Consider the following 72,089-nt stretch of genomic DNA (forward strand, 5'->3'; position numbering starts at 1 on the left):
TCTCTAGCAATTTCCTAATATCACGTTATTACCAAAGTGTCTGTCACCACCAGCATAGTAGAGACGCTGTTTATGGCAGCCTGTATTCCCTCTATTCTCCACATTGATCTCTATCTGACCTGTCATGTCCCCTTCTAATCTCCAGTCACTTTCTTTTCAGTATTTGCCCTTCCGTCTCGCGATCGGTCATTTACTCACCTTACATTGTTGATGTCCAAGTAGCCTCACATTTTGATTAAAGCCTCCAGGCTGCTGCCGGACAGATACTCTGTGATGAAATAGGCCCGCTCCTGAGACTGATGTGCGGCATAGAGATGGCATAGGAATGGGCAGTCTCGGGCCTCCAGGAGTATCCGTCGCTCTCTCCTTAAAGCTACTGCATTGTCCCCTCTTTTGCTAATACTTTTGATAGCCACATAGGTGTTCCGGCGGGGGACTGATGCCAGGAGCACCTGAAGAAACAAATGGAAGTGGTTACAGGGCAATTCTTCTACATTTATTACATGGGGGATTTATCTCTAGAAGGCCACATTCACATGACTGTGTGACGACGGTGCCCTTGTTGCAGACTGCAAACCACAAATCCTCAAAACACAGGCACCAGCACCACATAGCGGTGCGGCCCCATGGTCTTCAATAGGGCTGCAATTCACAAAATATAGCGAAAGATAGAAAATGTCATATCTTTTGTGGCAAGGAGACATGGACCGGGAAGTCAACAAACACACATGGAATACATTCAGTAGGTTTCCGGGTCCGTGTCTCTGTGCTGCAAAAAGACAGAACATGTACGATATTTTGCCCTATATTGCGGATCACGGACCCATTGAAGACAATGTGCCCGTGTTTTGAGGATCTGCGGTTTGCAGTTCACAACACAGGCACGGCCGTCCAACGGTCTTGTGAATTTGGCCCCAGAAAGAGGGGTGAGAGAAGTGTTTGTCATCCAGACCCTACACAATATATTGTGGTGTCTGCTCTTGGGAACGTTATAGAGATTTCTCTTTTACCATAAAGCGGAAGCTGTAGACAGGACTTTGGGATTATGGGGAATGTTATTACAGACCTTCATCCACATTAGATGCAGTACAGTTATAATGCAGCCATATAGTTCTATATACTGTATATAATGGGGGTCATTTATCAAACTTATGTAAAGTGGAACTGGCTTAGTTGCCCATAGCAACCAATCGGATTCCAGCTTTCATTTTGGATAGCTCCTTTGGAAAATGAAAGAAGAAATCTGATTAGTTGCTATGGGCAACTAAGTCAGTTCTACTTTACACCAGTTTGATAAATGACTCCCAATGTCCTTATTGTAGCCTACATGGGCTAAGTAAACAACAATGCATTTCTCCCAAACTCCTCACCCCCTGAGATCATCTCTCCAGCACTGGAATCCCCCTTTCTGGCAGATTAGACCTAATGTGGAGGCTTATTACAGGGCAGCGCTATAGAAGGAGCTGCGGATACCAGTCACGCATATGGATATAATGTTACTGGAGGGTCTGAGCACTGGAGATATGACATATAAAGAAGGTAAGATGGGGGCTGAGAATTTTCTGGAACCCCTGTCACTCATCCTAATGTAGAAATGTACAGTTGGCATTGTAGGAGTCTGAAACGGCTGATAACAGAAAACAATAGATTGCATCTATCTGCCTAGGAAATAATGTAGAATTAGGATAACTGTCCGTATAGCAAGAAATAAGAAGTTATAAAACTTACTATGCCAAAGATGCCCCTACCCAAAACCTGATGGAAGGTGAAGCGATTGATGTTAAATTTGGGGTAGGGGCTGGATGTTACAGGGTCCTGGCTGCTTCCGGCCCTTGGCTCCTCATCCTCCAAAATTATTATTACATTATTATAACTTGGGAAACTATAGGTGGAATTATTACTGGGGGCACAATAGAGGGACATTATTATTCCTGAAGGTACTAATGGGGCATTAATAATACTGGGGGAATTTTCAATACTGGGGGCACTATGTGGCATTATTATATCTGGTGGGGACAATAGGGGGCATTATTGCTGGAGGTGCTATAGAGGCATTATAAATAGTTATGGGAATATAGGGGCATTATTATCACTGGGGGAATTTTAGGGGGTACTATAGGGCACATTATTATTACTTGAGGCTCTATTTTTTCTGCAGTAAAGAATACCGTAAGCACAGTAGGCACAGTATTGGAGCTCCAGTATGGGGAGTATGTGTTGATAAGGTGAGGGGGAGGATGACGGAGAAGTAGGGAATCTAAGAAACTCTGCATAGATGAGATGTAGGTAAAAGAAGTCGTCATGGAGGTCGGGTCTAAATGTTGAAGATGAGTAAAGAGAATGTCTACACTGGATGTAAGAGGCTTGTTGTGCTGTATTCTCTTGTATGACCAGACAGCATGCTGACAATAGGGCTGGCTCTCTGCTGTAGCCTACGTCTCACCTCCACATCCCACTCCTCCATATCTTAAAGGGGTTTTACAAGACATTTTATTGATGACCTGTCCTCAAGATAGTTTATCAATATCAGATCAGCGGGGGTCCGCCACTCGCAACCCCCCCTGATCAACTGGTTCAAGAGAAGGCCGCGCGTCATGCCAGTACAGCCTTCCCCTCATTATTTACCTGCTCGCCGTCGACATTTCAGCAGTGAGCAGTGTAATTACAAGTAGCCATCCCATTTACTTCTAAACCTAACACTAATATACCGACTCTCTTGGACTTACCTAAGCTTACAATTTTCAGGGCAGTGTAGGAACCAGCTACATTTATACTCTGCTCAGAAGCCCCAGGCAGATGGGCGTTGCTCAGTCTAAAAGAGGCGCTACCCAGTCTAAAAGAGGAAGCCACCTTGACGCCTGGTAGATGGGCCCGACACACGTTTGATCAAAAATGTGCGCAAAGAGCTTCTATTTTTCCATTTATTGTAGGTATAATATCACTTTAATTTAGAATGATCCCCATTTCTCAGCTCTATTGTTTGTATGTAAAATGTTGTGCAGCCATTTTTTTATAAACCATGTTTGCTTGATGGATATGCACCTGTGACTTTGAATATGAATGTGCTAGTCTAAATTTTCTTGTAGTATAATTTTTTTAAATGGTCAGCTCAGCAGCAGGCCCTCAGCCATAATGTTTTAGAGGGTCAGCTCAGCAGCAGGCCCTCGCATATAATTTTTTACAGGGTCAGCTCACCAGCAGGCCTTCACCTACAATCTTTTACAGGGTCATCTCACCAGCAGGCCCGCACCTAAAATCTTTTACAGGTTCAGCTCACCTGCAGGCCCTCATCTAATTATACCTAATAGGTAATTTGCGTGCATGATGCCTTGCGTGGATGTGGTAGCCGTAGCCATTTCTCAGGCTCCCTCTCGGAATCAAACCCTGATTCCCCGTAGTCACCATGGTTTGCGCTGACAATAACATCGAAAGTTGATAGGCCAGACATCCGAATGGATCTTTGCCATCACGGGGACGCGCGATCTACCCCAGGTTAACTAGAGTCACCAAAGCGGCAGAAGGCCCTCGCACATAATGTTTTAGATGGTCAGATCAGCAGGCTCTTGCTCCAAATTTTTTTTGCGTGTCACCAGCAGGCCATCAATCATAATTTTTCAAGGCTGCATATGATGCCTTTCTTTATGTGTAACAAAGGGTGTATTATTAGAGTGCCGATTCCTTGTAATTTTTGGCAGCCCTTTCACTTAGTGCATAGGCTTTATGAGTGTAGGAGTCCCACTACCTGAACAATTGTACCACAATGTGAATGAGGCCCTCCTTTATGCGATACATAGGCTGTATCGGAGTGCCTCTTCCTTGTAATTTTTGGTAGCACTTGCACTTTATATACAAGTAAATGTACAGGAAAGAATGTTTCCTAACAATTTTCCCTCTAAAATCGATTTTATCTTCGGTTTGGTGCGTATTATTGTCAGTCTGTGAAAGTGGCGTACTATTCAGACAACATTGTTCCCAGCAGCAACCTTGGAGTCCAAGATGCATCCAGACATCCTCCCCCTGCTGTTCCAGAACCATTTTGGTGGTGTTTCCATCAATTTCTGACCTTTTCCTGTGAACCAGACACCCTCCCCTCTTCAGAGCAGGGGGTGCCTGGTTTAATGCTCGGGTTCTCCCATTGACTTCCATTATACTCGGGGGCTCGGTAGAGGACCCGAACATCCTGATGTGTTCGGCCCGAGCACCTGAGCACTATGGTGCTCGATCAACATTAGAAACCACCTATTTTAGAAACTACGTCCCTTAAATTATTCAAATCTTATTTTACAAAATTTGTTAACCCTTTAGGTGTTCCACATGAAAGAAAGGAACATAGATGAGAAATTTTAAAATTTCACTTTTTTGCAGATTTTCCATTTTAATTTATTTTTACTGTAAAGCCTCATTCACACGTCCGTGATGTAATCCGTGATAAGATGGTCAGTGATTCATCTGTGAAGATGTCCATTAAAGGGAACCTGTCACCGGGATTTTGTGTATAGAGCTGAGGACATGTGTTGCTAGATGGCCGCTAGCACATCCGCAATATCCAGTCCCCATAGCTCTGTGTGCTTTTATTGTGTAAAAAAACCCGATTTGATACATATGCAAATTAACCTGAGATGAGTCCTGTCCCTGAGATGAGTCAGGGACAGGACTCCTCTCAGGTTAATTTGCATATGTATCAAATCGATTTGTTTACACAATAAAAGCACAGAGAGCTATGGGGACTGGGTATTGCGGATGTGCTAGCGGCCATCTAGCAACCCATGTCGTCAGCTCTATACACAAAATCACGGTGACAGGTTCCCTTTAAGGATCTGTGTTTAGTCCCTGTGTCCATTTTTCGCTCTCTGTTTGTCATCTGTGTTTCACTGACACTGTACAGTTCAAAATTAATTTTCATTGCATCACCTCATAATAGCATCCATGTTTTGGAAACTATACCCCCCAAGGAATATTTCAATGGGGTACAGTGAGAAATTTCTGCTTCCATGGTAGCTACGCCCTTGGGTATACAGCTATATGGACACACTGCAGGGCTCACCATGTAGCTTTTGGAAGGAAGATTTAACTGGAATAATTTTCCAGTGCTACGTGGCATTTGAAGACCCCCTGATGCACAACTAAAGTGGAAATCCCCAAACCCATTTTGGAAACTACACCCCTCCGGTATATTTTAAGGGGTGTAGTGAGCACTTTGACACAACAAACGTTTCAAAGGATTTAGAAACACTTGGCATGAAATTGAAAAATTTCATTTTTTACAAGAAAATGATGCTTTAGGCCCAATGTTTTAATTTTCACAAGGGGTTGCAGTTGCTATATAGAGGTATACCTGTAGCTTCCAGTACATTGTACATCTGAATACATAGGGGAAATACTACTGAGGTTTTTAGCCATAGAAAATCTTTCATTTACTAGCATTGAGCCCTATAGCCCAATGGTTAGAGTCTTTGCTGTCGATGCAAAAGGTTGTTGGTTCAAGTTAAGGAAGAGACAATTAAAAAATCAAGATTGAAGAAAGGTAAAAGTAATGTGTCATCAGAAAATGACCCGTTATTTAATTTATGTTTAACATATTTTAAAATAATTTTTGGTGATGTTATTTTTTATATTTAAACAAAAACCATAAAATAGAGCAGTTTTCACATTTGCCACTTAGGATACTTTCACACTTGCGGCAGGACGGATCCGACAGGCTGTTCACCATGTCGGATCCGTCCTTCCGCTATTTCGCCGTGCCGCCGCTCCGTCCCCATTGACTATAATGGGGACAGGGGCGGAGCTCCGGCGCAGCACGGCAGTGCACGGCGAAAGCCGCCGGACTAAAAAGTCGGACATGCAGGACTTTTTACTCCGGCGGCTTTTGCCGTGCACTGCCGTGCTGCGCCGGAGCTCCGCCCCCGTCCCCATTATAGTCAATGGGGACGGAGCGGCGGTCCGGCGAAATAGCGGAAGGACGAAACCGACATGGCGAACAGCCTGTCGGATCCGTCCTGCCGCAAGTGTGAAAGTAGCCTAAGCCTAATAATAAGCACCACTTCTTGGTCTGTACACTTTACTGAAGTTACCTGCTTATCTATACACAGAGATAATATCATTACAGGCAGGATTAGAATGACAGATAAGACAGGATCCACAATTCACAATAAGTGATTGTCAAATCTTATCTATTCTTTCCTTCTATAATAACCTCTGCAAAGGGCACATAGCATGCCCATAAAACTCTCCCATAGAAGTCAATGAGTTCTCCTCCTGACCATTGTGTCTATGGCCCAAAGGAATTTTCTTAATGCTTTCTAAATACTGTTAACAGCTCAGGCAAGATGGCCGCCCCCATAATCATGTTCAGGAAATAGAATAAATAAATATGTAATCAGAAAATAAAAAGAGATTAGAGAAAAGGGACATATGCCACTATCTGGTTTTAACTGACATTTCCTTTAAATACACAGGGGTGTCCCAAGGATTACTCCCCTTCAGGGTCATAGCACTGACTCCATACAGAGTGGGGACTCCTAAGCTATATATGGAGTCACAGCAGGGAATTAAAAAAAATACAGGCAAGTCAATAGGTTGGTAAAACAAAAATAAAAAATACAGGTACCGACAGTCTGAGCAAAATGCCAGCTGCTGGTGGAGTACTGGCCAGGTGGCAACCTTAGTCAGAAGTCACAATAATGCCTCTGCACTTTAAAATAATAATAATGCCTCTGCACTTGTATTTGTACACGAGACAGCTGATCTGAAGAAGGAGAGAGTTGAGACACTAACCTCTAGGATGCAGGTAGACGGGCATCTGAGTGGACGGAAGACATACAGGTTAGTTGTAAGCACAATGCTGCTTCAATAAAAGACTATATGCTGAAATGTATGGAATCCCTCTGGTTTTCACATCCTGGTGAGAATGATGGCAGTTTAAGTAATGTGCCAGTTCCCTCAGTACTTTCTCAATAATTGAGCAGAGAGAGCGATCATTAATATGTTAAGTTCCCTTTACACGGGACAATATTACAGCAGATTGTCAGGAGGGAAGTCTTCCCGACAATCTGCTGATCGCTAGTTGAGGAGACCAGTACATTTACATGCAGCGATCTCCTCCAGAGTATGGGGAGGAGCGATCGCTAATGCTATCGCTCTTCCCCATAAGGACTCGTTTGCTAGCAGATCGCTTTTAAACGGCAAAGCATACTGCCGGTAAACGATCATTTTTGCGTGCGCACAAACGTTTCGCTCGTTCATCGGGTAATGGGCAGCACATTTATACCATGTGATCATTGGTAATGAGTAGAGTTGAGCGGACACCTGGATGTTCGGGTTCGGCAGGTTCGGCAGGTTCGGCTGAACTTGAAAAAAAAATGCAGGTTGTGCTAAGGTTCAGAACGTTAATGCCTCGCTTCAGGCTCTGATGGCACAGCGTGAAAACCACTCGGGTCTTGTCGTCAGCACATTGTGTGAAGAAGTGCCATGCCAGGGAACTCCTTGAAGCTGCCTTTGGTGTGCTCAGTCCCTGGTGACGGTGGCCAGTAGCAGGCGAACTGTTTTGGCGACGGCTGCTCTGCTTTTGCACCCTGCTCCCGCTTTTGCTACGCTGTTGGCTCGATCTCACCACTGCCTCTTCCTCCGAACTCTGAAAGTCAGTGGCACGACCTTCATTTCATGTGGGGTCTAGGACCTCATCGTCCCCTGCATCGTCTTCCACTCAGTCTTCCTCCCTGAACTCCTTTTCGGTCTGCACACTACAGAAAGACACAGCAGTTGGCATTTGTGTTTCGTCATCATCAGAGACGTGCTGAGGTGATATTCCCATGTCCTTATCAGGAAACATAAGTGGTTGTGCATCAGTGCATTCTATGTCTTCCAGCCCTGGGGAAGGGCTAAGTGGATGCCCTTGGGAAACCCTGCCAGCAAAGTCTTCAAACAGCATAAGAGACTGCTGCATGACTTGAGGCTCAGACAGGTTCCCCGATATGCACGGGGGTAATGTGACAGACTGATGGGCATGGGTTTCAAGCGCCACCTGTGCGCTTTCTGCAGAAGACTGGGTGGGAGATAATGTGAACGTGCTGGATCCACTGTCGGCCACCCAATTGACTAGCGCCTGTACTTGCTCAGGCCTTACCATCCTTAGAACGGCATTAGGCCTGACCAAATATCGCTGTAGATTCTGGCGGCTCCTGGGACCTGAGGTAGTAAGTTCAGTAGGACGTGTAGCTGTGGCAGAACGGCCACGTCCTCTCCCTGCACCAGAGGCTCCACCAACACCACGACCATGACCGCGTCCCTTATTAGATGTTTGCCTCATAGTTAGCATTCACAAAGCAAAGTAAAAAGTGGTTAAGTCTGTTAAAAATAATTAACCACCAATAAAAACCCTGATGTAGGGTATTGCACAAATATATATTTTTTTTAACTCTATATGACAGCGGTATTTGTGGCCTAAATTTCATAGTAACTTATGCACGTCTAATCCCAGATGTGCAGTATATTAGAGGTTTTTTTCACCCCAGTAAGCACAAAGCCATATTTCTGGCCTAAATGTGACAGTCACTTATGCACGTCTAATCCCAGATGTGCAGTATATTATAGGGTTTTTTCACCCCAGTAAGCAAAAAGCTGTATTTCTGGCCTAAATGTGACACTCACTTATGCACGTCTAATCCTAGATGTGCACTATATGAAACAGATGGGTTTTTTTCACCACAGTAAGCAAAAAGCTGTATTTCTGGCCTAAATGTGACACTCACTTATGCACGTCTAATCCTAGATGTGCACTATATGAAACAGATGTTTTTTTTCACCCCAGTAAGCAAAAAGCTGTATTTCTGGCCTAAGGCCTCCTGCACACGGCCGTTTTTTGCGTTCCGTATACGGTCCGTATACGGAACCATTCATTTCAATGGTTCCGCAAAAAAAAAGGAATGTACTCCGTATGCATTCCGTTTCCGTATTTCCGTTCCGTTTTACCATAGAACATGTCCTATTATTGCACGCAAATCATGGTCCGTGGCTCCATTCATGTCAATGGGTCCGCAAAAAAAAAACGGAACACATACGGAAATGCATCCGTATGTCTTCCGTTTCCGTTCCGTTTTTTGCTAAAACATCTATTGAAAATGTTATGCCAAGCCCAATTTTATCTATGTAATTACTGTATACTGTATATCCCATACGGAAAAACGGAACAGAAACGGAAACAAAAACGGAACAACGGATCCGTGAAAAACGGACCGCAAAACACTGAAAAAGCCATACGGTCGTGTGCAATAGGCCTAAATGTGACACTCACTTATGCAAGTCTAATCCTAGATGTGCACTATATGAAACAGATGGGTTTTTTTTCACCCCAGTAAGCAAAAAGCTGTATTTCTGGCCTAAATGTGACACTCACTTATGCACATCTAATCCTAGATGTGCACTATATGAAACTGATGTTTTTTTTTCACCACAGTAAGCAAAAAGCTGTATTTCTGGCCTAAATGTGACACACACTTATGCACGTCTAATCCTAGATGTGCACTATATGAAACAGATGTTTTTTTTTCACCCCAGTATGAGAATGCCATATTTGTGGCCTAAATTTCACAGTCACTTATGCACGTCTAATCCCAGATGTGCAGTATATCAGAGGGTTTTTTCACCCTAGTAAGCATAAAAGCTGTATTTCTGGCCTAAATGTGACACTCACTTATGTACATCTATCTAATCCTAGATGTGCACTATATGAAACAGATGGGTTTTTTTTCACCCCAGTATGCACCAGTATGAGAAAGCCATATTTGTGGCCTAAATTTCACAGTCACTTATGCATGTCTAATCCCAGATGTGCAGTATATCAGAGGGTTTTTTTCACCCCAGTAAGCAAAAAGCTGTATTTCTGGCCTAAATGTGACACTCACTTATGCACGTCTAATCCTAGATGTGCACTATATGAAACAGATGGTTTTTTTTCACCACAGTAAGCAAAAAGCTGTATTTCTGGCCTAAATGTGACACTCACTTATGCACGTCTAATCCTAGATGTGCACTATATGAAATAGATGTTTTTTTTTTTACCCCAGTAAGCAAAAAGCTGTATTTCTGGCCTAAATGTGACACTCACTTATGCACGTCTAATCCTAGATGTGCACTATATGAAACAGATGTTTTTTTTTCACCACAGTAAGCAAAAAGCTGTATTTCTGGCCTAAATGTGACACTCACTTATGCACGTCTAATCCTAGATGTGCACTATATGAAATAGATGGGTTTTTTTTCACCCCAGTAAGCAAAAAGCTGTATTTCTGGCCTAAATGTGACACTCACTTATGCACGTCTAATCCTAGATGTGCACTATATGAAATAGATGTTTTTTTTTTAACCCCAGTAAGCAAAAAGCTGTATTTCTGGACTTGCAGATATCCTGTGCTGGTGCACTATCGTTGCATAAAATGGCTGCCGATTTTGTATTGATATTGACAAACTGAAGTAAAAAAAAGTTTTCGTTTTCAGCAGTAGTTGGCTCAGGGCAAAAAGCGCCAAGAAAGCGCCAAACCCGAACGTTTAGGTAAATGTTCGGGTCCCTAAAAACCTAAAGTTCGGTACGAACCCGAACTTTACAGTTCGGGTTCGCTCAACTCTAGTAATGAGCTTTACTATGAACGCTCGTTAACAATAATCTGTACGATTCTCGGCCCGTGTAAAGGGCCCTTTAGGATCTGGGATACGAAGGTTATGAAAAGTAATGAAGATATTTCTAATAACCCTACATCAGGTTATCTGGACGTAGATCTCATGAGGTGCTACAAGTCATCAGGCATGTGGAGGTCAGGGGGTTACCATTGTCTCTGTGTACAGCTTCTGGCCGCTTCCTGGTTGATGAGAGGCTATCATTTGGATTTTTTTGTGTAGCAATGACAAACATTTGTAATGTGCGTTGCTCACAGGGACTCAAAGCGCAGGGATAGCTGTGTGGCTAGGGCGACTCCCTTGGAAGTCAGTGGCTGCCATATAGGCGCTCAACCCCAACAAACGCAGATTAGAGTAAATTTTAAAGGAATCCAATTTACCTATTTTGGAGTGTGAGAGGAGACCCAAGCAAACACAGGGAGAACATACAAACTCCATGCAGATGTTGTCCCTGGTCAGATTCAAACTCAGGCCCCCAGCGCTGCAAGGTATCAGTGCTATCCACTGAGCCACCGTGGTCAAAACTCATCAACCACTTTTTTTTGCAGTGCAGCTGCTTTTTCAGGTTGCAATTATTACCAGTGGATGTACACACAGATACAGTAAATATTGATATAAAATACTACTTGTGGGTATTCTACACAGACTAGTGGAGTCACATTATTATGACCACTTCCTACTTTTGATGTCGGGCAGCACGTGGCTCATGTTGGAAGTCACATGTGGTGAGCTGGCTGGTGGTATATAAGGTGTGTGATAGGCAGTCTATACTGTAAGTTTTCTGCTTCATCGAACAGATTGACGTTGGTGTGTCAAGAGAGAAACATCAGAGAACACCTTGCAACCATTGCATGGAAGAACAGAAGCTGGTGGTGGCAGCGTTATGGTCTGGGGAATGTTTTTGTGGCACTCTCTGGGCCACTCATCCAGGTGGAAGGGACTCTTCAACTGAGTTGGTATGAATCTATCCTTGCAGATCACATACACCCATACATACTGATTGTCTTCTAGCATAGATAGGATCTTCCAGCAAGACAATGCGACATGTCACATGGCTAGAAATGTCCAACATTGGTTGGAAGAGCATGATGAAAACTTCCAAGTACTACCCTGGCCTTCTAATTCCCCAGACTTGAACCCACCTGAGCATGTCGGACCATCTTGATTGTTGTGTTCGCGCTCTATGGATCCTCCTCCACAAACCCTCCAGCAGCTGTGGGATGCACTGCAGTAAGCATGCCTCCAGCTACCTGTGACAACCTACCAGGACCTGAGTCACTTCCAGCTCATCTCGCTGCTGTCTGTGCTGCACACGGCGGTTAAGGTCCCTAGTAGATTGTCAGGAAGTAAGCTTTTCTTCCCGACAATCTGCTAATCGCTAGCAGAGGAGACCACTGCATTTACATGCAGCAATCTCCTCCAGAGTATGGAGAGGAGTGATCACTAATGCCATCGCTCTTCCCCATACTGTCTCGTTGTTTCCCAGCAGCAGATCGTGTTCACGATGATTCATTGACATTGGCTCTTTCTATTTTCTCGATAATACCTCTTTCTGCCCAGAAATACTAATGACGCACCACTTTGTGTTCCCACGCAATAAAAATAGGGACAGAAAGATAGGCATTTTTGTTGTGTGATGGGCACAAATGCGTCATTATTATTATTATGTGAGGCATAAGGCTCTATCTGCCCCATGGTGTGAGTATTATTTGGGCCATGTAGATAGGTATCATTGTTAATATTTGCCTTTGTACAGTGTTTATTATTGAGTAGTAGTATATAACATTATTCCATTACTTTGTGGTAGTAGTCATGGTGTGGTGGTATTATTTGCACCTTGTATAGTAGTAATGATGGTAATTGTGTTTTTTGCATAGTGCATTTTATTCAGTAACATTAATCCTTAGACAACCGCTGATGTACATATACAGTGGAAATTGTCTGTTTAAATATAGCACCAGCTCGCAAGTGCAGAAGACACAATTTTCTGCTGTTTAAAACACCAGAGGCCTGGGGCTAACATTTGTATTGGCAATAACGCCGATCTCAGACAATTAACCATCAGATGGTTAGATGTGACCACAGAATCTGAAGGCTGACAACCCAGAAGCGCTACGCTTCTGGGCCTGGAATGGCTCCCCCTAGCGGTGATTTCCTGCAGCAGCCCTGATCTTCCTGAATGATCCAAGGCTGCTACAGCTATGTTCCTATGGAGACTCTGCCTGTGGGAGTGCTCCATAGGAATATAGTGAAATTCTCATAGACTCCAATAAACAATTTTAAAAAATAAACATCCTAGGCATCTAAAAATGCCCATACTATAAAAATATTTATCCCATGCAGCAAACAGTGTAGAAGAGAAAAAAAAAATCTAATTACAGATTTGCAATTTTTTCATTGCTTCACCTTCCCCAAAAATTTGAATAAAATGTGATCTAAAAGTCATACATAAGAAAACATGGTATAGGTGAAAGCTACAGATCTCCCAGCAGAAAATGAGCCCTCACACAGCCCTGTAGATTTAACAATAAAAAAATGATGTGGGTCAAAATATAGCAATTTTTTCCCCCCAGTATTAAACCACAACAAAAATTGGAATTGCCATAATCACACTGACCCAGAGAATAAAGGCAATAGGTCAGTTTTACCACACAGAGAATGTCGTAAAAACAAAACGCATAAAACTGTGGCAGAATTGCGTTTTTTTTTTTACAATTCTACCTCATTTGGAATATTTTCCAGCTTCCCACTACTTTGTATGCAATGTTAAACAGCGCTATTAAAAAGGAAAACTTGTCATACAAGAAACAAGCCCTCATACAGCAATGCTAAAAGAAAAAGAAAAAATGGATGGAACCGGAAATGCGGGGAGTTAATAAAGGAAATGCGAAAACAAAAAATCCTCCTAGGGTTAAGGAGGCAAGGTGGTAATATATAGTGGTATTATTTGATAAATAATAAGTAGGGTTGAGCGAACCCGAACTGTAAAGTTCGGGTTCGTACCAAACTTTAGGATTTTTGGACCCCGGACCTGAACATTTCAGTAAAAGTTTGGATTCTGTGTTCGGCTACTTTATGGCACTTTTTGAAAGGCTGCTGAGCAGCCAATCAACAAGCGTTTAACTCTGTGCCCTTAGAAGCCATCACAGCCATGTCTACTAATGGCATGGCTGTGATTGGTCAGTGCAGCATGTGACCCAGCCTTTATATAAGCTGGAGTCACGTATCGCTGCACGTCACTCTGCTGTTACTAGTGTAGGTGGCCATTTTATGCAAGCTCAGTGCACCAGCACAGCATATGTGCTTTTGTGACATTCAAATCCAAGCTTGAAATACTGCAATAATAATCTGGGTTTACAAAAACACCCATTTTTGGCAATATCCTACATCCGATGCCTTTGCAGCATTTGTCAGTGTGCAATTTAAGCTAGAAATACTGCAATAATTTTTTGGGCAAAATACTAAATTTTACAGCCCTTGCTGCATCTGTCAGTGTGAAATTCAAGCGTTATATACTGCTGTCATATTCGGTTATTAAAAAACCCACCCTTTCTGGGCAAAGTAATTAATATTGCAGCTTTTTGCTGCATCTGTTATTGTTAAAACAAGCTTGAAATGCTTCAATAATTTTCTGAGTTTGAAAAAACCCATTTTGCAATACCTTCTATCTGGGGCCTCTGCCGCATTAGTCAGTGTCAATTTAAAGAGGACCTTTCACTAGAATAAAAAAATTAAACTAAGTATACAGACATTGAGAGCGGCGCCCAAGGATCTCCCTGCACTTACTATTCTCCCTGGGCGCCGCTCCGTTCTCCCGGTATAGGCTCCGGTATCTTCATATGTTCGGCTCCACTGGGTGGAGCCTGCCGGCGTCTCCTTCTCCCAGGCTGTAGCGCTGGCCAATCGCAGCGCTCAGCTCATAACCTGAGAGAAAAAAATCCCTCGGCGCCGCTCTCCATGTCTGTATGCTTAGTTTACATTTTTTATTCTAGTAAAAGGTCCTCTTTATGATGGAAATACAGCTATAATTTTCTGGGTTTTAACCACCTCCGGACCGCTGTACGCACAGACGCGTCCTGGAGGTGGTTGATTCATTCCTCCTGGACGCGCCGGCGCGTCCTCTCGCGAGACGCGAGATTTCCTGTGAACGCGCGCACACAGGCGCGCGCGCTCACAGGAACGGAAGGTAAGAGAGTTGATCTCCAGCCTGCCAGCGGCGATCGTTCGCTGGCAGGCTGGAGATGTGTTTTTTTTTAACCCCTAACAGGTATATTAGACGCTGTTTTGATAACAGCGTCTAATATACCTGCTACCTGGTCCTCTGGTGGTCCCATTTGTTTGGATCGACCACCAGAGGACACAGGTAGCTCAGTAAAGTCCCACCAAGCACCACTACACTACACCCCCCCCCCCCCCCCCCCCCGTCACTTATTAACCCCTTATTAGCCCCTGATCACCCCATATAGACTCCCTGATCACCCCCCTGTCAAGCTCCATTCAGATGTCCGCATGATTTTTACGGATCCACTGATAGATGGATCGGATCCGCAAAACGCATCCGGACGTCTGAATGAAGCCTTACAGGGGCATGATCAATGACTGTGGTGATCACCCCATATAGACTCCCTGATCACCCCCCTGTCATTGATTACCCCCCTGTAAAGCTCCATTCAGACGTCCGCATGATTTTTACGGATCCACTGATAGATGGATCGGATCCGCAAAACGCATCCGGACGTCTGAATGAAGCCTTACAGGGGCATGATCAATGACTGTGGTGATCACCCCATATAGACTCCCTGATCACCCCCCTGTCATTGATCACCCCCCCTGTCATTGATCACCCCCCCTGTCATTGATCACCCCCCCTGTCATTGATCAACCCCCCTGTCATTGATCAACCCCCCTGTAAGGCTCCATTCAGACATTTTTTTGGCCCAAGTTAGCGGAATTATTATTTTTTTTTCTTACAAAGTCTCATATTCCACTAACTTGTGACAAAAAATTAAATCTCACATGAACTCACCATACCCCTCACGGAATCCAAATGCGTAAAATTTTTTAGACATTTATATTCCAGACTTCTTCTCACGCTTTAGGGCCCCTAGAATGCCAGGGCAGTATAAATACCCCACATGTGACCCCATTTCGGAAAGAAGACACCCCCAGGTATTCCGTGAGGGGCATATTGAGTCCATGAAAGATTGAAATTTTTGTCCCAAGTTAGCGGAACGGGAGACTTTGTGAGAAAAAAATAAAAAATATCAATTTCCGCTAACTTGTGCCAAAAAAAAAAATTTCTATGAACTCGCCATGCCCCTCATTGAATACCTTGGGGTGTCTTCTTTCCAAAATGGGGTCACATGTGGGGTATTTATACTGCCCTGGCATTCTAGGGGCCCCAAAGCGTGAGAAGAAGTCTGGTATCCAAATGTCTAAAAATGCCCTCCTAAAAGGAATTTGGGCCCCTTTGCGCATCTAGGCTGCAAAAAAGTGTCACACATCTGGTATCGCCGTACTCAGGAGAAGTTGGGGAATGTGTTTTGGGGTGTCATTTTACATATACCCATGCTGGGTGAGATAAATATCTTGGTCAAATGCCAACTTTGTATAAAAAAATGGGAAAAGTTGTCTTTTGCCAAGATATTTCTCTCACCCAGCATGGGTATATGTAAAAAGACACCCCAAAACACATTCCCCAACTTCTCCCGAGTACGGAGATACCAGATGTGTGACACTTTTTTGCAGCCTAGGTGGGCAAAGGGGCCCATATTCCAAAGAGCACCTTTTGGATTTCACTGGTCATTTACCTACTTACCACACATTAGGGCCCCTGGAAAATGCCAGGGCAGTATAACTACCCCACAAGTGACCCCATTTTGGAAAGAAGACACCCCAAGGTATTCCGTGAGGGGCATGGCGAGTTCCTAGAATTTTTTATTTTTTGTCACAAGTTAGTGGAAAATGATGATTTTTTTTATATATTTTTTTTTTTCATACAAAGTCTCATATTCCACTAACTTGTGACAAAAAATAAAAACTTCCATGAACTCACTATGCCCATCAGCGAATACCTTGGGGTCTCTTCTTTCCAAAATGGGGTCACTTGTGGGGTAGTTATACTGCCCTGGCATTCTAGGGGCCCAAATGTGTGGTAAGGAGTTTGAAATCAAATTCTGTAAAAAATGACGAGTGAAATCCGAAAGGTGCTCTTTGGAATATGGGCCCCTTTGCCCACCTAGGCTGCAAAAAAGTGTCACACATCTGGTATCTCCGTATTCAGGAGAAGTTGGGGAATGTGTTTTGGGGTGTCTTTTTACATATACCCATGCTGGGTGAGAGAAATATCTTGGCAAAAGACAACTTTTCCCATTTTTTTATACAAAGTTGGCATTTGACCAAGATATTTATCTCACCCAGCATGGGTATATGTAAAATGACACCCCAAAACACATTCCCCAACTTCTACTGAATACGGAGATACCAAATGTGTGACACTTTTTTGCAGCCTAGGTGGGCAAAGGGGCCCACATTCCAAAGAGCACCTTTCGGATTTCACTGGTCAGTTTTTACAGAATTTGATTTCAAACTCCTTACCACACATTTGGGCCCCTAGAATGCCAGGGCAGTATAACTACCCCACAAGTGACCCCATTTTGGAAAGAAGAGACCCCAAGGTATTTCGTGATGGGCATAGTGAGTTCATGGAAGTTTTTATTTTTTGTCACAAGTTAGTGGAATATGAGACTTTGTAAGAAAAAAAAAAAAAAAAAATCATCATTTTCCGCTAACTTGTGACAAAAAATAAAAAGTTCTATGAACTCACTATGCCCATCAGCGAATACCTTAGGGTGTGTACTTTCCGAAATTGGGTCATTTGTGGGGTGTTTGTACTGTCTGGGCATTGTAGAACCTCAGGAAACATGACAGGTGCTCAGAAAGTCAGAGCTGCTTCAAAAAGCGGAAATTCACATTTTTGTACCATAGTTTGTAAACGCTATAACTTTTACCCAAACCATTTTTTTTTTACCCAAACATTTTTTTTTTATCAAAGACATGTAGAACAATAAATTTAGAGCAAAATTTATATATGGATGTCATTTTTTTTGCAAAATTTTACAACTGAAAGTGAAAAATGTCATTTTTTTGCAAAAAAATGGTTAAATTTCGATTAATAACAAAAAAAGTAAAAATGTCAGCAGCAATGAAATACCACCAAATGAAAGCTCTATTAGTGAGAAGAAAAGGAGGTAAAATTCATTTGGGTGGTAAGTTGCATGACCGAGCAATAAATGGTGAAAGTAGTGTAGGTCAGAAGTGTAAAAAGTGGCCTGGTCTTTCAGGGTGTTTAAGCACTGGGGGCTGAGGTGGTTAAAAAGCATGCAGTTTGGGCAAAAATCTTAATTTGCGGCCTTCTCTGCATCTGTACATGTGAGATACACACTTTAGATACTGCTGTGCTATTCTGGTATTAAAAAAAAAAATACCTATTTTGGGCAAAAATCAGAATTTGTGGCCTTTGCTGCATGTGTCATTGTGAGATACACCCTTTAGATACTGTTGTTATATTCTGCTATTAAAAAAACACCTATTTAGGGCAAAAAACTTAATTTTGCAGCCTTTAAGGCATATGTCATAGTGAGATACACGTGTGAGATACTGTTGTTCTATTGTTATTTAAAAAAAACACCCAATTTGGGCAAGATCCTAAATTTGAGAAATATGAGGAGCGTCAAATAAGGGAAGTGGCCCCGGTTGTTGTGCTGCTGGTGGAGCTCCTGTTGCAGGGAGAGGACGTGGTCGATCTGTGCCAGCTACACACACAAGTGAAACACCTTCCTCAGGTGCGAGTAGGCGACAGAACCTTCAGCAGTATTTGGTCGGGCCTAATGTGGCTCTACGAATAGTGAGGCCAGAACAAGTACAGGCGATAGTAGATTGGGTTGCTGACATAGTCTCCCACCCAATCTCCTGCTGAAAGATCAGAGTTGGCACCTGCAGCCAATGTCCATCAATCTTTCACCTCACCCCCTTGCAAATCAGCCAAGCAATCTGAGCCCCAAGTCATGCAGAAGTCTCTTCTGCTTTTTGATGACTCTGCTAGCAGGGTTTCCCAGGGCCATCCACCTAACCCCGATGCCCAACAACTTATGTTTCAACATGAGTACATGGGAGGACCATCGCTGCATGTCTCGGATGATGACGAAACACAGGTGCCAACAGGACTTGTCCGTACCTTGTGCAGAATAGATACCTGCCTTACCCAGCCATTGTTATACTACAGCACAATTGCTCATTGTTGTATTTTGGATATTTCACACTCTTTTGGAGTGTACCCTAGTTAGAAAAAAAAAATATTTAAACCAAAAACCAGTGTTGGCTATCTCGTCCTCCTCCACCGCCGCTTCTACCTACACCACTACATCCACCGCCTCCTCAAACTCCTACTCCATATGGACCTCCACTTCATAAATCAAGTTTAATTTTTTTTTTATTTGTACGTATTCTATTTCATGTCATTTCACTAATTTGTCTGTTACATATTCGGGTTAAATTCACTAATTTTTGGCTGTGATATACCCCTGCTCTACCTAGTAGACAGGTTAATAAATTTCACAAATTTTTCTGTTACATTCTTAGGTGACATTTTACCATTTTTGCAGCCCTAGTTTAGTGGTGTTGAATAGGGCCGGGCACCTCCGGGGTTAAGCTGTCGACAGGCTCGTGCCGCAGTCTTCTACACAAGGTAGGCCCGAATTGTATCTCCAGTCCGGGTGATTTGACCGAAAGTTGGATCCAAAAGTAGCCTGGGATGGGTGACTTAGAGAGCTTATGGCCTCACTTATAACCCCTTTAAGTTTTTTTCACACTGCAGAGCCCAAAAATATATATTTTTTAAATCAGGAGATCCAGTGACAACAATCTCCCTCACTTTGGAAGAGCCTGCCGAAGCAAATGATACAGTCAATAGCTGCAAAGCAATTACTGAGGTTGGTGAATGTTGGGGCTCCCCTAAAATTCTGCAGAAGCAGTTGTTTACCTGGTAGAACCTGGTCTATTACTTGAAATCCCCCCCAAGACAACAAACATTTCGCTGTAGCAAAGTTGCACACAGAGGGAAAAGGACCATGCGGGTCACATTTACACAAGCAAAAACTTTAGACTGGACTTTCCCTTTCTATTCAAAGTTTCCTACTTGTTCCACAACTGTTCACAAAAAAAAAGTGGTTTGAAGGGTTGTTTAGCATTTAATACCGAGGACCAATCCTCAGGATCAGCAACGTCTGGCACTCCAGCTGTCAAACTACAACTCCCAGAATCCTTCTTTCACTTATATGGAAGTTACAAGAATAGCAGAGTAAGGCCTCATGCACACGACAGTATTTTTTCACGGTCCGCAAAATGGGGTTCTGTGTCCGTTTTTTCCCCCCGTGTGTCTTCCTTGATTTTTAGAGGATCACCAGACATGAAAAGTGAAAAAAAAAAAATCTAAGTCAAGTTTGCCTTGAAAATGATAGGAAAAAAACAGACACGGATCACGGACGCGGATGACAATCTTGTGTGCCTCAGTGTTTTTTCACGGACCCATTGACTTGAATGGGTCCGCGAACCGTTGTCCTTGAAAAAAATAGGACAGGTCATATTTTTTTTTCACGGACTGGAAACTCGGACGACAAACGGTGCATCTTCCGAGTTTAACGGACCCATTGAAAGTCAAGTCCGCAGAAAATCACGGAAAACAGAACGGACACGGAACCCAACAACGGTCGTGTGCATGAGGCCTAAGTGTGTATGTTGGGAGTTGTAGTTTCACAGCAGTTGAAGTGCCGAAGGTTGCTGATCCCTGGGATAGGTAATCAACATCAAACCGAAGGGGCCACAATGCTTGGAAGTGCACTGTGGACTAAGCACAGTGCTGTACATTCGTACAGTGGCTGCCCTTGGTAGTGCAGCTCCGTCCTGACCAGCTGAATGGAACTGAGCTGTAAAAATGTCATGACATCACAGGCAGAGGAAGGAACACTCGCCCCCAGTGCCATAGCATCTTTCATAAGCTGATCATTGTGGGGTCTCTAGAGTGTATCCCCCACTGACTGGCAACTTGAGAATCTGTCATGAATATTAAGACCTGGATATCCCTTTTAATAGAATGAGCACAGAATGATGACTTTCGTAAATGTGTTTCATTAAGACAGGAAAGGTTACTGTCTGTATTCAAGTGATCTACTCATACACAAAAATAAAGGAATAAAGTCTATGCAGCCTGACAGACCACCAATATAAAAGTTCTCAACTCTGACTGTATAAAAAATGACAAGGTTTTACAGCTTTGTTCATTTAGAAAGAATGGTACAGACAAAAGGCAGGGTTATCAGGAATCCTGCTGGTAAAACCAGTTCTGTAAAGTCCGATTTTGAAATATTGTCAATGCTTTGTGAAGAAAAAGTTCACAGTCCTCAATCATCTTCCTCCTCCTCTTCCTGTTTTGCCTTCTTTTTTTTCTTTTTCTTTTTGGAAGGCTGTTAATAGGAAACAATGCAAAAAGTCCGTAAGAGTGTGAAAGTATATTACGGCACCGCTGTAACACAAATGGGTCATAAATGTAGTTGTTTAACCTGTACAGACACTCACCTCACCAGCTGTGCTAGTAGTAGGTGCTTCTTCCTGTAGTTCTTCCTCCTCTTCAGTCTTTATCGCTTTCTTCTTTTTCTTCTTCTTCTTCTTTGGCGTCTCCTCGACTTCTGGTTCTTCTGCAAAGATACCACAATATGGTCTCAACATTTGTAACTAAAGTCCCACCTAAGCAAACCAAAGTCTCCTGAGAATAGTAGTTTAATGGTCAATATCAACGGTATTCAAGCAAATACCTTCTGCTTCTTCAACCGGTTCAATTTTTGGCTTTTTAGCTTTCTTCACTTTGACCTCAGTGGGCTGTTCTTCCTCCTCCTCCACCTCCTCAATCTTCCTCTTCTTGGGAACAGAGGGCAGGGTGGAATCTCCAGATGGGTCATAAACTCTGACCTCACTATAAGCAGGAAAAAAATAAATAAAAACTCTGTTATAACTCTAAACAATTGAGCACTGAGTCTAGTAACACTTTGAAAAGCATTGACTCAAGTGTTCACCATTTTCATATACACATGTATGCACACACTGCAGTTTATAGGGCATTTTTTTTACCTTTTGTGTTGATATTTCTCAGCTCTGGCAAGTGCTTTCCCGGTGCCACTAATTCTCTTCAGCTATGAATAATAGAACAAATTAGCACCAGATCATATAGCTACATCACTGATACATATATCTACGGCAAGTCTCAGATGAGGTAGTGACTGATATTGCCCTCATAGAAACATCAGGCAATTAACTTAAGTCATCATCACAGACTACATGACTGAAATCACAGCTGCACAAAGTACCTACCCCCTTCTCTTCCAAGTGTCGTAGACGTACTTCCAACTTTGCTCTCGTCTCTATCCCCAGTTCTGCATTTGTGTCCTCACCAAGAGCATCGTATCTGATAGCAAGTGATGCCTTGGCTGCCAACATACGTGAAATCTGAATAAAGAGGAATTGGTTATGAAGGAAACGTTTCAGACTATGAACATCATAAGTCAGTAAGCTTCTTATTTTCATATAACATCAGACACTATCTACAACTAATAAAGTACACTCATTGCACTTACACACAAATATGTTTTTCCCAGCTAGGTTTATTGTTTTATACTTTGCGTTAGCAACTGTATAGAAAATCATCCAAGCTACATAAAGAACCATCTCCAAAATGTACATACAGCCTAAAATGGCAATGAACACACGCTTTGAATTCTTAGTTTAAGCATTAAGTATACTATTGTAACCAATTTCTATTTTGGAGCGTGTATGACTTTCTGATTACTTTTCATAGCATTTTTTGAGGGGAAGTGAAGCAATGAAAAAAATGGCGTATTAGCCATTTTGATATTTGTTCTGTTACGGTGGATAATCGTACGGGATAAATACATTTAGATTTAAATAGTTTGGCATATGGGGTGGAGACTGCATTTTATTTGTTTTTATTTTAATTCTGGGGAAATGGGGTGTAATTTGAGTTTTTCTATTTTTTTTATTTTAAATTTTAGATCGCTTTTAGCTTACATTGCAATGGATTAGCACTGCATTGTAAGCCTCATTTGCTGTTATCCTATGGAACCATGCCACCTGCTGGCCTCCACAGGAACTACACCTCTGATACACAGAGTTTCTTCTGAATACCAGTACATCAGTGTAAACGAACAGTATAGTATCCATGATTGCCAAACGGGGAAACCGCTCCAAGCCAGCGCTCTGATGCCGTGGTCACATTTGACCACAGCATCTCAGGGGTTAAATTTAGACATTAGGCCCAGGTCTATGCTGTTTAGAACAGCAGAAACCCAGCAGCTATGGTGCCCACTGCCTTTGCAAGCAGGTGCCATATTTAAAGCAATGCCTTCCGCCATACATGTACAGTGCTGGTCAAAGGGTAAAAACAGGGTGTCAAATTTAAATTCTTCATTCCTGAAAAAGATTCTGGAAATCTTTCACAAACGAGACACCAGACCATTCAGACTGGATTTGCCCCTTTAAGACGTAAGGCACAATGAAACTAATTCTGTAGACCAGTATCGGGATCTTGACAAGCGTTAAGACCACTTGAATACTTTGTTAAATCTGCTTATACAAGAGCTTGGTAGATACGTAATAGCCAGTTGGAAGCAATGACTGAGTGACTGATTACCAGAGGCTTTCTTCCCCTGAAGTCACAGAATACAACTCACCTTGCCCTTATTTTTAGGTGTAGTTTGCCCAACAAGGGATGCATGATAAATAAGACCATATTTTGGAGTGTCCCTTTTGGTCTTCAGAGCTCTGAACAGTGCCTTCTCAGCCCCTAAGATCTGCACAGTGGATGCCGGATGTTTCGCCAGATTCAGGAGAGAGCCTATAACAAGAATAAATACATGAAGAATCCCCGATATAAGAGCGAAAAAAAAATAAAAAAATACTGCAAGCAAATGCAGAGGGTTCTGTGATCTCAGAAGAGGTAGTGACTAGAAATGGCATCATGAAAGTCAGGCAATGTAATGTAATCTTCATCACTGACCACAGAAGTAATGCGAGGCTTTGTCTGGTAGTTACAGAAGCAATCTTGTCGTGAAAGTAAAGGCACAGAAGACTTACCGGCATGGGCAATGAGTCTGGCACCAACCAGCTCCCCTACTAGAATAGTAAGGTTTGGCGCTATGGCCATCATTCTGTTTTTGAGATAATCGTACAGCTGCGTCCTGTACTCTGAAATTTCTATTACCTAAAAAAAGCACAAGCTAAATCAATGGCAGGTATGTGCATATTCTTTACAGCTTTGATGAAAAACCACATGCTTAGTTATAAACCTATTCTTTTAAGTTTCCTCCATTTTTCTTTTTAATGCCTACATTCCATAGGGTTTGATACCACAACATGAGTAATACACTACACATGTAATGTAACGGGCATAGCACGAATATCCTAATAGCAAGCAGAATGACTTAGACTACTTTCACACTCGTATTTTGGGCGGATCCGTCATGGATCTGCAAAAAAGGATCAGTTATAATACAACCGCATGCATCCGTCATGAACGGATCCGTTTGTATTATCTGTAACATAGCCAAGACTGATCTGTCATGAACTCCACTGAAAGTCAATGGGAGACGGATCAGTTTTCTATTGTGGCAAGGACGGATCCGTTTGGCTCAGTTTCATCAAGCAGACAGCGTTTTGGTGTCTGCCTCCAGAGTGGAATGGAGATTGATCGGAGGCAAACTAATGCATTCTGAGCGGATCCTTTACCATTCAGAATGCTTTAGGGCAAAACTGATCCCTTTTGGACCGCTTGTGAGAGCCCTGAACGGATCTCACAAACGGAAAGCCAAAACGAGAGTGTGAAAGTAGCCTAAACGGCACTGGTCTCCAATGAGAAACCCAAGTTGATGATTTCACCAATAAGGACTGACTGGAGCATCTCCAAATAACCCGTCTTCTTTGATCGAGCAGCTATAGAGTTTAGCTGCACTTGACATGCATGATCTTCACAAGTTGATGCAAAATAACTTAACCTAGGGTGCACATACATATTGCAGTTGAGCTGCGGTAAACACCCAGATTACCGTTAATTGTCAGGCTGCACCTTCAACCATTGCAATTAATGATATCAGCATGCAGTTACCAGGGCTCCACCACAGTAGCCATAATCGGATAAAATCAGCAGAAGCAGACAGACACTCACCTGATCACATAGGTGCAAGATATTATTTATATCTTCTTCCGACACCTCTGTTCCCATAGAAATCTCTGCAGCAGCTTTCACTTCAGCTTCCACTTCTTCTGGAAGGATCTCAGAGAGGTCAAAGGCTGCAAAATTAACCCTGTCTCCTATTCAAAGACAAAAAGTAAACATGTTTCAGTAAAAATAATGGTTAGGAAAGATACAGCATTTTGATGGCTCGTTAAACGCATCCCACAAATACACTGAATGGCCACTTTATGAGACACCTGCCTGTTTACAATTCGAGCGCAACTCATCGTTCCTTAGCACGGATGGGTTACAACTGCTGACTACCAGTTTGATTGTCAGTCATTGCTGTCTATGAGAATCAAAGGCACGACTCCAGTGAGCAAAAGAATGCAAAACGGGATGACTGAGCAGTGAAGAAACCTCGCCTGGTCAGATGAATCCAGATACAGTGGATATAAAAAGGAGATTTTTGTGAAACTCACCTGTAAAATCTTTTTCTCGTAATTTCCATTGGGGGACACAGACCATGGGTATAGCTTAGAGATATTACTAGGAGGGACACTATGCAAAAAAAGAAGCTCCTCCTCCTCGGGCTATACCCCCAGGCACCTCCAGGAGAACTTCAGTCGTTGCAAAAGCAGTAGGAGAAGGAGAACGGAAACAAAACATTATGGAAACCATCACACAGCACACCCTAAGGCGTAAACCAAAAAAGGGGGCGGGAGCTGTGTCCCCCAATGGAAATTACGAGAAAAAGATTTTACAGGTGAGTTTCACAAAAATCTCCTTTTCTCGTTCATTCCATTGGGGGACACAGACCATGGGACGTCCCAAAGCAGTCCATGGGGTGGGAAAAAAGAACAAATCCAACACCGCCAGGAATAAACGTCCAGTAGTCAAACCGGAACCACAGCCTGCAATACCCTGCGCCCAAGAGCAGCATTAGCCGAGGCCAGAGAGTGTAACTGATAAAACTTTGTGAAAGTATGTAAGGACGACCAAGTGGCCGCCTTACACAACTGGGAAACGGATGCGCGATTGCGTCTAGCCCAGGAAGCACCCACTGCCCTTGTGGAGTGAGCGGTAATCCGCGACGGCGGAACGTGGCCGCGAGCGCGATATGCCGCAGCAATAGCGGAACGGATCCACCGCGCCACGGTGACCTTGGAAGCCGCCAGGCCCTTACGGGACCCTTCAGGAATCACAAAGAGAGAGTCTGAACGCCGGAAGGAAGCGGTAGCCCCCAGGTACACCTTCAGGGCCCTGACGACGTCCAGGGAGTGGAGAGCACATTCCTTGGGGTTCACCGGAGAAGGACAAAAAGAGGGCAGGACAAGATCCTCGTTAAGGTGGAAGGGAGAAACCACCTTGGGCAAAAAAGAAGGCACCGGCCTGAGCACCACCTTATCCTGGTGAAAGACCAGAAAAGGTTCCCGGCAGGAAAGTGCGGCCAGCTCCGAAACTCGCCTGATGGAGGTTATGGCCACCAGAAAAACTACCTTCCAGGTGAGTAAAACCAGAGAGATCTCCCTCAGAGGTTCAAAAGGCGCCGCCTGAAGGGCGCGCAGAACCAAGTTGAGATCCCAGGGGGGCAAGGGAGGCACATACGGAGGAACCGAATGCGCCACCCCCTGCAGGAAGGTTTTTACAGGTCTCAAAAAGGCAATGGACCTCTGAAAAAAGATAGCCAAAGCAGAAACCTGACCCTTTAAAGAACTGAGCGACAGACCCATGTCGAGGCCGGACTGGAGAAAAGACAACACCACTGGGACAGAGAAACGTAGGGGCGAGTAGCCCGATTTCTCACAAAACACCAGGAAGGCCTTCCAGGTGCGATAATAGATTCGTGAAGAAGCCGGCTTTCGAGCCCTGATCATGGTTCTTACCACCGCATCAGAGAAGCCTCTCTTCCTCAGGATGGCGGTCTCAACAGCCACGCCGTTAAACGCAGCTGCCGTGAATTCTGGTGGAAGAGCGGCCCCTGAGACAAGAGATCCTCTCTGTCGGGCAGAGGCCACGGGACGTCCGCCAACATACGAGCGACGCTGGAGAACCAGGCGCGACGAGGCCAATCCGGAGCGACGAGAATGGTTGGTATCCCCTCCGCCTCGATCTTGCGCAGCACCTTCGGCAACAGAGGAATCGGAGGGAAGACGTAAAGGAGGCTGAACCGCTGCCATGGAAATACCAGTGCGTCCACCCCGTCCGCCCGTGGGTCTCGAGCGCGGGCAAGATACACCGGCACCTTGTGGTTGAGCCGGGAAGCCATCAAATCTACGTCCGGACGGCCCCATCGGTGGCAGATGTCCTCGAACACCTCCGGATGGAGAGACCACTCTCCCGGATCCACCTTGGTGCGACTCAGAAAATCCGCCGTCCAATTGTCGACTCCCGGGATGTACACTGCCGACAATACTGGAACATGAGACTCCGCCCATAAGAGGATCCTCGCTACTTCCCGCATTACTGCCCGACTGCGAGTCCCGCCCTGATGGTTGACATAAGCCACAGCCGTGGCATTGTCCGACTGAACCCGCACCGGGCGAGTCGCCAGGAGAGGAGTCCAATGGGAGAGGGAGTGGAAAATCGCCCTCAATTCCAAAACGTTTATCGGGAGACGGGATTCCTCCGTCGACCAGACACCCTGAACTGTGAGGTTCCGGAGAACACCTCCCCAACCGATGAGGCTGGCGTCGGTGGTGACTATCGTCCAGGAGAACGGAAGGAAGGACTTTCCTGACGATAGGTTCAGGGGAGACTGCCACCAAGGGAGAGACGCTCGAACTTGCCGGGACAGACGAACAGGAGTGTCTAGACCCCGAGGGTTCTTGTTCCAGAGGGCAAGGATCATCTGTTGTAGCGGACGAGTGTGAAATTGGGCGTACGGAATCGCCTCGAAAGAGGAGACCATAAGGCCCAGCACCCGCATGCACTCCCGAATGGTGGGACGTGGAGAGCGTAGAAGGAGCACCATTGCCAGACGAATCTGGGAAGCCTTGGAATCTGGAAGAAACACCCGAGAAATCGAGGTGTCCAAGATCATCCCCAGGAACGAAAGTCTCTGGGAGGGGTGCAGAGAGGACTTGGGGAGATTGATCAGCCATCCGAACCGTTCCAGGGATTGAACCGTGATTCGGATGCTGTCCTCGGCCTGTGGAAGAGACGGAGCTTTTATCAAGATGTCGTCTAGGTATGGTAACAAAGAGATGCCCCTGGTGCGAAGAAGCGCCATGAGAGGCGCCAGAATCTTCGTAAAAACTCGAGGGGCGGTTGCCAACCCAAAAGGTAGGGCGACGAACTGGTAATGACGCCCCCCTATGGCAAAGCGCAGAAAGCGATGGTGGGACTCTGCAATAGGGACGTGTAAGTAGGCGTCTTGAATGTCCACAGACGCGAGAAATTCTCCTGGACTCAGAGAAGCAATAACGGAGCGAAGGGACTCCATGCGAAACTTCCGCACCCGTAGAAACTTGTTGAGAAGTTTTAGATCCAAGATTGGACGCACTGACCCCTCTTTCTTTGGAACAACGAACAGGTTTGAGTAAAAACCTGTCCCTTGCTCTTCTGGGGGAACGGGGGAAATGACACCACGGTCCAGAAGAGAGGAGACCGCAAAAAAGAGGTCCGAGGCCCTGGCTGGATCCCCCGGAACGCGAGAAGGGAAAAAACGTTCCGGCGGGCTGGACGCGAACTCCAACTTGTAGCCGGACGTCACCACTTCCAGAGCCCAGGCGTCCTGAACGTGAGCCCTCCAGACCTGTTGAAAGGAGAGCAGACGGCCCCCCACCACGAGGGGTGGGGGCACCCCTTCATGCGGAGGGTTGCTTGGGAGCAGGAGGACGGGCTGACTGCGCCCGAGGCCGCCAAGAAGGCTGGGGCTTGAAGAAAGGCTTCTTGCGGGAGTCCTGGGACCCCCCTGCCGATGAGGATGACGGCGTCCTGGCAGTGGAGAAGCGACGAAAGGACTGGCCCCGGAAACCTGAAGGCCGAGACCGAAAGGGACGCTTGGTCCTGGGCTGGGGTAGATGAGTGCTCTTGCCCCCTGTTGCGGCAGAAATGAATTCATCTAGTTGAGCCCCAAAGAGCCTGGACCCTTCAAAGGGAAGGTTAGCGAGGGATCGCTTGGATGAGGCATCAGCATCCCACACCTTCAGCCAGACCTCCCTGCGCTGAATGACAGAGAGGGCCGAAATACGGGCAAAGAGGGAGCCGATGTCCATTGAAGCCTCACAGAGATATTTAGACGCTTGAGACATCTGGATGATAAAATCCAGAGTATCTGCAGAGGCGTCCTGCTCTGACAGATCCTGGTGGTGGCGCTGCAACCACGTTGTAAGGGCTCTGGCGACCCAAGCCGACGCAAAGGCCGGTCGCAGGGAAGCGCCCGCCAGCGAGAAGATGGACTTGGAAAGTGAATCCAAACGTCTGTCCACCGCATCCTGCAGAGAGGAACCGTCTAGGACGGGAAGGGCCGTGTTCTTGGCTAACCTGGCCACCGGAGGATCTACCTTAGGGGAAGAAGTCCACTTTTCCACTGTGTCAGCTGGAAAAGGATAAAGCGTATCCATACGCTTGGTGGCCGAAAATTTTTGATTAGGTCGATCCCAAGCTTTTGATAGGACCGCAGGGAGGGAGGAGAATCCCCTTGTATATTAAAAGTGTCACGGACAGCTGCCACCAACTCGGTTACCATGGTGGAAAGCTTAGGCAGGGGTTCCCGCTCCGTGACTTCGTCCGATCCGGACAATTCCCCATCGGATTTGCGCTCCCTGCGAGGGGGAGAGTCAACCGGGCATGCCTCAAGGCGAGGGGGAGAAGCGGAGTCATCCGAGGAGGAATGCTGCCGCTCACGCTGCCTTTTAGAAGTCAGACGCCCTCTGTGAGAGTCGCTGAGAGGGGATGGAGTGGTGGATGCCACTGGAGTAGTAGCCGCCATGCGCTCCATGAAGGACATGGCTGCCTTGGCAACTAAGGCCAGATCAGCTGCCGCATTAGACATGGCGGAGGCCCAGGCGGGTACCGCTGGATCCGCAGGGGCAGAGGGAGGACCGGGCTGAGCAAGAGAAGGAGGCTGATCCTGTCCGGGAGCAGGGCATGAGTCACAGGAACCAGTGACAGAAAAAGGCCTAAGGCATATTTTACATGACTCCAGTGGAGCCTGAGAGGAAGCCTTGGAAGGCTTAGGGGCCCCAGGTTTAGGCATGATGGTATTCCAAAAAAGATTTCCTACCAGGTTGCTGCAATTCCTACCACCCAGGCAACAGCAGAAGTCTCCGGTCACCGAGAACTGAGGAGCTGCACGGCCGCAATCCAGCAGAGTCTCCGGCGTAGGGAGAGACAGAGCTGGACGCCGAGGCTCCGCCCCCTTGGACGCGTCATTGCGGCGCGAAATAAGCGCGCGAAATAAGCGCGCGCGCGCGCACTTCAAATACACCCCTTCGCCAGAAACGGCGCAGCGGGGGTTAATATCGGGAGGAGCAGGCCGGCGGGAGCTGCAGAGAGCGCAGCGGCCATAAGATAAAATACACTCCTTCAGTGCCAAGATTGCCGCCGGTGCGGCCATAGTCTGAGCTGCAGGCAGGTATCAGTGGAATCACCAGCCCTCCCCAGAAGGGCCCCCTCCCAACGGGAAAAAATGCCCCCAGCCGGTCCTTCTCTAGCTCACCTCAGGTCACAGAGCGCCAGACAGACGACATGAAGGGGTGGGGGGAGGGGGGGGAAAGGAGGGAGATTGAAGCAGGCAATACTTATCTGCACAGCATGCTCCCTCGATGTCCAGACCAGCAGGGATTCACCTCTTCAGACGTCTGACTCCAATCAAGGAGAGCAGTGCTCTGGTGGAGGGTAGGCAGCAGGTGTCCCAGCAGCTGGTGGGATGCCAGAGCTAACATGTCGAGCCTGGATCCACTTTTCTTCTGTGGGGGAATGGGAGGTAGCCAGGAACCTTCAGAAGACCGTGGCAGACCCTCCACAGGGGCCAGGAAAGCGCAATGCTGACCTGCGTCCCCATCTGAAACCAGAAAAAAATAACAAACAGGAGAAGAATAAATGTCAACCTCCTTGAACGGACACTAAGCAAAGACTGAAGTTCTCCTGGAGGTGCCTGGGGGTATAGCCCGAGGAGGAGGAGCTTCTTTTTTTGCATAGTGTCCCTCCTAGTAATATCTCTAAGCTATACCCATGGTCTGTGTCCCCCAATGGAATGAACGAGAAAAGTCTACACACCCCTGTTAAAATGTCAGGTTTCTGTGATGTAAAGAAAGTTCAACCTTGGTTTCATCAGACCATAACACCTTTTCCCACATGCTTTTGGGAGTCTTCAGATGCGTTTTTGCAAAATGTAGCCTGGCTTAGATGTTTTTCTTCGTAAGAAAAGGCTTTGGTCTTGCCACTCTACCCCATAGCCCAGACATATGAAGAATACGGGAGATTGTGTGGTACATGTGACAACAGCCAGTACTTGACAGATATTCCTGCAGCTCCTTTAATGTTGCTGTAGGCCTCTTGGTAGCCTCCCAGACCAGTTTTCTCCTCGCCTTTTCATCCATTTTGGAGGGACGTCCAGTTCTTGGTAATGTCCCTGTTGTGCCATATTTTCTCCACTTGATGATGACTGTCTTCACTGTGTTTCATGGTATATCCAATGCCTTGGAAATTCTTTTGTACCCTTCTCCTGACTGATAACTTTTAACAATGAGATCCCTCTGATGATTTGGAAGCTCTCTGTGGACCGTGGCTTTTGCTGTGGGATGCGACTAAGAAAATTTCAGGAAAGACCAACTAGAGCAGCTGAACTGTATTTGGGGTTAATCAGAGGCACTTTATATGATGGCAGGTCTATGCTGACTCCTAGTTAACATGATTTTGAATGTGATTGCTTAATTCTGAACACAGCTACATCCCCAGTTATAAGAGGTGTGCACACTTACGCAACCACATTTTTTATATTTTCTTTTGCTTTCTTCCCTCCAACTAAAAGATTTCAGTTTGTTTTTCAATTGAGTTGTACAGTTTATAGGTCACATTAAGGCCTCATGCACACGACCGTTGTTGTGTTCCGTTCCGCAAAATGGGGTTCCGTTGTTCCGTGATCTGTTTCCGTGTGTCTTCCTTTATTTTTGGAGGACCACCAGACATAAGGAATGTCAAAAAAAAGTCTAAGACATGCAAATGATAGGAATAAAACGGACGCGGACGACAATCTTGTGTGCCTCCGTGTTTTTTAGCGGTCCCATTGACTTGAATAGGGCCGCAAACCGTTTTCCGCAAAAATATTTTTTTTACGGACTGGAACCACGGATGCGGATGGAAAACTGTGCATTAGCCGCGTTTTCAACAGAAAATCACGAAAAACGGCGCAACGTACACGGAATAAAACAATGTGCATGAGGCCTAAAAGGTGAAAAAAGTTCTGAAATGATTTATTCTTGGTCTCTTTTACATCACAGAAACCTGACATTTTAACAGGGGTGTGTGGACATTTTAACAGGGGTGTGTGGACATTTTATATCCACTGTATCTGCATGAACCCTTCCTGTCAGGTATCAACAGTTCAGGCTGGTGCTGGCGTAATAAGGGTCCATTCACACGTCCGTAATTTGGGTCCTCATTCGTTCCGCAATTTGTAGACCTATTCACTTTCAATGGGGCTGGAACGGATGCGAATTCGCATTTCCGGGATCCGCCATTCCGTTCCTGAAAAAAAAAAAAACGAACATGTCCTATTCTTGTCCGCAATTGCGGACCAGAAAAGGCATTTACTATTATAGCGTCTGTGATATGAGGTCCGCAAATTGTCGATTGCGGATCCGCAAAACACTTACGGACGTGTGAAAGGACCCTAATGGTGTCGGGAATGCCTTCTAGGTATACACCTGTGGATAGACATTTGGACAGTAGGGCTTACCTAAGCATTGTGACTGGCCAAGTTCATTGATCATGGCAGATCAAGACATGAACATGACAGAGGTTTCCTTAAAAGGGAATCTGTCACCTATTTTGAGCATATAAAACTGTTAAAGGGTTTCTACCACCACATTTTGACCTAATTAGCTGTCAGACACTAGCGATCTGCTAGTGTCTGCTCTACCTAACCATGCTATTGTAATACCTTTCTCTGCAGCGGTTACCCTAAAAAACGTAGTTTTATTGGTATGCAAATGAGCCTCTAGGTGCTATGGGGGCGGAGCACCTAGATGCTCCGTCCACTCACTATTTCTGCTGCCCAGCGCGTTCCAGCCCGACCCTCTCCTCTAGATTGACAGCCTACTCACGCCTGCGCCGTGTGCTTCTGTATTCGGCGCAGGCACGGTCTCCCTGCGCCGGCATCTTCACTGCGCCGAATACAGACGCACACGGCGCAGGCTGTCAATCTAGAGGAGAGGGGCGGGCTGGAACGCGCTGGGCAGCAGAAATAGTGAGCGGACGGAGCCTCTAGGTGCTGAAAAGACGCCCTAGAGGCTCATTTGCATACCAATAAAACTATATTTTTTAGGGTAACCGCTGCAGAGAAAGGAATTACAATAGCATGGTTAGGTAGAGCAGACACTAGCAGATCGCTAGTGTCTGACAGCTAATTAGGTCAAAATGTGGTGGTAGAAACCCTTTAAGATAGCAATGTGCAATAAAGTACCTTCATTCCAGCATGTGTCCTTTTTCTTTTATTCAACTTTTCATTCAGATGAAAAAGCGATTTTTCTGATATGCAAAGTCTCAAGGTGCCCAGAGGGGCGTTATTACTCTGCTCTAGTGCCCAGTAACGCCCCCCTGCAGTGCCCAGCCCGCCTTTCTTCCAAGCCCAACACGCCTCCTAAGAAATAAATTTACTCCTACATCCTTGCCGAACGGCGCCGCCCCCTCCACTACGTCATTTCATTTATTCACTGCACCGTCCTTGCTTCCTCCTCTCTTGGCCTCCGAAATCCCACGCAGGCGCAGTATCGCTGAGTGCCTGTAAGATACTCCTGCTCCTGAGGGCAACAGCCTCAATAGTGTCACTGGGCATGTGCCGAGCCCAGTGACGTAATCAGAGCGCTGTTGCCCTCTGGAGCAGGAGTATCGTACAGGCGCAGACACTCAGCGATACTACACCTGCGCGGGATTTCGGAGGCCAAGAGAGCATGAAGCAAAGACGGTGCAGTGAATAAACTAAATGACGTAGTGGAGGGGGCGGTGTCGTTCGGCAAGGACGTAGGAGTACATTTATTTCTTAGGAGGCGGGCTGGGCTTGGAAGAAAGGCGGGCTGGGGACTGCAGGGGGAGTTACTGGGCACTAGAGCAGAGTAAAAACGCCCCTCTGGGCACCTTGAGACTTAATTTGCATATCAGAAAAATCGCTTTTTCATCTGAATGAAAAGTTGAATAAAAGAAAGAGGACACATGCAGGAATGAAGGTACTTTAATGCACATTGCTATGTTAACAGTTTTATAGGCTCAAAATAGGTGACAGATTCCCTTTAAATTCCTGCCCTTCCCAGTCCTCAGACCTTAATCCAAAAGAGCATTTGTGGGACAAGGTAGTACAAGTGTTGCAGAATGTGGTAGTACCTCCATCTAATTTCAACTGCGAAAAGCTACCCTGTCTGCATGGGATAGTATTCTTAGAGTGATTTCAACACCTAGTGGAATCTATGCAACAAACTGCTGCTGTTCTGAAGGTCAAAGGAGGTCCAATACATTACTAGATGGGTGTCTCTAATAAAGTGAGCATTCAGTGGTTGGCCTCAGAAGAGGTAGTGACTAAAATTGCCTTCATAGGAAAATCAGGCAATTAGATAAAGTCATCATCATCGGCCAAAATGGAGCTGTAACTCATCACTGTGGTCATTTTAAATATTCTTCATTTTATTAAACCCACAGTCAGTGCAAAAGTTCACGTGAAATGTAAAGACACCAGTCAACTGCTCCCATTACAAGCAAGAACAGGGTAGTTCGAGACAATATATTGATGACAAAACTCAACGCAGCAGCTTTCCTCAATCTTAGGGCCCATTTGCTTTTCCGATGCACAGAGCAATAATTAGGAACAAACTGTCCAATCAGCCACATTTACATGGAGTAATCATTCCCTCTGCACAGGTATCAACAATCGTACCGCAATCGTTCATCCCAATACAGATTCAATGTTCACTGGGAGCACATCCCTGGTTACATAGAGCCATGTGCTGCCAGCAGACAATTTTAGGTGCCAAATATGAGAGGCAATCACCCGAACACTTATTTGCTTGGCCAATGGGTGATCAGCAACAGCCTTACAAGGGCCAATCATTGGGAACATTCATTGACTATGCTTGTCTTGATCCTTGGCACATGTAAAGTCTTACTCTAGGATAAGACATCAGGCATAGAATGTTAACTCACCTACAGCCCGCAAACACTTGCAGTATGCCAAGTTGTCGGTGATAATTTTGCCCAGCTCGGGGAAGTGCCAGCCATACCACTCTCTGCAACGCATGATGTAATTATTCAGCTCTTTATCCAGATCATCTAGAAGGGCTGGAGGAAAAAGTCAAGTTAGGAAAATAACCAAACACCTTAAAGGAAATCTATGACCTACTTTTTTTTCGTTTTGAACGATCACCAACCAGACAAAGGTTTTAATCATGTTACACAGCACTACATACACGGTTACATACAGCAAAAGTAGGTGACAGATTCCCTTTAAGAGCAGTAAGTTTCATCACCACCAATTTATACTTTTAACGACTAGATACTTACAGATGGCTTGTACAATCATTGTATCAACCTTGTCAGGGCTGAACTTTAGTTTGTAGCGGGACAGGCTGTGGAGATACAAGAAGGGAGTGTAAGAAGTACACTACTCAAAGTAAGACTGCACCACAACATACAGAGCTAGATACATGTGGTTCTGGGGACATAACAGAAGGAGGCTGGGTTTACAGCTTAGCTTGCACTATTTTCCATGCAAAAGGTACTATGCGTCCTAATACACATTCTAAAGGTTGCCTCAGTGGTAGTGACGAAATGTTGATTGAAATCATAGATATTCAGCTCAACTAAACTCCATCATCGGCAACCAAATAAAGACAGTTCAGGCATGGAAGTCACAGGTATATTGCACTACTGCGCAGGTAAACGGCGGCACTTAGAGGGCAAGTTTACCTTTGGACACAATTTTACAAATACAAATTTTCAATCCATCAATCACATTTGGGCTAAGTAGAATACAGGTAAGCTACCTATGTGCCAAGCCAAGGGACATAGCAGCCATTTCCCGAGTTGACAGTCCTGTAATAAGGCCATCGACCTGATTGCGAATACCCCTCATGAGCTCCGTCACCATGGCACTGTGCACGCAGCTGATGTTCACCTTGTCCTAAAGTTATGAACATAGAAAGCAAAACCAATCAGCAGATCCACCCGACTTCATGAGAAAAGAATGTTCATAAAGAAAACACATGTAAAATGTCTTCTAATTTCCAGATCAATACCTTAATGACACCTCCGAGCTTAGCATCTGCAATTGCCAGTTGTTCATGTGCTTCTTTTGCTGCTATTTTCTTTAGTACCTTCTTTAAGTTTTTGCCGAGCTTTCCTTCTACCAAAGCAGTAGCCGCTGAGGAATGTACAAGTAAAGAATTTGATTAAAAGGGCTCTTTAGCCTTTTTATAAAATGCACAGATTTTTATAGAAGAAATTGCATTTAAAGGGAACCTGACATCAGAAGTAACCCATTGTTATAAAAAAAAATAATGAAAAACCAAAATCACTGTAAATTCTAGCTTTTGGCAGCAAGTTGTTCCTGGTTTTAAATTTTCTTTTAAGGCTACTTTCACACTACCGTTTTTGCTGGATCCAGCAGGGTTCAGCAAAAACGCTTCCGTTACTGATAATACAACCATCTGCATCCATTATGAACGGATCCAGTTGTATTATCTTTAACATATCCAAGACGGATCTGTCATGAACACCACTGAAAGTCAATGGGGGACAGATCCGTTTTCTATTGGGTCTTGCTCCGCATCGCATGCTGCGGTTTGCTCTCCGGTATGAGAACGGAACGCATTTTGGAGCATTCCATTCTGTCCCCAATGACAATGAAGGGAAAAAAAAAACACTTCCGTTTTGTAACCTGTTTTTTAAACCCTATGACATATCTCAATACCGGAGAATATTAACGCTAGTGTGAAAGTAGCCTAATACGTTGACAGAATGCCTGCATTCAGATGCCAGAGTCTTCTGAATGAGACAGGCCAGCAATCTAGGGTTAAATAGTCCCTGAGGATAAGATACTGGCAAGCATGGTTTTTGTTGGAGGAATCAATGTTAAGATGGTGAAACTGACTTCTTGACGCTTGAACTGGCCACATGGAAACAGAACGTGCTGACACATGGCGTGTTCCTGTAAAGTCAGTGTGGTCTGTCAGTCGTGGCAAATCTGTTATTTCCATTGGTCTGCTCCTATAACAGGGCAGCACAGTAGAAATAAAGACACCAGCTAAGGCAATGGTCGGTGTAGATGGCTTCTTCCTCATTCTCTCACTTATGATGGTAAGGAAACAAATGACTGACCATATCATTGTTCCCCTGAAACTCTGCCCCTTAATGACTCTTTAGCTGCCCATTAAGTGTCCACAAACGCACCCCACTTGGCTCCTATTCTTAGCATTCACATGGGCCTGCACTGTGACCGGACCCCTTTGAAGGTTCAAAGTAGCTTAGACACATCCTTTCCAAGTCATAGAAGGAAAAAAAAAATGTTGCCTCAGTGGTAGTGACGAAACATTCAGTTAAAATCACTGTGTTTCAGTTTAAAGAAAATCCATCATTGGCAACAGTCAATATTAAAAAGGGCAGAAGGACGTACCTGCTAACGCTTCAGTCGTGTCTTGAAACTTCTCAAAGTGTTTTAACTTCACTCTAGAAAACAAGGAAATCCAAGTGAAATAGTGGCCCGGCTGGTCTAATAATCGCCGCAGAACTACACATCTTCTACAGGGAGGAGTCAACTCAATCTGATTTATTTCAAGTATTAAAGGGAATCCGTCACCTATTTTGAGCCTATAAAACTGTGAACATAGCAATGTGCAATAAAGTACCTTCATTCCTGCATGTGTCCTCTTTCTTTTATTCAACTTTTCATTCAGATGAAAAAGCGATTTTTCTGATATGCAAATTAAGTCTCAAGGTGCCCAGAGGGGCGTTATTACTCCAAAATCCCGCGCAGGCGCAGTATCGCTGAGTGCCTGTACGATACTCCTGCTCCAGAGGGCAACAGCGCTCTGATCATGTCACTGGGCTCGGCGCATGCCCAGTGACACTATTGAGGCCCCAGGAGTATCGTACAGGTGCAGGCACTCAGCGATACTGCGCCTGCGTGGGATTTCGGAGTAATAACGCCCCTCTGGGGGCCTTGAGACAATTTGCATATCTGAAAAATCGCTTTTTCATCTGAATGAAAAGTTGAATAAAAGAAAGAGGACACATGCAGGAATGAAGGTACTTTATTGCACATTGCTATGTTCACAGTTTTATAGGCTCAAAATAGGTGACAGATTCCCTTTAAGAAATAAATACCTCCATGTATGTGGCCAGGTAGTGAGGTAATGATGACGAATCTAATGACTTATGGAGCCACCACTGGCAGATCCTGGAAAGGACACAACTGCTTGGTGCTTTAGAGAATGGATGAGACTCCACCCCCACCATAACCATGGAATGGAGACCCAGGTGTCTATATATTTACTGACGTGCAGTCATCAGACTGACCATATGATGTAACGTCACATGAGAAATTTTTATTCTTCAACCCGTTTCACAGAACGCTGACACAACAGGAGATGAGATGCACTTGGTGGACGTTCTTGGACTTACACTTTATTTGCCTTTTCTGGGGTCTCAAATTCCTTCCATATACTGTCCACTTCTTGCAACTTGCTTTCATCTAGAACCTAATAAGATGACAATTGATTAAAAAGCAAGAATTATTAATGAAGAGGGTGGTCACAGCTATGCAGTTCTGCTGTATTTACTACGGTCACACTATGGGCATACCTGGGAGAACAAGTGTTTTTCTTCCGCCATAAGACCTCATGCAAACAGCAGAAAGACTAAGCTGCTTCATGGTGCCTACATGAACCCAAGCATACGGAGCCTAGAGCAAAGCTGTCTTTGCACCCACACATACAGGCGTTGGTGAGGAACTACAGGTAGAACTTAGCTCTTCTGGATATAGAGAGTGGAATGAAACAGGAGGAGCAGTCAGCCAGAGATACCGGCAGTGACTGTCCTCAGGTACTACAGCTCAGCTCTATACAAGTGATCTAATAATGTCAGCCATATTGAGGAGAACAAACCTCACTCTTGTTCCTGACACTACTTGTATTTCAATGGAAACATCCGAGTTTCCTTTTGCGTTTTCAAAAGACTTTTTTAATCAAGCGTTCAGGGTGTCCTCTAACTTGTTGTGGTTTTCCCATTATAGAGCCACAGCAATGCCAGACATACATAGATTTTATTAAATTTTTCTAGCACCCCCGCTAGAAAAATTCCACTATGGCCCCCACTCCATCCAGACAATTCTTTCCCCAGTGCCATTCGGGAGAATGTCTGAGATTAGTATTCATCTTGGACAACCCCTTTATGATAAATAACGTTATGTAGCTGGCTGACATGAGCGATGTGCTAATGTCAGCCGTACATAACAGAATGCTATATAACTCCCTGCCTGCTGCCGTTCTGTTAAAATAAAGACTTTTATAAAATGCTAATGAGCCTCTATGTGCTATTAGGGCGTTGCTTCAGCTCCTAGAGGCTCGGTCTACGCACCCTTTGGCACGCCCATGTACAGTTGATTGACTTTCGAGTTCTCCTCTTCATCCAGTAAATCCCACGCCTGCGCCGTCCCGTTTAGTATTTGGCGCAGTGAATGAAGGACGCGCTCCTGCTGCCGACTTCCTTCCTTCGGCGCAGTGAGGAAGCCGGCAGCAGGCACACGTCCTTCACTCTGCGCCGAATACTAAACGGGACGACGCAGGATTTACGGGACACTGAGCAGAACTCGAAAGTCAATCAACTGGACCTGGGAGTGCCAAAGGGTGCGTAGACCGAGCCTCTAGGAGCTGAAGCAAAGACCTAATAGCACCTAGAGGCTCATTAGCATATTTTAAAAGTCTTTATTTTGAGGAAACGGCAGCAGGCAGGGAGTTATAAAGCATTCTGTTATGTACTGCTGACATTAGCACATCGCTCATGTCAATCAGATACATAACGTTATTTATCATGACAGAAACCCTTTAAGCATACGTTATAATATGCTAGATCCCCTCCATGGTATGCAGGTAGAGGAGGACTTGCAACTTAAAAGTAGCCCTGGAAAAAAACTTGAAAGTGGTGCCATATTATAAGGGAGTCTGAAGTGACAGTGCAGCATAAACTTCTGCTGCCCCCACCGCAGTATTCAACTGTATCACCATACTCAGGACAGCGACAAACTTGAATTCAGGAGGGTACCTGTGGCCAGGTGCATAATACCGGATTCTCCTGGCAGTAAAAGGGTTTTCGATCAGTGGGGGTGCGACACCTGGGACCCCTGCCGATCAGCAGTTTGAGAAGGCACCATCTCTCCTGTGAGTGCTGCGGCCTTCTCTGCGCTCACCAACCACAGTGCCGTACATTGTATAGTGGCTTTGCTGGGTATCGCGCTTTACCCCAATCACTTCTATGAGGCTGAGCTGCAACTAGGCCACATGGCTGTGACATCACTGGCCTAGGAAAAGCTGAGAGAAGGCCACAGAGCTACTGTAAGCACAGGTGCCGTCTCCAACAGCTGATCAGTGGGGGTTCTGGGTGTCGGGACTCCCACCTTTCAGATAGTAATGAACTAAGAGCGTTTCGGATGCTACATCCAAAGTCGCTTCATTTAAAACTTCGGATTAAGGGCCCATGCAGATGGCCGTAGTTTTTGGCGGATCTGCAAAACACGGATACCTGCCGTGTGCATTCCGAGGACAACAATAGGACATGCTCTATCCTTTCCATGGAGCCGCGGAACGGAACACCCGGTGTTCTGTCCGCATCTTTTGAGGCCGCATTGAAATAGGGAACGGGTATGGACCTGTTCATACAGCCGTCTGAATGGGCCCTAATACTGTTCAGAGATCCATCTTCATAATCTGTCTAGAAAACGTATAGGCTCCAATAAGCCAAAGCCATTTGCGAAGTTGAGCGTGACTTTGTTAAAAAACTTCAGTAGTTGGTTTTTAAAGTGAAAAACCACTTTAAAACTTGAAACCGAACTCCGCTTCAGTCCTGACTGGCACCTCGGAACTGAAGCCCATACATTATAAGGCTACTTTCACACTGGCGTTTTGGCTTTCAGTTTGTAAGATCTGTTCAGGGCTCTCACAAGCGGTCCAAAACGGATCAGTTTGGCCCTAATGCATTCTGAATGCAAAAGGATCCGCTCAGAATGCATCAGTTTGCCTCCGATCAGTCACCATTCAGCTGAAGAAACTGAGAAAAACGGATCCGTTCTGACACACAATGTTAGGGCTTGTGAGCTCCGTTTAAAGGGTCTCACAAGCGGCCCCGAACGCATCCGTCCAGCTACCAATGCATTCTGAGTGGATGCGGATGCGCTCAGAATGCATCAGTCTGGCAGCGTTCAGCCTCCGCTCAGCAGACGGAGGCAAACGGATCCGTCCAGACTTACAATGTAAGTCAATGGGAACGGATCCGTTTGAAGTTGACAATAAGGCTCAATTTTCAAACGGATCCGTCCCCCGTCTGTCTGGACAGATCCGTCTGAACAACTTTCAGACTTAGAATTTTTTCTAAACTATAATGCAGACGGATCCGTTCGGAACGGATCCAAATGTCTGCATTATAGGAGAGGATCCGCCTGTGCAGACACCAGACGGATCCTCTCTGAACGCTAGTCTGAAAGTAGCCTAAGTCAAGTGGGACGGATCCGTTTTCTATGACAATAGAAAACGGATCCGTCCTCCATTGACTTTCAATGGTGTTCAAGACGGATCTGTCTTGGCTATGTTAAAGATAATACAAAAACGGATCCATTCTGAACGGATGCAGACGGTTGTATTATCTGAACGGATCAATCTGTGCGGATCCGTCTTGGAAAACGCGAGTGTAAAAGTAGCCTAAGGAGACAGATCTCCGTACAGTATTAAATCAGAAGCTTTGAACAATTCACTACTGATGACCAGAGAACATGTCCTCAGTTGTAAAGTCACAGAAAACCCCTTTAATTGTGGCCATGAGGGGTGGATCAGCCCAAGGGTTAGAAGGAACATGCATAACACATACTGCTCCAACCCCTCAATATCCCAAAGGCTAAAGTATATCAGGGGTTAACATTCAATCATTAAAATCAATATGGGAATTGGGTGAGGGCAGAAGGTGGGCCCCGGGGCTGGCATGCTTGTAGCTGGCAGCATTTCACTGCAGAGCCTGCACTAACACATCCCCCATCTCTATCGTGTTACTGCCGCTGCCGGTGTGAACACGGCCAGCCGCACATGATATAAAGCCCCATTCATCGTATAACATGAAGACACGAGGGCAGCCGGCAGTCTCCTAGAACCGCACCACGTGCGACCTTACAAGCTCCTTTGACGTGCCACCCACATTACCTTAAATATGGCGTATCCCGCCGCGGTCTCAAAAAGCACCAACATGGCTAAACCGGGATCACCGCGTGCGTCCGACCCGGAGACCTACACTCGGACCTTTGCAATCGAGACACGTGTGCGCCAAAAAGCCAGCACGCCACGCATGCGCACCACCCTCTTCCGGCTGCAGCGCCAGCACCACTTCCTTTCCATGAGGGTGACGTCACTGACTGCATGGCAGTCCGTTGCTGAGGAGATGTCCGTCTTTTCGCATTGTTGTGGCGTAAAACCCACATCTAATACATGGTAATCCCCTATATACACTCAATAATGGCTATACAGTGCACATAGTAGTGGTATCCAACCGATGCTGCGCCAGTTATTGCTGCACTACAACTCCCAGCACGCGTGCTGTGCTCTCCAATGAAATCAGTGAGACTTGGTAAAAAAAAACAAAAAAAACGGATTGAATTCCCATATACTTAAATGGAGAGCCATCCACGAGGCAAGTCACCTCTCCATTGAATACAATGGGAACTGCAGCCATGCGGTATTGAAGAATGGGGCTTACACTAGGCAGGATATATATAATACGTATATCAGATGGGAACCAACTCTGTCCTGCACCCTGACGTAAATGTTCATTAAGTAGAGGTCTAATTCCTGCACCTCAGTGTAGTTTTGGGGCGGGCATTGCAGTAGTAGCAGCCGGAGATGGTTGTAATATGACTGAGGCATCTAAGCAGTTAGGCCTCATGCACACGACCGTTGTTTTGGTTCGCATCCGAGCCGCAGTTTTTGCAACTCGGATGCGGACCCATTCACTTCAATGGGGCCGCAAAAGATGCGGACAGCACTCCGTGTGCTGTCCGCATCCGTTGCTCCGTTCCGTGGCCTAGCAAAAAAAATATAACGTCCTATTCTTATCCGTTTTGCGGACAAGAATAGGCATTTCTACAATGGGCCGCCCGTTCCGTTCCGCAAATTGCGGAAAGCACACGGGTGGCTTCCGTTTTTTGCGGATCACAAAAAACAGAACGGTCGTGTGCATGAGGCTTTAGACTGAGAGAAGGAGGTTTGCTTTACCAGTCAAAGGCCTCACTATGGCTTCTGGGTCTGCCAGACATAGTACACGGCACTATATAAAAGTGCGGTGTATTACGTAAGTGATGAAAGGATCACACGTTGAAGTCCCCTTGTGTGACTAATTAGTACACACCAAAAAAACTATGTAAAAAAAATTTAAATAGTATTTTTAACATAAAAGAGCATTATGACAAAAAAAAAACTACAAAAATAAACTATACAAAATTGGTATCTCATAGTTGCTCAAGAGTACGGAATTTGCAGGGACTGTCCCTAAGGCAGAGTTCACATCACCGTTCAGCCTTTCCGTTCTTCTGCTCCGTTAAAGGAGCAGGAGAACAGAAGGGACGGATTCAGCACGTAACTGAGCAAACGGAGCCTACCGACCCTATAGACTATAATGGGTCTGTTAGGTTTCCGCTCAGAGGAAGATTTTTGCAACGGAGACAAAAGTTGTGCACGCAGGACTTTTGTCTCTTCAAATTATAGTCTCAGGGTCGGTAGGCTCCGTTCGGCTCAGTTACGTGCCGAATCCTTCCTTTCCGTTCTCCTATAACGCACAATGGCCGTGTGCATGAGCCCTAAGAATGTTTTCTGCACTGTACATGCTCGTTTGAAAGAGGCCAGGATTTCCTGATTCAATTCCTAATTTTTTTTCATACTTGGGCCTTCCTTCTGGGAAAAAAGAGAAAACATAAATTATTTATATTTTACAGGCAATATATAATATTTATAAGATGCACTGGGCAAGGTAACATCATGTATTATGCCCCCATTTGACGTATACGTTACAAAAAAAGCATACAAAAACGCAGCACACCATGTTCTTTTATCCTGCACAGTCCGGTAAAAAAAAAAAGTATTTTTTTTTTTTTTTACACTGGAACTCTATGGTGAATAGATGCCACTATATGGCATCAGTATGGGGCATCCATTTAAAGCAGGGGTGTCCAAACTTTTTTCGAGGAGGGCCAGATTTGATAAAGTGAACATGTACGAGGGCCGACCATTTTGCCCAACATTCCTTGAACCATTAAAATTACATGCAAATTAACTATTTTATGCAAATTTTATTGCAAACGGCCTACCTTTCATTTTGTGACTTGGATGACAAATCTAAACAGGTGTTAAATCACTCTGCCTTCAATATAAAAAACAGGAGGCAGAAATATGTCGGAAACAGTACATTACAAGGTTGTCTGTTAACTTTTAAATTTCAAAAATGTGAACAGGAACATAACACCAAGTATACACATATGTTCAAATATATTTATAACTGATTGACCAACTGACATTGAAGGGAACCTGTTATCAACTTTATTCCACCCATACTATACTAAAGGCAGAATAAAGTAGACACAGGTGAGTTGATTTTAGCGGTCTGTCAAGTTAAAAGTAAGTGGTTGCCGAGAACCAACATCACAATCATGGCAGACTGGGCCTGGAAAAGAGTCCCGGCCCCCTGAGAAGAGTCATGGTTATTCATGAATTCCTGCTCTCCTGCCCACCTGCTGATGATTGACAGGCTTCTACCTAGTTCCCTTTCTCTCTAGGAGAGAACTGCCAATCATCAGCAGATGGACGGGGAGAGCAGGAGATTAGGAATAACCAGGACTCTTCTCAGGTAGATTTGACTCTTTTCAAGGCCCAGTCTGCAATGATTATGATGCTGGTTCTCAGCAACCACTTACTTTTAGCTCATGAGGGGCACACCGCTGACATCAGCATTTCTGTCACTAATGTATGCTGCCCTCAGTGAGGTTACAAAATACTATAGCAAAGTGTAAGAGGTACGTGCTTGCTTCGGCAGCACATATACTAAAATTGGAACGATACAGAGAAGATTAGCATGGCCCCTGCGCAAGGATGACACGCAAATTCGTGAAGCGTTCCATATTTTTAGCAATTCAACACAGACACATTCCCAGAGGTCATACTACTCCTGTATTATCCCACCAGCACATATTATTATTGAGAGGCAGTACCTTGTTTCTCGGAGTATCATATCCGATTCATAGTGCGGTGGTTCCATACACATTTTAACATATTAGTCCGTCTATCTGTTTGTTACACCTCAGTGGGCCTCCAACACATCATAGTTGGGAGGATCCCTGCCAATACAATAATAGGTTGTACCATCTGGATAGACGGTTTTGATTCTATGTCCTATGATTATTGTAGGTTTTCACCCCTATCCCCACTAAGCACTAATAAACTTTTCATTATTTTTGCTCCCTTTTAATGTCCCTCTACCAATATTTGTTCTCCTCAGTGAGGTTAGCATAAAGTTGATGACAGGTTCCCTTTAAGGCTACTTTCACACCTGCGTTAGGTGCGGATCCGTCTGGTATCTGCACAGACGGATCCGCACCTATAATGCAAACGCTTAGATCCGTTCAGAACGGATCCGTTTGCATTACCATGAAAAAAAAATAAAAAAATTTGTTTTTGTTCATGATAATGCAAACGGATCCGTTTTGACTTTACATTGAAAGTCAATGGGGGACGGATCAGTTTGAAAATTGAGCCATATTGTGTCAACTTCAAACGGATCCGTCCCCATTCACTTACATTGTAAGTCTGGACGGATCCGTTTGCCTCCGCACGGCCAGGCGGACACCCGAACGCTGCAAGCTGCGTTCAGGGGTCCGCCTGCTGAGCGGAGCGGAGGACAAACGGTGCCAAACGGATGCATTCTGAGCGGATCCGCATCCACTCAGAATGCATTAGGGCTGGACGGATCTGTTCGGGGCCGCTTGTGAGAGCCTTCAAACGGAACTCACAAGCGGAGCCCCGAACGCAGGTGTGAAAGTAGCCTAATTGAGATTTTACAATGTATTCATCTCAACTAAAAAAAATCTTGCCTGCACTAATGTGAAGGGTGAAACTGAGATCTGGACTGCAGCAGATAGGCTAGATCTGGTTCAAAGGCTGTGGTTTTGATGCGCAAAATATCACGCAAGTGAGAGTCACTTAGTCTTGTCCGCATGCGATTCTTGTTAAGGTTCATAACAGAGAATGTCTTCTCACACAAATATGTTGAGCCAAACAAGCTCAGCATTTTCTTTGCCAATGTTCGAATCTCTTTAAAACGGCTCTTATCCAGTTGGCTGTAAAATTTCACAAGAGAGAGCTGTTGGTGCCGACTGCGTAACTCACTGTCACAATGCAGGTCAATGAGCTCGAGCTGCAGCTGATCTGGAGCATTGTTGGGGTCAACAGAGAATGGAGAGGAGAAAAGGGTGATCTCCTTTTCAATAGCTGCAAAATCTTGAAAGCGCCGTCTAAACTCCCCAGCAAGAGATGCGATGTCTGCTGCATACCTGCTCGCTTGTGCACTGATATCATCCTGTGGAAAACTGTTCATTATTTCCTGCAACGCTGAAAAATGAATGGTATTGGGCAGTGTTTGTGACAAATGCTTTTGGAAAAGTTGCAGCTTTGTTCCAAAGGCTTTGAGGTGTGAATAAAGCTGGTTCACCGCTGCATCTTTGCCCTGAAGACTCATGTTCAGTACATTCAGATGCTTTGTTATGTCGACTAGAAACCCTAAATCAGCCAGCCAAATAGGATCAGATAGTTCTCGCATCGGTTGTCCCTTTGTTTCCAAGAATTCTCCAATTTCTTTTCTGAGAGAGTAGAAACGCTGCAGTGCAGACCCTCGACTGAGCCATCTTACATCGTTATGATATAAAACATCTTCGTATTCAGCCTGGATATCCAGTAGAAACTGTTTAAACTGGCGGTGGCACAGGGCTCTAGAGCGAATAAAATTAATGGTCTTTAGCACCGGTTTCATAACATGGTCATATTTGAGATGTTTAGCACAGAGAACTTGTTGATGAATGATACAATGCAGTTTAATAGCTTTGCCTCCTTCTTCGATCACCTTGTTACAGATTAGGGTTGATAATCCACTTCGTTCACCAGCCATGGCAGGTGCCCCATCAGTAATTATCCCAGTAACTTTGTTCCAAGGCAGTTTCATGTCATCTATGGCAGAACTAACAGAAACAAATAAATCTGTTCCTCTTGTTTGGTCCTTAAGACTCTGGAGGTCAAGGAGCTCTTTAGTCACATTCATTTAATCGTCCACCCCTCTCAGAAAAATCAGCAACTGAGCTGTCGGAGAGGTCCGTGCTTTCATCACAGGCTATTGAAAAGAAGTCAAAATCAACTCCTTTTGACGTTAACTGTCTCTTAATATCTGATGAAATTTCTTCTACTCTCCGTGCTACAGTGTTACGAGCCAGGCAAATTTTGGAAAACTCTGACTTCTTCTCGGGACAGATATTCTGCACCATTTTCATAACGCATTCTTTAATAAAGTCACCCTCAGCAAAAGATTTGCAATTTTTAGCAATTAACGTTGCTACCTCATAGCTAGCCCTTGTGGCATTTTCATTTGACTCACGGGCTCTTGTAAAAAATCGCTGTTGAGACATTAAAACAGCTTCAAGTTGCTTTACCTTGTCACTGCGGTCGCGCCCTGTTAGCTTGACGTATGTGCTGTGTCTCGACTGGTAGTGTCTCTTGACATTAATTTCCTTATTAACAGCCACAGTCTTTGGCATATTATACAAACACAGTGATTCCGTATTTCAGTGAAAAAATATTCCACTTTCCACCTGTCCTGGAAGCGGCGTCCCTCACTGTCAACTTTTCGTTTCTTATTTGTAGTTGCCATTATAAAAATTGGAACTCAGCTCTAGAACGCAGCCAGAAATGTTTTAATAAATTTTTTCTTCTACATTTCGGACCTTCACACTGTATAAATGTCCTCTGGGGGTAATGTGACCGTGGAGGTAGGAGACCTCAACAAACTGCAACTTAATCGATCACAATTATATGTTATGTGCAGTATGACCGATATTCTGGCCTTACAAGAGAAGAAAAGCCGAGATCTCGCGATGTCCGAGATCTCGTGACGTCAAAAATCTCGTGACATCTGAGATGTGGGCTTTCCTTCCCCCTGAGCCCAAATCCCGCGAGATCTCGGACGTTGTGAGATCTCGGCTTTTCTTCTCTGTGAAGGCAAAGACCAAATCTCGCGTGATCTCGGACGTTGCCGCGAGATTTGGCCTTTGCTGATGCAGCCTCTTCCTGTAAAGCTGTGGGCTCCCGGTGAGTAGCTGGGCGGTGACTGGTGAGAGGGGCCGGGGGCTGGAATACCCACAATTTAATCAAACCCCTGGGGGGCCGTTTTACTCCGGGCCGCAATTGGACATGCCTGATTTAAAGGGAACCTGTCACCTCCAAAAGCCATCCCAAGCCGCCAGCAGCGTGTTTCTGACGATAATTTTCTGCCTGAAGGCCGATGCGGCTAAAGCTCAGAAAACGTTCTTTTTTCCCCTGCCGGCGCACTTCTCTAGTCATGCTTGAAGTCAAGGGAGCAGCGGCCTCCTTGCTTCAAGTCAAGAAAACCACACCCCCCTCCCTGCCCCTTCGCTGTGACTGACAGCGCTTATGCAGAGAGTTCGGCAAAGCCAGCCGAGCTACTGGCTGTCAGTCACAGCGAAGGGGCAGGGAAGGGGGTGTGGTTATCCTGATTGAAGCAAGGAGGCCGCTCCCTCTTGACTTCAAGCATGACTAGAGAAGCGTGTCGGCAGGGGATAAAAGAACGTTTTCTGAGCTTTAGCCACATCGACCTTCAGGAAGAAAATTATCGTCGGAAATACACTGCTGGCTACTGTCAGGTACTGCTGACGGCTTGGCATGGTTTTTGGAGGTGACAGGTTCCCTTTAACCCCTTCCCGACACAGGACGTACTAGTACGTCATGAAAGTCAATGACTTACCGCATCGTGGCGTAATAGTACGTCATGGATAACTCCGGTCACCGTGGCGAATCGCGCGGTGACCGGAGTAAGCTGACTGCACTAATCGGCAGTCAGCCATCTTAGCTGAAGGAGAATAGTAGTTTTTCCGCCCCCCTGCAGCCCCGATTGCTGCGATTGGCTGGCTAGTGAAGACCAGCCCATCGCAGCGCCGGCAATGAATGGAGCTGCAAGGGGGCTCGGCTAGAGGTGGAAGGGGGCTGATAACATCAGCCCATGTCTCCTCCTAGGTCAGGGAGGTGACACCAGACACAGGTGTCCCTTCACAGCGCTGCGATTGGCTGGAGCAATGCTCCAGCCTATGGCAGCGCTATACAACAATCAGCCAATCTGACAAATAACCTGACCCAAGAGAGAGTCAAAAGAGCCACCCCTCGAATGCACATCCAACAACGAATCAATATTAAAATGTATATAAAAGTTTATTAGACACACAAACAGACACACATTAAAAATTGTATACAATGAAGACAAAGTGCGGTATGCAATAGAATATGTGTAACCGACACACACAGGTCCACTGAGTTGCCACAAATAGGCATATGCGCTATAAACCAGCATATAAAGGAATTCAATAAATAACATAAAGCAAATGTCAGGTAAGGTAAGACAACTAAGGGCTCTTTCACACTTGCGTTCTTGTCTTCCGGCATAGAGTTCCGTCGTCGGGGCTCTATGCCGGAAGAATCCTGATCAGGATTATCCTAATGCATTCTGAATGGAGAGAAATCCGTTCAGGATGCATCAGGATGTCTTCAGTTCCGGAACGGAACGTTTTTTGGCCGGAGAAAATACCGCAGCATGCTGCGCTTTTTGCTCCGGCCAAAAATCCGGAACACTTGCCGCAAGGCCGGATCCGGAATTAATGCCCATTGAAAGGCATTGATCCGGATCCGGCCTTAAGCTAAACGTCGTTTCGGCGCATTGCCGGAGCCGACATTTAGCTTTTTCAGAGTGGTTACCATGGCTGCCGGGACGCTAAAGTCCTGGCAGCCATGGTAAAGTGTAGTGGGGAGCAGGGGAGCAGTATACTTACCGTCTGTGCGGCTCCCGGGGCGCTTCAGAGTGACGTCAGGGCGCCCCAAGCGCATGGATCATGTGATCACATGGATCACGTCATCCATGCGCATGGGGCGCTCTGACGTCACTCTGGAGCGCCCCGGGAGCCGCACGGACTGTAAGTATACCGCTCCCCGCTCCTACTATGGCAACCAGGACTTTAATAGCGTCCTGGGTGCCATAGTAACACTGAACGCATTTGGAAGACGGTTCCGTCTTCAAATGCTTTCAGTACACTTGCGTTTTTCCGGATCCGGCGTGTAATTCCGGCAAGTGGAGTACACGCCGGATCCGGACAACGCAAGTGTGAAAGAGGCCTAAGAATAAAGACGGACCATGATAAGGTCAAATATCACAAGCCAAGCCTACATAACCAGCTGGTGCAGTGGACCTGGAAACATGAGAAACGCCCAAGGCGTATCGCCGGAGTAATCCGGCTTCCTCAGGGGTGAAGAACTGTATGTTGGGGTGTCACATAATATAGGGTAATGAATAGAGTATAATTAGATTCACCTGTGCAGCAGAGATGAAGTGGGCGGTGTGGAGGCATGTCAAACAGTACACATCCGGAAACTGGAAGTGTGGAAGTCACATGATCTGCAGGTGGAACGCATATGCAATCCACCTGTAAAATCACAGCCACACAACACAAATAAACATGGGGAAAGGGGGGCAGTGAAGTTTGACTAAATCTCACATGGTGAGCAACTGTAGATTTACCAATCATGTTAACTAGTGAGGCAGTAGCAGCGATATCAGCAGAGCTGTTCGGCACATAGAGGATCGCAAAACCGGAAGTGTGTAATCACATGACCGGAAGTGGAGTGCCGCAGTGGAACGCATGGTGTACTCCACAGAGAATAGTGGAATGCACAGTGCGCTCACCGTTCAGGTAGGGGAGCCGGGGGCTGTGCAGCATACTGGGAGGAATGGAGAAGGGCCTGTTAAGCAATTAAGCAATATTATGAACAAAAATAAAGCTATTATACATGCACTAAGGGCAATTTAGCGGGTGAGGAAGAACTGTGAGGAATAAATTCATTAATAGGTACATGGGAAAATATAATAAATTAATAATAAAATAAATAAAAATATAAATATCAGAACAGGCAAAAATGGCCGTTCAAGATTTTGTCTAATCCGCAGCCCATAGTTTAAGCCCCTGTATAAACATACACTAACCAGTGCCAGATGTATACTGATGTATAATACATGCCGACTGGTGCAAACAAACGCACTGTCCCCAAAACGCACAATGCAGACATGTATGTGCGTGAATCAAAAAACCTCCTAGTTGGCTCCCCGTATGGGTGCCCTGACACCACAGAGCAATTTGCCCAATGTGGTGCAAACCCTGCCACTACTGGGGTAGCATGGTGTCATAATGCCCCAGGTGGAGGAGAACATGACTCCCCACCCACCAGGTTCAATATGAGATCCCAAATTCAGGTATTATAGAAACCAGTGAACGTAAGCTCTTCATTTAGTCCATGTGGGGCCACTGTGTCCAGATCGAAGATCCATTTGGACTCCAAACGTAACAGTTGGGAAGTAGCCGACCCTCCCCTCAGATTCATGCGCACCAAGTCGAGGCCCGCAATCCTAAGTCCAGAGGTTATGCACTGGTGACAGTCCAGAAAATGCGCAGCGACTGAAGTAAGCGGTTTCTTGGCTTGAGTTCGGTCACGACAGGCCAAGGATATATTTGATAGATGCTGTTGAATACGTTTCCGTACCTCCTGACCAGTCTGGCACACGTATATTTTTCCACATTCACAAATTAGTGCGTAGATCACGTTCCTTGTACGGCAGTTGATGTAGTGACCCAAAGGTATCCCGACAATCAGCCAATCTGTGGTGCTGCTGGTGGCTGGGAAGGAGGTGATTGGGGCTGATTACATCAGCCCATGTCACCTCTGAGGTCAGGGAGGGGACATGAGACACTGATGTCCCCTCCCAGCGCTGCGATTGGCTGGAACAACGCTCCAGCCAATGGCAGCGCTATGTAGCAGAAAGAACCGTTGGTGCCTCTCTGCAGGCAGCCATTCTAGCTTGGTGACTGCTTGCAGAGAGGACCTGTGCCCTTCTGTGCTGCTCGTTTTCCGCTGGGACTTGTGGTACTACCACATAAATCACTGCTTTTCACGCAGCTTTTCAGAAGAAGACGAAAAAGAGCAACATCTGGAACAGCTGTAGTGATCTTTGGCTCATCTGCAGCGGTTTCAGATCCCCATTCCCTGTCCCCCCCTCCCCCTTCCCCCTCCACCCACCTCTCCGTCCTTTTTTGGGAGTTTTTTTGGCTTTTTGTTGGCTCTGCACCACTTTTTCAGTGTTCGAGCTATGACTTGCAAGTGCTGATCAGCATTTGTGTTTTTTTGGTGCTAGATATATATATATATATATATTGTGAGACAGTGACAGGTCTCACGCAGGTTAGAGGCAAGGAAGGGGTGGATAGTGCGGTCCACACCCCTGTTCCACCACAGGTGAGACAAGCTGGATGTAATCAGCCTGGCATAAAGCACCTCCCAGGGTGTCAGAAGGGGGGAGTGTGTTACCTGTGGACAGAGGCCTGGAGGCTCTGTCAGTTTGCTATCAGCTGGGCAAGGCTGAGGGACCACAAGGCTGGGAGATAGCCTGGAGTTGGGGGACGCAGCGACGCCTGGGAGGGTCGCAGGGCCATAGTCAGGCAGACTACTGAGCCCCAATCCCCCACAAGAAATACTGAACTGGAGACAGTGGGCGTACTGTGCTCTGTACAGCCAGGAGGCTGTGGGACATTGGCTGACAAAGCCGTATGAGTTCACAGGGTGTGAACTGGGACCTAGGTGAGTCAGGAAACTTTATGTTTAGTTAGAGCCTGGACGGGTGTTTATTATTTTGTCATTTTGTTGTTGCTGGTGTTGCACAATAAATACACTGTTTGGACCTGAAACCTGGTGTCCTAAAGGCGTATCTGTGAGAATGACCCCCGGAGAAGAGCTAACCCCCCCCACAATATATATACAAACACTCACCTTAAGAATTATTAGGAACACCATACTAATACGGTGTTGGACCCCCTTTTGCCTTCAGAACTGCCTTAATTCTACGTGGCATTGATTCAACAAGGTGCTGATAGCATTCTTTAGAAATGTTGGCCCATATTGATAGGATAGCATCTTGCAGTTGATGGAGATTTGAGGGATGCACATCCAGGGCACGAAGCTCCCGTTCCACCACATCCCAAAGATGCTCTATTGGGTTGAGATCTGGTGACTGTGGGGGCCATTTTAGTACAGTGAACTCATTGTCATGTTCAAGAAACCAATTTTAAATGATTCGAGCTTTGTGACATGGTGCATTATCCTGCTGGAAGTAGCCATCAGAGGATGGATACATGTTCTCATTCTGTTTACGCCAAATTCGGACTCTACCATTTGAATGTCTCAACAGAAATCGAGACTCCTCAGACCAGGCAACATTTTTCCAGTCTTCAACAGTCCAATTTTGGTGAGCTCGTGCAAATTGTAGCCTCTTTTTCCTATTTGTAGTGGAGATGAGTGGTACCCGGTGGGGTCTTCTGCTGTTGTAGCCCATCCGCCTCAAGGTTGTGCGTGTTGTGCCTTCACAAATGCTTTGCTGCATACCTCGGTTGTAACGAGTGGTTATTTCAGTCAACGTTGCTCTTCTATCAGCTTGAATCAGTCGGCCCATTCTCCTCTGACCTCTAGCATCCACAAGGCATTTTTGCCCACAGGACTGCCGCATACTGCATTTTTTTGTCCCTTTTCACACCATTCTTTGTAAACCCTAGAAATGGTTGTGCGTGAAAATCCCAGTAACTGAGCAGATTGTGAAATACTCAGACCGGCCCGTCTGGCACCAACAACCATGCCACGCTCAAAATTGCTTAAATCACCTTTCTTTCCCATTCTGACATTCAGTTTGGAGTTCAGGAGATTGTCTTGACCAGGAGCACACCCCTAAATGCATTGAAGCAACTGCCATGTGATTTGGTTGACTAGATAATTGCATTAATGAGAAATAGAACAGGTGTTCCTAATAATTCTTTAGGTAAGTGTGTGTGTGTGTGTGTGTGTGTGTGTATATATATATATATATATATATATATATATATATATATATATATATAAGCAGGGGTCAAGTCCTGGGAAAAAAAGTGTGGGAACTCACCCAAGATCCACTGCAACCCCCCCCCCCCCCCAAAAAAATATATTTCGCTGAAAATTCAGTACAACATTTATTGTAAAGTGCCAGTTTACACAAACAACTGCAAAATTAACATGAAATAAACATGGAGATCCCAGTGGCAGCTGCCTTGCTGGTGGACGATTGGCATATACTTCTGCTGTGGCCCACAGCAGAAGTATATGCCAATCGTCCACCAGCAAGGCAGCTGGCACAGGGATCTCCATGTTATTGGTCAGTTAATACATCAGGGACCCCCTGGCATGGGGCCTGGGCATAGCTAAGTGCAAACTGGGTGATCCATAGGCAGGACCGGGTGACTGCCCTCATCCACCAGCCCGTCCCTAATGCCAGTCAATACCCCCTTAGGAAATCTCTGATCAGATGTGAGAGCAGCAGCGATCGATCAGCCAGGATTAATGTGCACAGTGGGAGGCCTCCCTTAGGCAAGTGACAAACTGCCCCCCTCATTCTTAGGCAAGTGACAAACTCAGCTCTGCTACATCTACAATGAGCAACTACAACAAATGTAATGCCAAACTGCAGTTCCTCTATGTGAAGCCTTGGATAGCTTCCACTGGACCCACAGGCTGTGGGTCCAGTGGAAGCTATCCAAGGCATCACAATCACATAGAGCAACTGCAGTTTGGCATTATATTTGTTGTAGTTGCTCATTGTAGATGTAGCAGAGCTGGGTTTGTCACTTAAGATTGAGGGGGGGGGGGCAGTTTGTCATTTGCCTAAGGCCAGGGTAAGGGGGGCCTCCCACCCAGGCTGTGCACATTACTCCTGGCTGATCGATCGCTTCTGGCCTGCTGCTGTGCTGCCTGCAGTCACATCTGATGAGAATACTGACTGAGATTTGTTTCCTAAAGGAGGGGGTATTGACTGGTCTGGTCTGGGGCTGCTGGGCTTAAGTTATCACTATGTCACCGCCACCGGCGCTCCCACCAGGCGGGTTATGGCCCCCGGACTCACTCAGGGACCGGTCAGATGGTCCAGCCACGCTCACCTCAGCAGACAGTCAGGCAGTCGCAGGCTCAGGATAGGAGGAGGGGAGCTCTCAGCCAGGAGGGGAGGAGTCAGTTAGTCAGACAGTGAGTCACTCGCAGCCAGCACTCTTCCCTCCTCAACTGAAGCCGCTCCCCCTCCCTCCTCAACTGAAGCCGCTCCCCCTCCCTCCTCACTTAGCCTGCCCTGCACAGTTCGAGTCACGCAGGGCCTCGCCTCCGCTCCGCCCCCCTGTGTATCTGATTTCACCGCTTCCCCTCCTGGTCCTTTTGCCCTGAAAGGGACCCCTGTATATAAGTAAATTTTAGTTAGTACTAGTTTAGATTTTTGAACCCACAAACGTGCCATCTGCGTGCGTGGGTCCTGCACCTGCTGAGCGCCGGTCAGTACTGTCAATTACTGACTACGTCTGCTCAGGTTTAGTGGCTTTTTTTTTTTTATATATATATATATATATATATATATATATATATATAAAGACGAAAAAGTAGGACTGCACTCCAAATATGTGGTAAAAACAGCAGTGATTTATTCACCCATGATATGGCAAGTCTTGCGACGTTTCGGCTCACAAGAGCCTTCCTCAAGCATAGTAACAGTGAAAGTGAGACAATATAAAGGCATATTACAAAGTGTCCAACCCATAAGGGTGTGGTTACAATCATTGCAATTACATACATCTGATACATATCAATAAAGTGCATGTGCATAAAGTGACAAGTGCTACACAATGTATAATTTAAGGGATGCCTTCCCTTCAGTGAGAATTAGAATGTGTACAGTACTTTGAATAAGTTAAATTCACAATTATATAAGTGACATACTGAATGTGGATCACAGAAATACGACCCTCGGTGGCGATGGGGCCCACATATACCATCGTGTTCATTGCGCGTCTCCAACTCTTCATTGCGCATGTTCACACTGACCTCATCATGTGAGTCATAGTGCAAAGATCACGCGCATGCGTTCTATGCGATGGACGTAAAAAGCACCATTTTACTTAAGGGAAACCAACCCTATAATCCCATTCATGTAATATATAATAATTATCATATCAACAGTCATATCATGTAGATATAAAAGTGCAAACGTCTATATAGAGTAACGCATAGGCATGAAGACGCTGATATCCACATTGGGCCGCATTGTCCCCAGAAGGTCAAGATTCAGGGATCCACATCCAATATGGTGAAAACATATAAAACCTGAAGGCAAAAAGAAAAAATATTTTAGTTTCCGAATGAATTGTTACAATTGTATAATGGTCTTTCACAGTTATCTTGCACCAATATACTGACATGAAAAGGACACGAACGCATATATGCAACTGGACTAAAAATGACCCGCAAATCCACAAAACTCTCACCTGAACTCTATGTTAAGACCCTTAGGGTGCAAGCTGTCCAGATCATAAATCCAGCGTAACTCTCTCTTTTTCAAGAGAGTTAAGCGGTCACCGCCTCTTCTGGGGAGCCTGACCTGATCTACGATCCAGCATCTTAAATCCCGCTCGGAATGTCCTAGGGATCCAAAATGTCTGGATACTGGTAGATCAGTACGTTTCTTCCTTATTTAATTCCTGTGGTCATTCAACCTAACTTTTAGTTCTGTGGAAGTTTCCCCAACATATAATAGATTACAGGGGCAGACCAACACATAAATCACATATGACGAGGAACAGTTCAGATGGAATTTTATGGGATATTCTTTATTAGTCAACGGATGTACAAAAAAATCTGGCTTTGCAGATATGACGACAATTAACGCAGCCGAGACACGGGTAACACCCGAGGCCCGGCTGCGTCAATGTCCGCTGCACACTGATTTTTTTCGGACCTGTATCTGCCCTGACCAAGTGATCTTTGAGATTTTTGTTTTTACGGTACGATAGAAGGGGAGGGAATTTAAATTGAGGTACATCTACAATAGACCTGCTTAAGATACTCCAATTAACCCTTAAGGATATGACCTATCTCCCAACTGCACTCAGAGTAGGTGGACATAAATGGTATCCTCTGTTTTTTTTTGGGAATAATTGATGTTATTTCGGTGTTCATCTCTAGAATTTTGTTTTTATGTGTATCTAGCAGTTTACGGGGATAACCCCGATCCCTAAATTTACCTGCCATCGTTTCCAATGTATTTAACAATTCGGTGTGGTCAGAGACAATACGTTTCGTACGTAGAAATTGTGAATGGGGCAGGTGTTTCACTAGGCTACGCGGGTGATTGCTTTCATACCGCAAGATAGTGTTCCTATCGGTCGATTTCACATACAATCCTGTACCAATTGTGCCATCAACCAATTTCACATTGGTGTCCAAGAATGACAATTGTGTATTGGAGTATGATATGGTATATTGAAGATCAGGATCTATACTATTAAGGTATGTATGAAACTCCCTTAATTCTGATTCAGTGCCAGACCACAGGAGGAAGACGTCATCTATGTATCGCCACCACCTGATCACATGTTGGAAGTGGTGGAATACATAGATAAAGTCCTCCTCCATGTGTCGCATGTAGATATTTGCGTACGTTGGGGCCACATTGGACCCCATCGCCACGCCACGTTTCTGATTATAAAAAGTATCTTGAAACAAGAAGTAGTTGTTTTCAAGAATCAGTCTCAGCAAAATGTTTATAAAACACTTTGCATTCTGTGTTACGGGCGAGTCATCCAGATATTCATTAACTGCACCAATGCCCTTCTCATGCCCTATTGACGTGTATAAGGACACAACGTCAAAGGACACGAGAGTCACAGTCTGCATGTCACTGATATCCACTGCCCTCAGTTGTTGTAGAAAAATCGCCTGTATCTTTTATATAGGACTTTCCAGCCATTGAAAATTCTCTGAGTATCCTGTCAAGAAAGATGGATATTCTGCTAAAAACAGAATCAGAGCCAGATACGATGGGGCGACCGGGGGGGGTCCACAAGGCTTTTGTGGACCTTAGGTAATATGTATATAACGGGAGTAATGGGAGTTGATATCGTCAGATACTCCCTTAATCCCTCATCTATAATACCCCCGGCCACCGCATCGGATAGACTCTTATTGATAATAGCCATAATGCGAAATTTCGGATCACCTTGCAATACACCATATACATTTGTGTCATTCAGTTGTCGTTCAATTTCTCTGATATAGTTTTGTGTATCAAGAACAACCACCCCGCCGCCCTTATCGGCCGGTTTTATAGTTAACTGGGGGTTGTTCTTAAGTTGAGATAGGGCCTCAATTTCGGCAGTAGTCAGATTAGGATTGCTTACTCTCTCTGTATCCCCATGTAGGGATTTCAGCATACTGACATCTCGTTGTACTGCAGAAATGTAGGCCTCTATCGCAGGTTCATCTACATTCGGAAAGAAGGCACTTTTATTAAATAAACTTAATCCTTTAAGTGAAAATTCGCTAGGGCATGTTTGTGCATTTACAGTACGTCCCTTAAGAAATACCTTAAGTTTAAGAGAACGAAAAAAATCAATTAGGTCCATCTCTAAGTCAAACCAGTTTACCTTGGTGCTCGGGCAAAACGTGAGACCCTTGGACAGGACACTCAACTGAGCTTCAGTCAGTTCAACTGAGGATAGGTTGAAAACTATTGTCTCTTTCTCTGTGATGGCGTCTTTGTTGATTGTAGTCTGGTTCTGTTGTACCGCTGTTTTCCTTTGTCTTCGATACCGGCGGCCTCCTCTCCTGGTTCTTGTTCTTTTCTTTTCTTTGTCTCTGGATCCACTCCTAAAAAAGCTTGGTCTTTATCTGTGGGTGATTGTGTGTAATTCCTCCTTTTTCTATTATCACGGTTGAAACTCGTGGATGGCTGGTCAGTTTGCCAGGTGTATATATCACCTCGTTTGTAATCATCTACATCACGTGACCATTTACTCCTTTTCCCTTCCTCCAATTCCATCTGAAATTTGTTAAGTTGATTTTTAACTTCATCTTTATATGGAATAAAATCATCAGCAGGTAGTTGTATCTGCAATGTCCGTTCCACCTCTGACAATTCTTCAGAAAGTGAGGCCACTTCTATTTGCAAAAACTCGATGTTTAATAAAATATAATCAAGTGAATACCTGTTAGATAACATCTCAAAACGTTTGCAAAATAAATCATTATTCGGAAAAAGATTTGGCCGTAAATTTGAGCGCATTCCTCTCGGAATTTTCTTATCTTTGTAATACTGTCCCAAAGTGGCCATATGTAATTTCATTGCGATGAAACGCCTGGATAAAGCGACATACTTGCGTTTGAGTTCCTTTGCGGTTGGAGCTTGCAGAAATGAGGCATCACTCTCAATTCCCCGCATAATGCGTTCCACCTCCTCAGCAGTATAGATGCCGCCATAGGGTGTTTCCGTATTTGACATAATAAATCTTTCAGGTGTGCTCACCCACGGTGCCGATGATAATAGAAGGGAAAAGTCCAGTGGGAGCACCAACCGAATGCGGGTGCACGGTCCAACACAGGGCAGCGGCAAACCCCAAAAGTATAAAGACAAAAAAGTAGGACTGCACTCCAAATATGTGGTAAAAACATCAGTGATTTATTCACCCATGATATGGCAAGTCTTGCGACGTTTCGGCTCACAAGAGCCTTCCTCAAGCATAGTAACAGTGAAAGTGAGACAATATAAAGGCATATTACAAAGTGTCCAACCATAAGGGTGTGGTTACAATCAATTGCAATTACATACATCTGATACATATCAATAAAGTGCATGTGCATAAAGTGACAAGTGCTACACAATGTATAATTTAAGGGATGCCTTCCCTTCAGTGAGAATTAGAATGTGTACAGTACTTTGAATAAGTTAAATTCACAATTATATAAGTGACATACTGAATGTGGATCACAGAAATACGACCCTCGGTGGCGATGGGGCCTACATATACCATCGTGTTCATTGCGTGTCTCCAACTCTTCATTGCGCATGTTCACACTGACCTCATCATGTGAGTCATAGTGCAAAGATCACGCGCATGCGTTCTATGCGATGGACGTAAAAAGCACCATTTTACTTAAGGGAAACCAACCCTATAATCCCATTCATGTAATATATATGACTGTTGTGAGAATAACATGATTTTATATAAACGCGACCGCTGTAGGGATCTCCTACATACACCAGCATCTGGACCGGGATCCCAACCATGCGGGCAAGATACCAGACCAGAAAGCCATGAGTGTCATAGGGGAACATTTCCATGATCTCCGCCGACAGTCAAAGCCCAAGTGCTGGTGATTTTAGCAGTCATAGAGGGATAATCACTCTATCATATCAACAGTCATATCATGTAGATATAAAAGTGCAAACGTCTATATAGAGTAACGCATAGGCATGAAGACGCTGATATCCACATTGGGCCGCATTGTCCCCAGAAGGTCAAGATTCAGAGATCCACATCCAATATGGTGAAAACATATAAAACCTGAAGGCAAAAAGAAAAAATATTTTAGTTTCCGAATGAATTGTTACAATTGTATAATGGTCTTTCACAGTTATCTTGCACCAATATACTGACATGAAAAGGACACGAACGCATATATGCAACTGGACTAAAAATGACCCGCAAATCCACAAAACTCTCACCTGAACTCTATGTTAAGACCCTTAGGGTGCAAGCTGTCCAGATCATAAATCCAGCGTAACTCTCTCTTTTTCAAGAGAGTTAAGCGGTCACCGCCTCTTCTGGGGAGCCTGACCTGATCTACGATCCAGCATCTTAAATCCCGCTCGGAATGTCCTAGGGATCCAAAATGTCTGGATACTGGTAGATCAGTACGTTTCTTCGTTATTGAATTCCTGTGTTATTCAACCTAACTTTTAGTTCTGTGGAAGTTTCCCCAACATATAATAGATTACAGGGGCAGGCCAACACATAAATCACATATGACGAGGAACAGTTCAGATGGAATTTTATGGGATATTCTTTATTAGTCAACGGATGTACAAAAAATCTGGCTTTGCAGATATGACGACAATTAACGCAGCCGAGACACGGGTAACACCCGAGGCCTGGCTGCGTCAATGTCCGCTGCACACTGATTTTTTTCGGACCTGTATCTGCCCTGACCAAGTGATCTTTGAGATTTTAACATAGAGTTCAGGTGAGAGTTTTGTGGATTTGCGGGTCATTTTTAGTCCAGTTGCATATATGCGTTCGTGTCCTTTTCATGTCAGTATATTGGTGCAAGAAAACTGTGAAAGACCATTATACAATTGTAACAATTCATTCGGAAACTAAAATATTTTTTCTTTTTGCCTTCAGGTTTTATATGTTTTCACCATATTGGATGTGGATCCCTGAATCTTGACCTTCTGGGGACAATGCGGCCCAATGTGGATATCAGCGTCTTCTTGCCTATGCGTTACTCTATATAGACGTTTGCACTTTTATATCTACATGATATGACTGTTGATATGATAGAGTGATTATCCCTCTATGACTGCTAAAATCACCAGCACTTGGGCTTTGACTGTCGGCGGAGATCATGGAAATGTTCCCCTATGACACTCATGGCTTTCTGGTCTGGTATCTTGCCCGCATGGTTGGGATCCCGGTCCAGATGCTGGTGTATGTAGGAGATCCCTACAGCGGTCGCGTTTATATAAAATCATGTTATTCTTACAACAGTCATATATATTACATGAATGGGATTATAGGGTTGGTTTCCCTTAAGTAAAATGGTGCTTTTTACGTCCATCGCATAGAACGCATGCGTGTGATCTTTGCACTATGACTCACATGATGAGGTCAGTGTGAACATGCGCAATGAAGAGTTGGAGACGCGCAATGAACACGATGGTATATGTGGGCCCCATCGCCACCGAGGGTCGTATTTCTGTGATCCACATTCAGTATGTCAGTTATATAATTGTGAATTTAACTTATCCAAAGTACTGTACACATTCTAATTCTCACTGAAGGGAAGGCATCCCTTAAATTATACATTGTGTAGCACTTGTCACTTTATGCACATGCACTTTATTGATATGTATCAGATGTATGTAATTGCAATTGATTGTAACCACACCCTTATGGGTTGGACACTTTGTAATATGCCTTTATATTGTCTCACTTTCACTGTTACTATGCTTGAGGAAGGCTCTTGTGAGCCGAAACGTCGCAAGACTTGCCATATCATGGGTGAATAAATCACTGCTGTTTTTACCACATATTTGGAGTGCAGTCCTACTTTTTCGTCTTTATACTTTTGGGGTTTGCCGCTGCCCTGTGTTGGACCATGCACCCGCATTCCGGTTGGTGCTCCCACTGGACTTTTATATATATATATATTTTTTTTTTGGAGCCTTTTTTTCAAATTTTTTATCTAATTCTTTCACTTTTCATCTTTTTCTCTTTTCTTTCTTTCTCTTTTTTTCTTTATGATGAATTTTATTTTAATGAATTCATTACAAGTCCCGTTACGTGTAAAATCACTACATACACCTCCCTGACACTTTTCACTTTACATACACCAATGAAAATAAAAATGTCCAGTTCATCCCAGAGAATGTACTCCGCTGAAGAGGCATACGCCATCCTTGCCTCTGAAACGGAGTCTGCAAGTGAGGGTGAAGAGGATGCCACATTCCTCTACTCCTCAACTCCATCATCATCGTCAACCGGTGATGAGGGACCCTCAAGGAGACGCCCCAGGAGAGATGAAGTAGCCCCCCCCCCAAGTGATCCCTATGGTCCACACCGCCTGAGGATTATGAGCCCCAAATTCCAGAGTTTGTGGGAAACTCTAGAATCCAGATTGACTGCACGGGCTTCACAGAAATAGATTTTTTCAAAATCTAGTTCTCTGACGAATTCATAAATTTGATCGTGACCCAAACAAATTTGTACGCCCAGCAGTTTATTTCTCAAAACCCAACATCCTCATATGCTTGACCCCTAGGTTGGACCCCTGTAAATGCAGCAGACATTATGAAGTTTTGGGGGCTGTTGCTGCATATGGGCCTTGTAAAAAAAAAAATGAAATGAGACAATATTGGAGTTCAGATGTCTTGTACAACACTCCAATTTGCAATATGACCATGTCCCGCTCAAGATTTGAATCTATTTTAAAATTCCTACATTACAATGATAATGTACAGTGCCCCCCCCAAAATGACCCAAATTTTGACCGTCTATTCAAAATAGACCCCTTCTGGAGCACCTCAACTCAAAATTTACAGAGGTGTTCACCCCAGCAAAAGAAATTAGCATAGACGAGTCCCTTGTACATTTTAAAGGAAGGGTTTAAATTTCGCCAGTACCTGCCCAGCAAGCGGGCACGGTACGGAATAAAAAAGTACAAGTTGTGCTAGTACTTCTGGGTACACCTACAGGTTCCGGGTTTATGAATGGAAAGATTCCCGGATACAACCCCCTGAATGCCCCCCCGTCCTAGGAGTTACTGGCAACATTGTGTGGGCCTTACTGCACCCACTGCTGGATAATGGTTATCACCTCTATGTAGATAACTATTACACCAGCATCCCCCTATTCATGTCCCTAAAAGCCTGAGGTACTGTGGCTTGCGGCACAGTGGGAAAAAAATCAGAGGGCTCCTTAGATCCCTGGTAGGGCAACTACTCTGAAAAGGTGACAGTAAGGCTCTCCTCCATGAGAACATGCTGGCGGTTAAGTACAAGGACAAGAGGGATGTCCTTGTACTGACCACCATTCACACTAACACCAGTTCTCCTGCCCAAGTGCGAGGTACCAGAAGCCTGACTGCATCCTTGATTACAACAGGCACATGGGAGGGGTTGATCTGTCCGATCAAGTTCTGAAGCCCTACAGTGCCATGCGTAAAACTAAGGTGTGGTACAAAAAGCTTGCCGTATACATTGTACAGATGGAAATGTACAATGCATACATTTTACATAGAACTGCAGGCCAGACAGGAACTTTCCTTCAGTTCCAAGAGGCGGTAATCAAGGCCCTAATTTTCCAGTCAGGAAGGGGAGGGCCCGAGTACTTCAGGAGGTCATGGTGCCCGTGTTGTACCAGGACAACATTTCCCTGGTGAAGTCCCACAAACAGCAAAGAGGGGGAAAGACCCAAAAAAGATGTCGGGTTTGTTACAAAAGGGGAATATGAAAGGACACCATTTATCAGTGCGACACCTGCCCTGATAAACCTGGCCTCTGCATGAAAGAATGCTTCCGAACCTACCACTCATCCATGGATTTTTTATTTCATCCTTTATGCTCCCTGTAGTTCCGTCGTCGGGGCTCTATGCCAGAAGAATCCTAATCAGTTTTATCCTAATGCATTCTGAATGGAGAGAAATCCGTTCAGGATGCATCAGGATGTCTTCAGTTCCGGACCGGAACGTTTTTTGGCCGGAGAAAATACCGCAGCATGCTGCGCTTTTTGCTCCGGCCAAAAATCCTGAACACTTGCCGCAAGGCCGAATCCGGAATTAATGGCCATTGAAAGGCATTAATCCGGATCCGGCCTTAAGCTAAACGTCGTTTCGGCGCATTGCCGGATCCGACGTTTAGCTTTTTCTGAATGGTTACCATGGCTGCCAAGACGCGAAAGTCCTGGCAGCCATGGTAAAGTGTAGTGGGAAGCGGGGGAGCAGTAAACTTACCGTCCGTGCGGCTCCCAGGGCGCTTCAGAGTGACGTCAGGGCGCCCCACACATGGATCACGTCATCCCTGCGCATGGGGCGCTCTGACGTCATTCTGGAGCGCCCCGGGAGCCGCACGGACTGTAAGTATACTGCTCCCCCGCTCCCCACTACTACTATTGCAGCCAGGACTTTAATAGCGTCCTGGGTGCCATAGTAACACTGAACGCATTTTGAAGACGGATCCGTCTTCAAATGCTTTCAGTTCACTTGCGAATTCCGGCAAATGGAGTACACGCCGGATACGGACAACGCAAGTGTGAAAGGGCCCTAAATCCACCTCACTTGCATACCCACTTTCCAACAACCACTACATAATCCATTCTGTGAGACACCTGTTTGGTAAAAAGTACCCTTTCCACCACTTAAAATGTCCGTACGGGGTATGCTCTTTCCAAAATGTGTCACTTCTTGAGTTTTTCATTTCTGGGGACCTCTGGAAATTTTTTAAATGCGACATGGCAGCTAAAATCCATGTCTGCCAATTCAGGCCTGCAAAAATTTTGTACTTTGCCTGTAGCGGCCTGCTGTGCGCCAATACAGCAGGCTACGAGCACATATGGGGTGTTTGCAAAATGGGGAGGAAAATGGGAAACATATACTGGGTGCATTTTCTCCTTTAACCCCTTGTGAAAGTGAAAAATTGGGGTCTGCTAGTAATTTTTACAAATGTGTGCTATGAAATGCTTGTCTCAAATAATTCTGCCTTCTGTGAGACACCTGTTTAGTAAAAAGTACCACTTAAAACTTCCACCACTTAAAATGTTTGTACGGGGGTGCTCTTTCCGAAATGGGGTCACTTTTTGGGATTTGTCATTTCTGGGGACCTCTGGAAATTTTTTAAATGTTACATGGCAGCTAAAATCCATGTCTGCCAATTCAGGTCAGCATAATCCATATTTAGCTGTTTGACTCTAGAACCCTGCCATGCACCCATACATCATTTTATGAGCACATATTGGGTGTTGGCGTATTCAGGGGGAAATGGGGAACAAAATGTGGGGTGCATTTTGTCCTGCTACCCCTTGTGAAAGTGAAAAATGTGGGTGTAAAGCTACTTTTTCTGGAAAAAATTGTTATTTTTTATTTTCACAGCCAAGCGTTTCCAAAGCCTCATGCACACGACCGTTTTTTTTTTGCGGTCCGCAAAAACGGGTTCCGTTTTTCCGTGATCCGTGACCGTTTTTTCGTCCTTTGGTCTTCCTTGATTTTTGGCGGATCCACGGACATGAAAAAAAATGTCATTTTGGTGTCCGCCTGGCCGTGCGGAGCCGAACAGGCCGTCCTGAATTACAATGCAAGTCAATGGGGACGGATCCGTTTGACGTTGACACAATATGGTGCAATTGCAAACGGATCCGTCCCCCATTGACTTTCAATGTAAAGTCAGGAGTTAATATACCATAGGATCAGAGTTTTCTCCAATCCGATGGTATATTTTAACTTGAAGCGTCCCCATCACCATGGGAACGCCTCTGTTAGAATATACCATCGGATTTGAGTTACATCGTGAAACTCAGATCCGACGGTATATTTTAACACAGAGGCGTTCCCATAGTGATGGGGACGCTTCTAGTTAGAATATACTACGAACTGTGTACATGACTGCCCCCTGCTGCCTGGCAGCACCCTATCTTTACAGGGGGCTGTGATCAGCACAATTAACCCTTCAGGTGCCGCACCTGAAGGGGTTAATTGTGCGTATCATAGCCCCCTGTAAGAGATCAGGTAATATTGCTAAGTAACCATGGCAACCAGGCCTGCAGTAGCGTCCTGGTTGCCATGGTTACCGATCGGAGCCCCAGAGCGATTAAACTGGGACTCCGATCGGAATCTCCGCTGCCACCAATGATCGGGGGAGGGGAGGGGAGGCCGCACACTGGCCACCAATGATATTAATACAATCGAGGGGGGGCCCCGGGGGGGGAGGCCACACACTGGCCACCAATGATATTACAATAGGTGTGGGGCGGGGGGGGGGCCGCACACTGGCCACCAATGATATTCAAACTGGGGAGGGAGGAGGGTTATTGTGCTGATCACAGCCCCCTGTAAGAGATCGGGTGCTGCCAGGCAGCAGGGGGCAGTCATGTACACAGTTCGTAGTATATTCTAACTAGAAGCGTCCCCATCACTATGGGAACGCCTCTATGTTAGAATATACTGTCGGATATGAGTTTTCACGAAGTGAAAACTCATCTCTGAAAAAGCTTTTATGCAGACGGATCTTCGGATCCGTCTGTATGAAAGTAACCTACGGCCACGGATCACGGACGCGGATGCCAATCTTGTGTGCATCCGTGTTCTTTCACGGACCCATTGACTTAAATGGGTCCGTGAACCGTTGTCCGTCAAAACAATAGGACAGGTCATATTTTTTTGACGGACAGGAAACACGGATCATGGATGCGGCTGCAAAACGGTGCATTTTCCGATTTTTCCACGGACCCATTGAAAGTCAATGGGTCCGCGAAAAAAAACGGAAAACGGCACAACGGCCACGGATGCACACAACGGTCGTGTGCATGAGGCCTAATTCTGTGAAACGGCCCGATGGGTCTAAGTGCTCACTACACACTGAAATATTCCTTGAGGGGTGTAGTTTACAGAATGGGGTCACTTTTTGGGGATTTCCACTCTAGGGTACCTCAGGGTGTCTTTATATGCGACATAGTTCCCAAAAGCCAATCCTGCAAAATCTGTCCTCCAAAAGCCCTATGGCGCTACTTCCCTTTTGGACCCTGCCATGCACCCATACATCATTTTATGAGCACATATTGGGTGTTGGCGTATTCTGGGGGAAATTGGGAAACAAAATGTGGGGTGACACCTCAGGGTGTCTTTATAGGCAACATAGTTCCCAAAAGCCAATCCTGCAAAATCTTGTCCTCCAAAAGACCTTTGTGAAGTTGGCACCCCATGTTCTTAAATTTCAAAAATAAATACACCATTCGTTTGTGCCGCAAAAATGAACGTTTGTGCCGGTTCCTGAGATATTGTGCGTTAGATTTTTATAAAGCCCCGCCCACTTTCCACCCCATGTTCTTATTAAATGTCAAAAAGAAATACACCATTCGTTTGTGCTGGTTTGTGCCGCAAAAATGAACGTCTGCGCCGCTTTGGTTTCCGAGATATTGCGCGCTTTATTTGCTGAAACCCGCCCATTTTCCACCCCATGTTCTTAATTTCAAAAAGAAATACACCATTCGTTTGTGCCGCAAAAATGAACATTTGCGCCGCTTTGGTTTCTGAGATATTGCGCGCTATATTTGATGAAACCCTGCCCACTTTCCACCCCATGTTTTTAAATTTCAAAAAGAAATCACTATTCGTTTGTGCTGCGTTTGTGCTGGTTTGTGCCGGTTTGTGCCGCAAAAATGAATGTTTGCGACGCTTTGGTTTCCGAGATATTGAGCGCTTGATTTGCTGAAACCCTGCCCACTTTCCAACCCATGTTTTTAAATTTCAAAAAGAAATACACCATTCGTTTGTGCTGCGTTTGTGCTTGTTTGTGCTGCAAAAATGAACATTTGCGCCGCTTTGGTTTCTGAGATATTGCGCACTTGATTTGCTGAAACCCCGCCCATTTTCCACCCCATGTTTTTAAATTTTAAAAAGAAATCCACCATTCGTTTGTGCCGCAAAAATTAACGTTTGTGCCGCCGGTTCGGTTCCTGAGATATTGTGCGTTAGATGTTTATAAAGCCCCTGTTTATACTTTCCACCCCATGTTCTTAAATGTCAAAAAGAAATACACTATTCGTTTGTGCTGGTTTGTGCGCTTTGGTTTCCGAGATATTGCGCGCTTTATTTGCTGAAACCCGCCCACTTTCCACCCCATGTTTTTTAACCCTGACCCTAGACCCCCCAGGTGTGCTGCAGCTTGCCCCCCTCCCCCACCACAACTTTTTTTGGTGTGCAAGCATTTTTATTTTTCTGCGTACGCTGACTATGGCCGGCACTCTTAGTGTCCGGCCACTGTTAGCGCATCGCACACCCCAACCGCTGATCAGCGACTTTTTTTTCCACATTTTTTGGCCTTTTTTTAAATTTATTTCTTTCTTTTTTTTCTGTTAGGTTTAGGGTAAGTTCGCGAACAACCGTGCCCCCACACACACGCACACCAAATAAAGTTTATCACGCACACACACACTCCCCTATGGCCCGCCGGATGTTCTCGGCTGAGGAGGCATATGCCCAGCTTGCCTCCGAGAGCCCCAGTGAGGATGAGGATGACCCCACTTTCCTTTTGCTATCCGCCGTCCTCCTCATCATCTAACGATGATGAGCCCCCAAGGCGGCAGAGACGCCGCCAGGCGGAGCAAGGGGACCGCCATGCTAGGGACCCTGTGGCCCACACAGTATGAGCAGCTCTGGGGGCCTGTACTAGTTTTCCGGCCCACCAGTTTAAGTCCACTGGATCCCCCTACCGGTGAACTTGTCTGGTATATCCCCAGAGCGTTTTGAGCCCGTGATTCCTGATTTTGTAGGCCAACCAGGAATCCAGATTTCCACAGTGGGCTTCACTGAATACGACTACTTTAGTCTTTTTTTCAGTGACCACTTTGTGAATCTGATGGTGGAGCAAACAAACCTGTACGCCCAACAGTTCATTACTCAACACCCGGGCTCCTGGACTCCGGTCAGTGCAAGTCGAGATGAGGACGTTTTGGGGCCTTGTGCTGCACATGGGCCTAGTCAAGAAACCTAGTGACAGGCATTACTGGAGTGGGGGACGTCCTCTACCAGAACCCACACTACTGTTTGGCCATTGTCACGGGTTCCCGAGGTGCACTCGGTCCCCCATTAGCCCGCAGACCTGTTGCTTAGCTTTGGGAAATGAGGATCTGTGTTTTGACCTCATTCCCAGGGCGGCTTTACTAGCTGGGTGGCTCCCTGCTCCTAGTCTGCCTTGAGCGCCAAGCTGATCACTCGGTGCTCGACTGGTTAGGTCTGACGGTCATGTGACGCTGGCCACGTCACATGACCCTCACCCCCACTATAAATACAGGCAGCCTGCTGGCTACAGGTTGCCTGTTAATTTCTAGGTTCCTGGCTATTTGTTGGACTGCTGAATACTTACCTGATCCTGTTCCCTGACCATCCCTTTTGCCTGCTCCTCCTGTACTGCGCATCCGTCCTGGTATTGTGACCTCGGCTCCCACCTGACTACTCTCTTAGGACTCCTCTTGTACTTCTCTGCTCTCCTGGTATTTGACCCCGCTTCTCCTGACCATTTCTTTGCTTAATCCTTTGTACTGCGTAGCTCTCTTGGTTCTGACCCGGTCCGTTCATGTTCCGTATTTTGTCTTGTCTGTCTTTCCTGCACATATCCTAAGTTAGGGACTGCCGTCCAGTTGTCCCCTGTCATCAGGACTCGTGGAAGCAAGTAGGCAGGGCCAGGGGTGAGGGTGGAGCGCAGTGGTCACTATCCTTCCCCCTGTGTGTGTAGTGGACGTGACCGTTACAGATTAACAGGCCCAATAACCACTGTATCATGAATCCGCTTACTACCCTGACTGACCATGTCTCTAGCTTGACACAGGTTGGTGCAGGAGCTAGGAGAGAAACTCCGTTCTTTTAAGTTAGGGCAAGGTCTTCCACTCCTCTGCCCTCCAGGTCCACATTTGACCCCAGATCAGGCTCCCAGAACCCTTTTCTGGAGACCGGAAGAGGTTTATCTCCTTTAAGGAAGTTGCAAACTCTACTTCCGTTTGTGCCCCGTGTCCTCCGATCCCGAGAGCCAACGCGTGGGGATTACATTTCTCTTCTACAGGGTGATCCCCAGGCCTGGGCATTCTCGTTACCTCCTGGGGCCAGTTGTCTGATCTTCTGTGGAGGGGTTTTTTTCAGGCCCTGGGTACCCTCTAAGACGAACCAGACAGGGCCCTGGTAGCCTAGACGGGCTCTTAGGGCACTGGTTCAGGGCCATCTCCCTGCAGAGGAGTATTGCACCCAATTCAGACGTGGTGTGTCCCCTCAGGATGGAATGAACCAGCCCTGAAGAGTCAGTTTAGGTCTGGTCTGTCTGATAATTTAAAAGATCTATTAGTCAGTTATCAAATTCCAGAGACCTTAGAGGAGATGAAGACCCTAGTTGTCCGACTTGACCGACGAGTTAGCGAGAGACAACAAGAACGACAGTTCTGTTCTCAGATGGTGTTCCAGCCAGAGGCCTTTTCCAGGGACAAACACTGAGGCCTCCACCGAGGAACCCATGCAGGTTGGCATGACCCGGGGTAATCTTCGTCGCAGACGCGGAGAGTGCTTCTACTGTGGAGATCCTGGCCATTGGATCAACAAGTGTCCTAAGGAGGGTCCTCTCTGACAAATCTCCTAAGGCAAGACAACCTAAAGACCAGGTACACCCTGATTTTCTAAATATAAGCTTTTGGTACCCATAACAATTTCTCTGGGAGTTAATAAGTGGCCGGGTAAGGCCTTTATTGATTCCGGTTCAGCGGCCAGCTTTATTGACTTTGAATTTGCTAGTAAATTGGGTATTCCAATGTTTTGCTTTACCTACACCTATCCATGTCATGGCTATTGATGCTACTCCCCTGATGGGTGGTACGGTGAGGTCATGTACCTCTGAAATTTCTCTGACCGCGCGTGTGTGCCACTCCGAGAGATGTTCTCTTTTAGTCCTGAGGAGGTACTAGGGTTGCCTTGGCTCCGTTTACATAACCCACAATTGATTG

General features: G+C 45.4%; 1 protein-coding gene, 1 long non-coding RNA gene and 4 other non-coding genes across 6 annotated transcripts; 1 reads left to right on the forward strand and 5 right to left on the reverse strand.

The window, feature by feature from the left end:
* Window positions 1-317: 317 nt before the first annotated feature.
* LOC121008151 lies at window positions 318-12,782 on the reverse strand. Its single transcript, XR_005780521.1, has 3 exons — window positions 12,772-12,782; window positions 8,108-8,110; window positions 318-452 (listed from the first exon to the last, which is right to left on the reverse strand). It is a non-coding gene; the product is annotated as an uncharacterized LOC121008151 (long non-coding RNA).
* Window positions 12,783-20,833: 8,051 nt separating this feature from the next.
* On the reverse strand, window positions 20,834-42,731 carry NOP58 (NOP58 ribonucleoprotein). The gene is made up of 15 exons (XM_040440873.1): window positions 42,577-42,731; window positions 38,798-38,874; window positions 37,791-37,843; window positions 36,415-36,539; window positions 36,163-36,299; window positions 35,681-35,745; window positions 35,324-35,458; window positions 24,956-25,101; window positions 23,869-23,995; window positions 23,466-23,629; window positions 22,090-22,224; window positions 21,850-21,911; window positions 21,537-21,694; window positions 21,301-21,419; window positions 20,834-21,188 (listed from the first exon to the last, which is right to left on the reverse strand). Exons 1-15 carry the CDS (start codon window positions 42,619-42,621, stop codon window positions 21,126-21,128), a joined length of 1,611 nt encoding a protein of 536 aa, XP_040296807.1. The 5' UTR covers window positions 42,622-42,731; the 3' UTR covers window positions 20,834-21,125.
* Window positions 34,682-34,759, reverse strand: LOC121009071. The gene has a single exon (XR_005780682.1). It is a non-coding gene; the product is annotated as a small nucleolar RNA SNORD11 (small nucleolar RNA).
* LOC121009101 lies at window positions 35,919-36,006 on the reverse strand. The gene has a single exon (XR_005780696.1). It is a non-coding gene; the product is annotated as a small nucleolar RNA SNORD70 (small nucleolar RNA).
* Window positions 37,677-37,765, reverse strand: LOC121009100. The gene has a single exon (XR_005780695.1). It is a non-coding gene; the product is annotated as a small nucleolar RNA SNORD70 (small nucleolar RNA).
* Window positions 42,732-45,435: 2,704 nt separating the features above from the next.
* Window positions 45,436-45,542, forward strand: LOC121009093. The gene has a single exon (XR_005780688.1). It is a non-coding gene; the product is annotated as a U6 spliceosomal RNA (small nuclear RNA).
* Window positions 45,543-72,089: the final 26,547 nt, after the last annotated feature.

The sequence above is a fragment of the Bufo bufo genome, chromosome 7, assembly GCF_905171765.1.
Source record: "Bufo bufo chromosome 7, aBufBuf1.1, whole genome shotgun sequence".
NCBI lineage: Eukaryota > Metazoa > Chordata > Amphibia > Anura > Bufonidae > Bufo > Bufo bufo.

What these genes read in the sequence shown, in the direction of transcription:
- NOP58 (XM_040440873.1), bottom strand. Translation starts at nt 42,621, where the DNA reads ATGTTGGTGCTTTTTGAGACCGCGGCGGGATACGCCATATTTAAG. An exon ending in TCCCTTGGCTTGGCACATAG is followed by an intron (nt 35,746 to 36,162) that starts GTAGCTTACCTG and finishes GTATCTCCACAG; the next exon opens with CCTGTCCCGCTACAAACTAA. An exon ending in CAGACTCATTGCCCATGCCG is followed by an intron (nt 23,630 to 23,868) that starts GTAAGTCTTCTG and finishes TTCTTGTTATAG; the next exon opens with GCTCTCTCCTGAATCTGGCG.